At 36.0% G+C, this 72,089-nt stretch overlaps 2 protein-coding genes across 2 annotated transcripts; one reads left to right on the plus strand and one right to left on the minus strand.

Moving 5' to 3' along the window:
* Positions 1–25,929: 25,929 nt before the first annotated feature.
* LOC129267682 (SCY1-like protein 2) lies at positions 25,930–57,034 on the plus strand. Its single transcript, XM_064104988.1, has 16 exons — positions 25,930–26,605; positions 31,218–31,425; positions 31,606–31,763; positions 32,240–32,384; positions 32,644–32,793; positions 34,934–35,149; positions 35,881–35,997; positions 36,607–36,732; positions 39,775–39,951; positions 42,071–42,193; positions 47,588–47,701; positions 48,224–48,356; positions 49,202–49,320; positions 50,215–50,315; positions 50,786–50,885; positions 52,715–57,034. Exons 2-16 carry the CDS (start codon positions 31,276–31,278, stop codon positions 53,708–53,710), a joined length of 2,925 nt encoding a protein of 974 aa, XP_063961058.1. The 5' UTR covers positions 25,930–26,605; positions 31,218–31,275; the 3' UTR covers positions 53,711–57,034.
* Positions 57,035–65,908: 8,874 nt separating this feature from the next.
* LOC135155451 (serum response factor-binding protein 1-like) lies at positions 65,909–66,718 on the minus strand. The gene has a single exon (XM_064104424.1). The coding sequence runs from the start codon at positions 66,716–66,718 to the stop codon at positions 65,909–65,911; it is 810 nt and encodes a 269-aa protein (XP_063960494.1).
* Positions 66,719–72,089: the final 5,371 nt, after the last annotated feature.

Raw genomic sequence — 72,089 nt, forward strand, 5'->3', positions numbered from 1 at the left:
CGCATAATTAAGCACCCAAGAGGAGAAGAGTGGAAAAATAAAATCAATCCCTTAATAAATCATCGTGAAATACTGCTTTAAATGTAAAGTAACCCGATAACTGTTTGAACTTCGATCAACAGTGTACCCCAACTGCATGCACCAAATTACGTGTTTTTTTTAATCACTTTAAAAACTCCTAAAAACAGTGAAAATGTTATATTCTTATATGATGAATGAAAATGTGAGAGTCGTAGGTGCGGGAGGTCCTGATATGCCGTCATGACAATTTTTTCTAGAATGAATATTGTTGTGTGAATGAATTAGCGAGGGCATACCTTGAGATAGCAGCCTGCCCTAACTCCGCTCACCCTGATTGTAGTGTGATAATCATTGTAAGAGTATAGGGCCTAAACGGAATTGTCATAATTTTTCAAGTAGATTTTTCTTTAGAATCTGATTTGTTGTGTCATTTCCTCTATTTTGATGGTGCTGAACATGAATCCGCTTGTTGCCAGTTTCATAAATGCCTCCTTCCGCCGTTGCCATGGCAGCTGATTATGTTTAAAAAAAATAACATATTGAGCCTATATATATGGCACATTACCCTGTCAATTTAAATGGTCCAGTCTATCATTCTTAAGCCTTCCAAATTCAATTTCTAGATATAGGCCTATCAAGTCATCAAAGTATTTGCAAAAGATCCATTGCCATGGTAACGGCTTATCTTTCCCACAGAAAAATACAATTGTCTTGATGATTGCCTGCAGAGACATGCAGGGCGCCGCTTTTTCCGACGGCGCGCCGTCGTAAACATTGAAATCTTAAAACAGGATAAGTTTGTGAAATGTAATCATAAATTTGAAATAGGCCTACAGGTTTTTATAGCTATCATGAAACTTAGAAATAAGGGAGTCAGTGAAAATCCTATAGTGAGTTTCAGGTCATGCCATGGTCAAAGGTAATTTAAGGTCAATGAACTTTGGCCAATGACGTTGGGGGCATTTATTGAATTGCCATCATAAATCAACATTATGGTGGGAAAAGATGAATGGTGGAAAATGACAATGAAAATGTCAAAATCTATATAGGTTTGACCAATTCATTTGAATTAAATATCGAAAACAACAGAGTGTTCTGCATGGATATAAGTTCATTTGAATGCATGGTAATGGTATGTTGCCATGGTAACGCCTGATTACTCTACTAATTCAACTCGTGAATTTAATATGAGATGAAAATTAAGTGTAAACAATGTAGGAATGTCTGAATTTATTTCAGGTCATAATTCAGTATAGGCCTACCTCATAAGAAACATTCAATAAGAATAGTAGTAATATTTGCTTGTACAACTTTCTAAGAGAAATCAGCTCGATTGATCAGCCTATATTATTATGCTCATTATGTTAGCTAGAGCAGATTATAACTGTAATGTATGAATAATAAAGTAAGTCTTAAAAGAGATCGAAAAGAGATCGAGTGTCATATGAATTCATGAACAAATTTTTTTGCTTGTCAAATTTTCCAGCCCCTTGCCCCCCCTACTTTTTGGGAGAGATTTCCGCCCCTGATTCAGAGAAAAACGAGACATTTTAAGCACTTTTGTAATGATGTTTTATCTTATACAGACCGAGAATGACTTGAAAACAAGACATGAATAATGAAACAAACGGGCAATGCGGGTGCGAAGCGCAGGCTGAATAGTTATTTTGTTCTAAATGAAGGGTACAGGTATTTGTCGGTCCCCCAACTCTCATTTTCGTCTTGTCTTCTTCCTTTTATTTTCCTTCCTCTTAATCTTTTTTTTTTCATTTCATTATTTTCCTCTTCCGTTGTCTTTTTTGCGACGCGTCCATTTTTTCTTTATACTCTTTTACATTTTCCTCTCTCACTTCTCCTTCGATTTCTTCTCTCCCTCCCCCTCTCTCTCCCTTTAGCTGAGGGTGACGGCAAATAAAAGCCCCTCGGTCGTCAACGATTTATCATGGAGCAGGCAGATAAGCTGACGTTTACAGAAATGTTGAAAGATATTGATCAAAAGAGTTTGTCACTGTTCACCATAAATATTTCGAGATTTAATTGTAATCATTGTCCCGGCCCAAAGTGTTTGGGAAAAAGTTTTACAAAAATTATCTTGCTCTATAACGAATCGTAGGGTCATCAATGCTAAAAAATGAGACTTCGATGTTTATCAATACCGACGTACAAACAACGTGGAGATATAGGGATAGTTTTTTTTTTGTTCTGGGGTGAAGCCCCTCCCCCGGTTCCGCGGCCCCTGGCATGTCTTCTAGGCTATTATCGATCGTAATACTGTTTTTTTTTATGTGGCGTATTCATATTTTGATGATTACCAATATTATTTACTCTGAGTATGAAATTTAGGGATAATTTAATTGGAATGAAACAATTAAGGATTTTATACACGTCACCTCAAATAGATGTGTAATTAGGCCTATATGTGATAACTTATGAGCCTATTGATACATATATTTTATGTTAGGCCTATACGCATTATCCTATCTGATTCATATCTATAAATCTAAATAAAATAAAGAATTTAAATGAATAAATAAGAAAAAAATCTCCCACTAATGGGCCTATATAGGCCTTTTGAACTCGGTCAGTATAGTTTCCTGATTGATTTGAATAGATGAAACTTTGTCATGTTTCTGGAGATTTCGTTTTTTTAATTGTGTTTTGTTTGAAAACGGAACAGGATTTAAATTGACCAATTTATTTTGAACAAATAGAATTTTCTTGAGTGCCTTTTTCCCTCTCCTATTATTGACGGGAGTTCGAATATGAACTTGAACCAGCGAGGTGATTAAATATTTATTGTTGTTTTTCAAGATGAGCTTTTTTTTTTATGAAAGTCAATATAAGGGAATCCCCCAAAAATATTATCGGAGTTCAGGGTTCAAGGTTTATCCGCGTCAACATTTCACATTTTCAAAAAATCAACAATTCAATACAAACAATAATATCATACAATACAAGTTTTCATAGATAAGCATAAATAAACACCGTAAAAATATGAAACGTATACATAATATAACAATAGAAAAAAGTACTAGAATGTATTCTTGTAATTGGTTCTAAAATAATGACAAAGAAAGAAAATGAGAGATGTGGATATGAGGGAGCTAAAAGTAAAAGCAAAGCTTGTTGGTTGAAGGCTCCAAAGAATATGCAGTGAGAGTCTCATAAAATATCAATACGACAAGAAAAAGTAGGGGAATAAATAAAGAGTAAACGAAAAAGTAAACAAAAAAGTGGGATACGCGAATACATACTTGATAAATAAAGAGTCAAGACAGTGTAAAAGCAACAAATTTGAATTAGAACCTGAAAGGGGATGCAAATAATTATTTCTAATAATAAAAAATAATAATGGAAATCAATGGTCAATGGCATCAGGGGGCGATGAGCGGAAGGGACGACAAGGGGGGGGGGCACTCAAGTTGGATGAGTGGCGAAAATGATTACTTTGAATGGCGAATGTGCTAAAAGAGTTTTATAGCGTTTTATTCATAAGAATGTAAATTCATCAACTTAACTATATCAAGCATGTTATTCTATTATATATATTGTTCTTTAAACATTTTTGTTCATGCTGACTCTTTTATCCGCTTCCGATTTTATGTAAGCACCCTTATTATAGCACTATAGTTAGGGTCATGGTCTTTATTGACAACAGTAATTTATTTGACCCAGTGGGTGCTCAATCTATATACTCTAGCTGTTAATGTTGTATTACATTAATTGTTCCAATTTCATATACTTTTCATTTCCGAAATAAATAAATAATAATAATAAACTCATACAATTCATGAATGGATTACAACCATATTCATATTATTAGACAATTGAAATCAGTTAAAAGTTTGTCGGGAAAGGTTTTTTGAAAATATGTATTTTATAAAAAATACGGAATAAAGTTTGGAGGATAAAAAAAATGATTATAGGCGTAGATCAGTAACAAAAAGTTTGAGGCCCTAAAAATAATTGCACTTGGCGAAAGGAACATTTTATACAGTGTATAGTACTATAAAACTTGTAAACAATACATTTAATCACAACAAAATTACACACTTTCTCGCTCAGAAGTGCAAGAAAAAAGGGTTGAAAAAAGAGTTAGACAGTATCAGGCCTTATAAACTACATGTATGAATGCGCGCGCTAAGTGAGCGGAGTTAGGGCAGTGGTGAGCGGCGAATGGGACAGGCGCAAGGGGTGCCGAAAACGGCGAATTACACAGCGGTGCTTTGAAGACATATAATTATTATCCTATGAAACAATTTTCCAGTATTTTCTCTTTCAGTTGACATATAGAAGTAAGGGTCCCAGGACCAAAATCCAGTTGAAACCAATTAGAGCAAAACCAATTGAAACCAGTTGGCCAACTGGTTTCAATAGGGAAATTGGAACAACTGGAACCGATTGAAACCAGTTGCCAACTGGTTCCGGTTAAAACCAATTGGGCAACTGGAACCAGTTGGCAATTGGTTTCAATTGGTTCCAGTTGAAACCAAGTTAAGCAACCAGTTGGCAACTGGTTTCAATTGGTTCCAGTTGTTCCAATTTCCCTATTAAAACCAGTTGAATCCAATTGGAGGCAACTGGTTTCAATTGGTTCCAGTTGAAACCAATTGGAGGCAACTGGTTTCAACAGGATCCAGTTGAAACTAATCGGTTTCCAACTGGATCCAATTGGAAATTCCAGTTGGAATGACTTAATTAATGACAAATTAATTAGAATTTGCACTAACTATTGATCATGCCAACAAAGCTGCAGTGCTGTATGTTAATTAATACCAATGTAAATTAGGGCATTGATAAAATAGACTTTCTTCATGTATATATATTTATATGAAAGATCTTCAAATATATATGTATTTGTATTTGATGTAATTTGGTAACAGTTAGTGGTGTACTAATTATCTTGTAATCTGTTTTAATTGTAATCTATAACATTTATGAACATGGTTTTCACTGCTAAGCATCTAAACACTTATCTGAAACAAGTATGGTACTTGAATTAGAAAAGAATTAAATAGATACATTTTAAATGATGATGAATCACATATAAAACATTAATCTGTGCACACTGGCAGATAATATGCAAATTAACTGGTTTCAATTGGAACCAGTTGGGTAACTGGAAAATTTCCAATTGGAAACCAATTGGAAGTCATTTCCAGTTACCCAACTGGATCCAGTTAGGATTTCCAGTTACCCAACAGGTTCCAATTAGAATTAATTTCCAGTTAATCACCTTTCCAGTTAGAAGTCATCTCCAGTTATAGATACCCAATTAGTTCCAGTAGTTACCCAACTGGTTCCAATTAGAAATCATTTCCAGTTGGAAGTCATTTCCAGTTACCCAATTGGTTCCAGTTAGGATTTCCAGTTACCCAACTGGTTCCAGTTAGAAATCATTTCCAGATAGAAGTCATTTCCAGTTACCCAACTGGTTCCAGTTAGAAATCATTTCCAGTTAGAAGTAATTTCCAGTTACCCAACTGGTTCCAGTTAGGATACCCAACTGGTTCCAGTTAGAAATCATTTCCAGTTGGAAGTCATTTCCAGTTACCCAACTGGTTCCAGTTAGGATTTCCAGTTATACCCAACTGGTTCCAGTTAGAAATCATTTCCAGTTGGAAGTCATTTCCAGTTACCCAACTGGTTCCAGTTAGGATTTCCAGTTACCCAACTGGTTCCAGTTAGAAATCATTTCCAGTTAGAAGTCATTTCCACCCAACTGGTTCCAGTTACGATTTCCAGTTACCCAACTGGTTCCAGTTAGAAATCATTTCCAGTTGGAAGTCATTTCCAGTTACCCAACTGGTTCCAGTTAGGATTTCCAGTTGCCCAACTGGTTTCAATTGGTTTCAACTGGAAATTGTTATATTCCAGTTAAAACCAATTGAAACCAGTTGAAACCAATTGAAACCAATTGAAACCAGTTGGAAATCCAACTGGTTTCAATTGGATTTTGGTCCTGGGGTATCATAGCTAATTGAATGAAACATAAAGGAAAATACGTAAACTGAGCGACGATTGGGCAGCGTACGGTACCGTATTAAATGAAAATAATAATCGGCGTCCGTTAGCAGCTGCTGGGGAATTTTACCAGTGGAATAAACCTGTCCTAATTTTCTAATTCCTAAATTTTGGTAAGTTTTGCTCGAAAAAATACATTAGGTAGATTTCTATGAATTTATTGGTATGATATGTTGAATGTAATCTTGTAGTTGTAGAATGCAATCCTAACTTTTGAGTGGAGTGATATCGCAGTCTATGCAGAAAACGATTTGTGTCCCCCATAAATTTGCACGTGCGAGTTCTTTTGCACACAAACAAATTGGGATGTCACGTTTCCTTTGTAAGATGTATATAAATTGCAGAGGAGCTAATTCGCCGGACGAAGCAACGTCGTTGTGCAAAGTGGATACATATTGTTCAAAGAGTAAGACTATTATTAATAGTAGGCGGCAAGTAGTAAAAATTCCAAAAATTTTCTGTAGAATCTGATTTTTTGTGCTTATCCCCCTATTTTTAGGGTGCTGATTACGAATCTGCTTGTTGCCAAATTTATAAATGCCGTCTTCGACCGTTGCCATGGCAACGGATTAATTTCTCAAAAATTGTATGTATTCCCCTGTAAATGGTAGATAAACATGATATAAATTAGCCAATAGATTGATTTCAGGGTTCCAATTAAATACAAATGAAATTAAAAAATATTTAAGATCATCAAATTGGTTCCAATTGGCCCGTTGCCATGGTAACGGCTTATTTTTTCCTCCAGAAAAGTAAAAATTTTGATTTAAAGTTGTAGAATCTGTTTTTTGTTTCATTTTCCCTGCCTGTAGGGTGTTAAACATAGGAGTGGTTTTTGCTTAATGTATAAATACACTCTCATTCCATTGCCATGGCAACCAAATAATACCTAATTTGGTGAAGAAAAAAAAAATAACATGGTAAAAAAAGACAATAGCGAGAAATACAATAAAAGCGACCTACATGTACATGTAATCTACATGCGTTGGGTTTTTCCCACTCATTTAGAATAAAAACTACATAAGTGTTATGCATGAGTTTATTTGAATGATAGGAATTGATGTTGCCTTGATAATGCTTGAATTTAAAGATAGATATCAATATTGCAAATGGCCCGTTGCCATGGTAACATCTTATTTTTCTCAGAAAAGAACAAATTTTGATAAAAACATATAGACCTAGTCACATTTTTTTCGTTCATTTCTGCTAAATTTAGATTGCTAAAAATAAATATGCTTGTTTGGTAAATATGTAAGTACCATCTCAGACCATTGCCATGGCAACCAAATACCAACTTATTTGGTAAAAAACATGTTGAAAAAGGTAATGGTGGGATGTACAGTAATAAAAAACGAACTAATCTACATGACCAAAACCAAAAACAAAACCAAAATTACGTAATTATTCTGCATGAATTCATTAGTATGATAATGGGAACGCTTGAGTTTATTAATAAATATCAATGTTGCAAATTGCCTGTTGTCATGGTAACGGCTCATTTTACACTAATTTCCGCCAAAGTATACACGTAGGTTGCTAAACATTGATATTCTTGTTGCTGCTGCATTGGTAGTGGTTAAATAATTTAATATTATATGATAAATATCAATGTTGCAAATGGCCTGATGCCGTGGTAAACATCACTCCTCGCAAAGTTCCCTTCTGCAGACTTTCAACCTGAAGAAAGTAAACTGAGCAGTTTGCCATAGATCTGGATACATATCTTCAGAACCTCCCTGCACTCCCTACTCATTACGACACATTTTTAGAGCTGCTGAAGAAATCATCAAGGAAGAATATTCCACAAGAATGCCATACAAGCTATACTCAGGGCCGGCAGAAACACCATGCAGATTCGGATCCTTTGGAAAGACTCTACAAAGTCCCAATCTAGGTCCCAAGTTACCGTCGGCCAAGTGGTCAACCAGCTTCTAGTGAACAGCCAAGGTAATCCTCATAATCACCCGCGAAGATCCAACCTAAAAGTGTGCAGACAGCCTGCCAAGAGTCATCTGAGTTCACAAGACCTTTCAGCATGAACGACTTGTGCAATGCTATCAAAGCAATGAAGATCAGCAAGGCAGCTGGATTGGATGATGTCCTCGATCTGTGAGCAGATGAAACATCTTGGACCTGTTGCACTCCAACGGCTGCTTGACATGCTAAACTACTGTCTGAGTGAAAGCACAATGCCAAACTTATGGAGGAAATCAAGGGTAGTTGCCTTACTCAAGCCAGGCAAAAAACCAGCCAATGCAAAGAGCTACCGGCCCATATCTCTGCTTTGTCACACATACAAGATCTTTGAAAGGCTCCTACTCAACCACATTGCTCCCTTGGTGAATGAGCTCCTCATTCCAGAACAGGCAGGATTTAGGCCAGGAAAGTCCTGTACTAGTCAACTGCTGAATCTGGCACAGTACATTGAAGATGGTGGCTTCGAGAAGGGGTTGATAACTGGAGCAGCCTTTGTTGACCTCATTGCAGCTTATGACACAATCATCGAATACTCACAAGGAAAGTCTTTGAGATGACAAAGGTAGGCTTAAGCTAACACAGATGATTCAGAGCATGCTCTCAAATCAGCAGTTTTTGTGCATCTCAATGGTTTCAGTAGCAGATGGCTGACACACAAAAGGTCTCCCACAAGGAAGAATCATCGTCCCACTCTTTAGCATCTACACAAATGACCAACCAATCCACCAAATAATGAGAGCTACCTGTACGCTGATGACATTTGCATTGCTTCACAGAAACAGTCCTCTGAAGAGATGAAAAAGCACTCAGCAATGCTCTGGTAGGCCTGACTCCTGACTACGCTGCAAATCATCCCTGGGCAAATCCAGAAAAAACCCAACTCAGTGCTTTTCACCTTAAAAACAGAGATGCAGACCAGTAACTAAGGTTCAGATAGTATAGAAAATGGTTGGAACACACCAGTAAGCCAATCTACCTTGACGTCACCCTAGACAGTTCCCTTACCTACAAAGACCATGTTTCCAAGACAAAGGCTAAAGTTGGAGCAAGGAACATCATCCTGAAGAAGCTTGCCAACATAAAATGGGAACAGATGCCAAAACCATCCGTGCGACAGCTCTTGCTCTATGCTACTGGACTACTGAGTATGCAGTCCCCATCCGTTTTGGGTCATGCTGCAAAGATTGATACAGCCCTGAATGCTGCTTGCAGAGCAATTACTGGCTGCGACAAAACAAGAGCAGATGATCTCTACATACTGTGTGGTATTGCCCATTCACACATTAGAAGATAGTTGCCAGCAAAGGTGGAAAAAACAAGCAAGAAGATCACCCTCTTCATCCACCCTTTAACTATGAACCTGCCAAAAAGAGATTCAAAACAAGATGGAGATTCCTTCACTTGACTGAATCCCTTAATGGCTCTGCTCACAATCAAAGGGTCACCCAATGGTCCAACCATCTACAGTCTGTGACGCACAAGCTCTCCTTTTTACCTAGCGAATCACTTCCTAGGTTCAAGTGAGGAATGAGTGTAAAGATCTTTTTTTGACCATTTGTGCTCTCAATACATTTTATAAAAAAATAGCCAGTATGCCAATATTTCTAAGGGTTTGTGAAATTAGGGAGAATTCAGCTAGAGACCATTATGAGAATATTTTGGGCCATGTGGCCTAGTAATCTGACAGAAATATTGATTAAGGGGTAAAGTTTTCAAGAGATTGACATGTGACATCTATTTGCTGAATTGAAGTACCCCAACTTCAAACTCCAAGGTGGCTGCCAATTTAAGGGTCACAAATGTCTCTATTTTAAAGCTAAACGTTAATGGAATAAAATAAATTTGCCAATCACATTCATGTATAATGTGTTTCTGGACAATTAATTGTATGAAGAAAAATTGACCATGAAATTTGTATTAAAGCTTTGAAATGGCTGCCGGAAACCATTTTAAAAAGAAATTTTGGGTGGATTTTGCTATAAAGCTGATAAAAATATTATAAAGAATGAGTTTTATAGGGAAAAGGAAATCAAAATCTTAAGTCTATTTGATGAGTTGAAGTGATCTTGACCTCCTGAACAGAGATTGACTATGGTATAATTAAAATATCCAGAGTGGCTGCTGGTGGCCAGTTTGAAAAAAAAGGAATTTGGGTTGATTTGTGCTATAAATGAGGTTTTTAAAATAGCAACATGGGGATTTTTTAGGTTAGGAAATTAAAATCTTAAGTCCACACAGTCAACTGACCTAAACTTGACCGCCTAATCAGAGATTACCGCCATGAAAAAATCAAACTGACAGCTGCCTGTCATTTTGAAAAATGACAACTTTAGGGGGTGATTCCATTTTGATAGAGAGTTGTTCAAAATATTTATTTGGGGGTTTTAGAGTCAAGAAATCAAAATTTGAACTACCTTTGACATACTGACCTTGCCTTTAAAACGAATCGCGGTTGGTAGCCGTTACGAAAAAAAGGGTCATGGGTTGCAATATGGCGTTCCTCAGGGTTTTGTATTGGGACCTTTAATTTTTACTTTGTATTTATAACCACTTGGGGACACTTTGAACTGGTGTTCAGCCGCCTAGATAATAGTCACTACAACACATTCAGAATCGAGCAGTGGGTACAATTTCAACGGCCAGAAAGTATGATCATGTGTTTCCTTTGTTCAAAGAGATTCACTTGCTACTGGTCAAAAACAGAATTATAGAAAAAATTGCTTTGTTTACTTGTCCATTGATAACCTGACACCACAATACATTTCATGCTGGGTTTTTGTTTACAGACCCTTTTCTATCCCCCAACTTAGGTCAACAGTGCATAAGTTTCACTGGTCCCAATATTCAAAATCCGTTCATGTCCTTCTGTACAATTGTTTTTTTAAGCTTACAAACCTATGAATTTTATTTGTAACACCCACTTTGTATTGAAAGCACTTGAAAAGTAGAATTATTCATTTTTATAATAATAAATAAAATAATATAGGATTTGTATAGTGCTCCTATATTACCCCGGCTAAGCTAGACTACCGCCTCCGGTGCTCACAGCTTTTTAAGGACTTACATCCTGCAGGTACCCATTTACCTCACCTGGCTTGAGTGCAGCACAATATGGATACATTTCTTACTGAAGGAAAACACACCCTGGCTGGGAATCGAACCAATATCCCTCAGATTGAAAGAAAGAGTCTTAACCACTAGACCACGACGCCCCCCCACAATATTGGAAAGTGCTTTGAGCATGTTTACATGAAGAAGTGCTATAAATGTTAAAATGTATGTATTCATTTTAATAGAAAGCTGTTCAAGATAATTTAACTCCTAAGTTTATTTGGCAAATTGACATAATCATGGCCTCCTATTAGATATAACTGACCTTTTGAGGAAACAAAGGTAAAATTCTTCCATTTTTAATGTAGACTCAATGTGGGACTTTCATGAAAAACCCATTCATTTAATAATAGAATCCTAAGGGTTTTTTTAACCTCAAAAGACCCTTGACCTTCACCTAGTGACATGATATCTAATTATCTTGAAAATTAATAAAACCTAAGTAAAGTTTTTGATGTTGATACCACAGTACAGTCAAAGTTCATTGACCATAACTTTAACCTGAAACTCATGCACAATGATGTGATAGTTGAATACCTTTATGTCCAACTTTCTTGAAATAGATTTATATACGCACTCTCAAAGGTTTGTTTTTTCAGAAACTTTATGAGATTCAATGATGATAATACAACATGGCCAAATTTTGGTGATTGTAAAATACCTCTGACCTTGATCATATGACATGAAACTTGTGCAATATGATTAATTATATTTAATGATTACCCAATGTTTAGTTGAAATATCATAATATAGATCCATATATTTCCAAAATTATGAAAATATTTATAAGTTTACTTTTTCAAAATGGACACCACCTGCCAATTTGGTTATGGCAATAATCTCAGATTAGGAGGTCAAGACCACATCGCCTCCTGACAGATTTAAAATTTTCATTCATCAAATGTATGCTCCCCCCTTATTATTATATTTAACACTTTTAAGCACAAATCACCCAAAATCACTATACTCAAAATGACTATCTGCGGTCATTTTGGAGTAACAATACTGGATTTCATGCAGAATAAGTACCATTTTTCTTCAAAGATTGTCCAGCATTAAAATGAGTGTAATTGGATAATTTATTTATGTGGATTGGATTTAATTCTAAATTGAAAATAGCCCGAGAGAGTATTTTTACATTAACAATTAGCATATGTACAGTTGAGGACAGAAGTTTACATACACACAGGAATTTTTTTTTAAGTTGACAATTGCCAAACATCGTTAAACTTACTGTATCTTATAAAATATTTTTTGCTATCATGACAAATTTGATATCTAACAAATGAGTATGTCATGCCCCTTCATCACATTGCTTTGTCATCTGGAGCTGAAAAATATTTAGGTGTCATTTTTCCAAAAAAAATCTTCATATTTTAGACGATTTAAAAATAAAAACTTGACAAAAACATTTCATATTTGTGCTAGTTACTTGTCAACACAAACATTTCAGATCACACTTTTTGTTCAGTGGTGACATATCATGATAGAAAAAGTAATATAAATCATAGATTTGACATTTATATATTTCTATGAAACGACGTTTGAAAATATAATAACAAACAATAGAATAAATTTTATACGAATATTACTATTTTTCTTTAAAAAAAAATTTCACCTGAAATTAACTTTAATCCCATCGGCATCCTTATCATGTGAAAGAGCTTAATATGCTCTTTCATTTGACACCAAATTCGTCATGGTAGTATTTATATTTCTGAAGATATAGTAAATTTTAGGATGTTTGGCAAACAAACAAATTTCACTGAATTACATGGGTGTATGTAAACTTTCGGCCTCAACTGTATGTTGAGCGCCCTAAAATTAGGGGAAATGAAAGGAAAATTTGAAGTTTTTTTCAACTTTGTAATTTTCTGAGAAAAATAAGATGTTACCATGGCAATGGGAGGTTTGCAACATTCATATTTATATTTATATTAAATGCAAGTGTTACCAAGGCAACAGCAATTCTTTTCTTTCTAATGAACTCATGCAGACCACTTACTGTATTTTTTGTTCAATATTTAATGGTTCAAACCTTACGCATGTAGATTGTGATTTTCATGGTATTTTCCACCATTATCTCCCCCATGTTATTTGGTTGCCATGGCAATGGCCTAAGATTGTATTTATACATTTAGCAACAAGCACATATAGATCTACCATCATATAATTAGGGGAAATGAAAGAAAATTCAGATTCTACAATATATTTTATCAAATGTATACTCTTCTGAGAAAAAATAAGCTGTTACCATGGCAACGGCCAATTTGCAATATTGATATTTATCTTTAAATTCAAGCATTGTCAAGGCAACATCAATTCCTATCATTCCAATAAACTCATGCATAACACTTATGTAGTTTTTTTAGTAAATGAGTGGGAAAAACCCAATGCATGTAGACTACATGTAGGTCGCTTTTATTGTATTTTTCGCCCTTGTCTTTTTTTACCATGTTATTTCTATTTTTACCAAATTGGGTATATCTGGTTGCCATGGCAATGGAATGAGAGTGTATTTATACATTTAGCAAAAACCACTCCTATGTTTAACACCCTAAACGCAGGGAAAATGAAACAAAAACAGATTCTACAACTTTAAATCAAAATTTTTACTTTTCTGGAGGAAAAATGAGCCGTTACCATGGCAACGGGCCAATTGGAACCATTTTGATAATCTTGAATATTTTGAATTTTATTTGTATTTAATTGGAACCTTGAATTCAATCTATTGGCTAATTTATATCATGTTTATCTACCATTTACAGGGAAATACAAGCTATTTTTGAGAAATTAATCTGTTGCCATGGCAACGGTCGAAGACGGCATTTATAAATTTGGCAACAAGCAGATTCATGTTCAGCACCCTCAAAATAGGGGGATAAGCACAAAAAATCAGATTCTACAGAAAATTTTTGGTAACCTTAAATATTATGACGAGGAGCTGTGTACTATAACCTAGACAGCTGGCAGCCGTCTGTTTCGAGGAGTTTTTTAACATTTTTTTTTTTTTTAATTTCTCCTCATACACAGACGGCTCGCTAGCGTGCAGCCACCATTAGGGGACTTGCAATGCAAAATCCCCCCGTCGGGGCTCTTCAATTTTTGTCTTTATGAGTAAAAATTTTGAAAATTCACGCGACCAAAATGCAAATTAATATTCCCTCTTGGCATCAATTGCCAAAAAACGGAGAAAAATCAAGTTAAAAGGAACAAAAACAGTGACTTACCTCGGCTGTCGCGCAAATTCACTTCCCCGTTTTATCCGATCTTAAAGGAGAATGAAACTCTTGGAGCAAGTTAGCTTTTGTGAAAGCAGAAAAATCAAAAAATAAGATCAACAAAAGTTTGAGTAAAATAGGACTAGCAATAAAAGAGTTATGAGCATTTGAATGTCGAGATCACTAATGCTATGGAGATCCCCCCATTGGCCATGCGACCAAGATCTGTGATGTCACACACGTACAACTCTCCCATTTGGACACTGAAAATATACCCCAAAACATTTCTTTTTGCTCATTCTTATCATATGACAAACGATTCATCAATGATATAATGTTGTGAAACCTCTGTACTTGTCATCTCATAAAGAGAACACCTCACCTTGTGATAGACTCTATAAAAGTGAGAATATAAGTGAAATAAGTACTAAAGTAATGAGGGAGTTGTACGTGTGTGATATCACAGATCTTGGTCGCATTGCCGATGGGAGGATCTACATGGCACTAGTGATCTCAATATTCAAATGCTCATAACTTTCTTATTATTCATTCAATCTTCCTCAAACTTTCAACAATGTGTTCCTTTGATTTTTCTCTTTGATATGGATTCAACTGGTATCAAGGGTTTCATTCTCCTTTAAAGGTAAATGCTAGTTTTGGTAACGATATCAAAATGAGTTCGTACAGAATCCAATGAAATGACCACCAAAGTGTCTGTTTGTATAAATAAAACGCATGTGCCAAAGGATTCTGGAAGAAATTGTGTAATTGCTGAGAAATCAGCAAATAAGCACAGGATTCGGGTAGAGCGTCGGGCCCGACGCTCAAAGCAATAATTATACGCTGTCCCACGTGCGCTTATCTGTGTTGGGGAAGTTCAGTCTGAACATTTTTCAGCGTAGATTTCAAGATTTCACAAAGTTCAGTTTATGTAACTGTACCAGATCTAGATCCTCGATGATATACTGACAATTAAGCCTGGTTTTACAGACTTTCTCATGAAATCAGTGTTTAGCAACTACTGGAATTTCTCTTTAAGTACATAAACATATGGCCATTGAGTCCCCTGTACAGATCGCGCTAGAAATTCGGTCTCTGTATTTGGTGAGTGAAGCCAACGGAGTTCAGCTGAACAACCAACATAACAGAGACCGAAGCTTTTGGTCTATTATTAACCCAGACTGCAGGAGTCAGACTTGTCAGAATATCGAGGAATAGCAGAGCGGTTCCATGCAAGATTTGATTTCTTGGTATGATTGATGCCCCATGAACCCACTCATTCAATGAACAAGCCAGGTTATGCATGAACCACTGTTTTGCAGGATTCAGCCAGGTCTGGACAATAAATCATTGACAATAAAGTCAATAAAATACTCTACAGTCAATACAATTCTGATAAAATCTACAAAAACTTATAGGATGGGGGGGTCGGGTGTCCGGACACTTTATATTTTTGAAGCCTTCTTTTTTGTCTTTGGATTACACTAAAAAGATGAATTCAATAGTTGTCATCTTCTATTTTGTTCTCTAAGACAGTCTTATTATGGGGTGTTGCAAGAAAGTTATTGGTGGTGATTTTTTACCTGATTGCTAAGAAAGCATGAATGCTTGTAAGCAAGCAACCAGAGGACCGACGGCTTAAGGTCCTCTCCGAAGGACCTGGTACTGAGGATTAATGCCTTACCAAAGGGCACTAGCGTACCAAGTGAGAATCGAACCCGGGTCACCAGAATATGTTGCAATTGATTGCAAATCGACTGCAACTTTGCAGCCGATTCCGATCGACTGCAACTAGCAATCAATCGCCAATTTGCGTTGCAAGAAAAAGGCTTGCGATTGAACGCAAGTTGCAGCTGATTTGCAGACGATTTGCAGCAGTACACAGGATCTGCAGCACAAGACTAGCTGATGAAGCAAAATAATCCTTGCATTAATCATGATTGTGGAAGAGAGTATAAAGTAGAAAATATTAATTTTTCACAGCTTTCCTTCTCCAGTATGTATGTTTTCAGAGAATTTATATGTTTTAGACCTATGCCAGGGAAAAAATTATTTTGTAAAGTGTGAAAATGTATCTTTATCGCCAGTCGAAATTTCACCTTCAAAATTTTTTTTTACCACACAGTTTAAACCCAGTCCCACACTTGACTTTTTGTGTCGCTAATGCACTGTTGTACCAACAACACGGCAGGACATTCCCGGTGCAGTGCTGTTAAAAATCACCCTGAAGCAAGTAAATTTGTAGGCTCTAATTATGTATGAAACATCGAAAATGACCTTAAAAGATTATTATTGTTCATATTTGAAATGATTTTTAAGTTACCGTAAGTAACGGTGTATTAACCGCACCTTTTTCTTGGCGGGACAGAATCAAAAGTCGGGGGTGTGGTTTATACACGGTGATAGGTCTGAGCCAAGCCAATCTCGGCCTGATACCACTACCAGTTTAGAACTCGCGTCGGGTGGCCGAGCGTAGCCGCTTGGGGCAATGCCGTTTAGAGGGGCATGAGCCGCGGGTATAAAAGGGAAGCAACTATGACTACCGGTATCTACCGTTAATGTTCCTCAAAGTTAGATTACACTAAAAAACGCACCTACCTTCATAAAACTGACATTTTGAATGGTGTGACTTTGTCTTTGTTGTCATTTATTAGTCAACGCGGCAAAGTTCAGACGCTAATCGACAATCGACCGAACAGCACGGTGCGGCTAGCCGAATAAGACACGCATATATGTAATGTTTATCGCAACGTCAACTTAAGCTGGCACTTTACCTTTCCGTGGCTGTTATAATGTTTGACAAATTATTGGTATTATTTGACAATTTTGTGCCATGAGGAGGAAGGTAAACGGAAGAAAGTTTCTATCATTTGCCTTTCCTTCATTTCTCTCTATCATCCATCTTTAAATCTTCCATCCCCATCTTCATTCCTTCCGACTTTCTATTTTTTTATATTATTATTATTCATTTTATTCCCGCCCAGAGCTCCCATTGAAAATAGGGTATACCGGTACTAGCATTTTTTTTCCTATTTGCTGTCTGTAAGATACCGCCACACACGTACTGAGAACTACCGGTAGTGGTTCAAAGCAGACAAGAAAAACACCTGAACAAAATTGCAAATTTCTCGTATCTTGAACCTTTCCATATTCCCTTGTCTGAAATTCATGTCAAGACATTGAATGCTAGACAGAATTCTGAAAGCAAAAGTGGGGCGGTGATGCAGGAAATATGGTATGACCGATCTTCTCGAATGGGTGAGCCCCATGTTGATGCTGGTATTGGTACTTGCAATGAACACCGGTACCATATCATATGTGTGTGTGTGAGGTGAGTGTGTAGTTGGCCAATAATGTCGGCAATTTGCAGATAAGTGACGAAGCGCTGATTTCCCATCATTTTTTACCAGTAATACTTTGATATTTTTAAAAACATTTTTGGTTCTTTACTCTTTCTTAAATACGCATATTAGAGATAGAAAGTCAGTTTTTAAAATGACTTTTTTTTTTGATGATTTTTTTTTTTTTTTTTTTTTCATCCGAAAATGGGGGGTGCGGTTAATACACGGGTGCGGTTAATACACCGTTACTTACGGTATATCAGTTTCAACGGCGAATAACCATCCAGTAAATGGATTCAATGCAGTCGAATGGCCCCCGGGGGGGCCACTTCCATTGACGAGTGGATACCATGCGCGACCATGGGGTCTCGAAAAGCACCCTAAACACGTAATTTCCATATTCTGAAAATGCACCCCTTAACAGGTATTGGCGTGTGAAACCCTGCCCTTAACAAGTATTGGGAACAAAATGATACTCTTGGCAAATATTCCCTGAAATGAGCCCCTAAACAAGTACGGGAATATTTTATTGTTATGTCACGGGTCCTTTGGTCGTCGGTTTTCATTTGGTTTTATGGTACGATCCCACTTCAAACAAGTAGTGTTGGGGCAAAAAGGACATCCTTTATAAAACATTTTAATTTTGTTTTATCATCCCCGCAAATTTGACCCTAAACACGTAACTTTCCTAGCGAAATAGATAACCTTTTTTCATTATTTTTGTGTTTTTGACACCCTTATCACGTTACGTACGTAACGTGCCCTATCTTGAAAAAGACATCCTTTTTACGTGTTTTTTTGGTCGCGCATGGTATCCACTCGTCAATGTAAGTGGCCCCCCCGGGGAATGGCCACAACTTTTGAGAAACACTCGACAGAAAGCAATTTTTTGTTTTTAAATAAAGGATTTTTAATCTAACGTTAGGCTTTAAATCAAAGACTTCCATTATTAGATCCTCTCCATTAGTCTCTCTTTTTTAAGAGTCTGTCTAACCTCCCTTTTTATGACTTTCCTTTGCCTGGCCTGGGATAGAATGAAAATTTTGCTCTTGACTTTGGAGGAATTTTTTAGATTTATTTAATATTATTATTTTATTTATTTATTTTTTATTTTTTGGAGGGGGGGGGGGGGTTCTCCACATTTTTCACCAGGCTAAAAAAAACAACAACAAAGGTATAGGGGGTCTACATGTATACTATTAATTTTTTTAAAGATGTTATTGGGCTATTAAACCTATTGGCCACATCTGCCACATTCTTGGGGTAGTTTTAACATTGAACAGGGAGTTGCCCGCCCGGGGCTCTTTTTAAAATTTCTTACGGGCAGATTGCACAAGAGGTTCTTTGCAAGGACAGTCTATTTGTGTCGTTGATTTGTAATGATGTGCCGTATGAGTCACATTTTTAATATCCATCACATATAAATATAAAAAGATATACATGTAAGCCTAAATAAATCTATTTTTTAGATTCAATATGTAGGTCTACTATGCCGGGGGGAAGGTACTTAGATTTGGTTTGGACAAAAGTGTGCGGCTGAAGGTTTGAAACCCGTACCCATATTTACAGGTCATTTCGGCTAAAAAGGTACCCATTATTAGGGATTCATTACAGGGGCGGATCCAGGATTTCCACAAGGGGGGGGGGCACATTTTCGCCTGGAAAACTTGACAAGCAAAAAAAAAAGAAAAAAGTTATCGCCCAAAATGTAAGGTAATTTTGTATTTGCACCTAAGACAAGAGTAGAATATGGACCCATGTTTAAGGCCAGTATTTAAAAATTGGGCCATGTTTAGGGATTTTCCAGCATAAAACCATACCCCATGTTTAGGGATTTCTTCCAAAAAGGCGACCCATTCCAGCGGCACATCCCCATATGCATTATTTCGTGAGTCCCCCCCCCCCCCCCCCCGGGCTACTATGTAACTGACTCTAGTCTTAACTTGATTTTTATGCAAGCACATGAGGTGCTATATAGATGACAGATTTTTTTTCACTTTAAATTGTTTAATGGATGATTACAATGCTTTTCCAGGTGCTTACCTTAGTTATTAGTTAGTTATTGTTATAAACATTAGTTATTGTTATAAACAATCTCAATATTATTGGCGTCTCTGGAGGGCCAGCGGAAAACCAAAAGGCAAGGACCCTCTCTGGATCAAGCATGTATATACAAAACGTCTATTTAGAAGTAGCATCAGGCAAGCACGGCGGATGTATCACAATAATCTCCTTTCAGAAATTGAGGATGCTAAAGGTAGCAATGATAAACTCTTCTATAGGCTTGTCAAAAGCACTAAAGGATCACGGTCCACTGATACACTGTCTTATAGGGGTACAACATATGAAGGAGAGGCAGTTTTAGATGGCTTCAACTCACATTTCTCAGATCTTGCTAAACCGGATTACATGAGTGCCTCTTCTCCGCCTGAATTGGATGAAGCTATTCCCACTCGCCCGTTCCAGGAAAATTTGAATCAACCACTTCAACCCTCTACTTCAAAAGATCTAGATGAAGCTATTAACTCTCTCAAGAAACAAAAAGCTGCAGGACCTGATAATATATCTCCTGAGCATCTTATATATCTTGGCCCAATAGCTCGGAAATTACTTCTCGCTCTCATCAATCGATGTATATCCCTAAAGTATATTCCTGAACCTTTGAAGTCCGGCCTTATAGTCCCAGTTCACAAAGGAAAGGGAAAAGATGTAAAAGATCCTTCTAACTACCGAGGCATAACAGTTTCTTCAACAATTGGTAAAGTTTTGGAAATGCTCATCAAATCTCAACTAGAAATTCCACTCGCAATAAATGATGTCCCAGACCAGTTACAATTTGGATTCCAGAAAGGCAAATCTTGCCTCCTTACTGCATCTTCACTGGAATTAATAATCCAACTGAACTCTGCCAAGAAATGTACAACATACCTTGCTCTTCTCGACGCACAGAAAGCATTTGACATCGTTTGGCATAAAGGCCTATTTTCTAAGCTTCGAAACCTAGGCCTCCATGAATCCCTGTTATCGACACTGGAAGAGTTCTACAACGGTAGTACCAGTAGAGTCATGTGGGAAGGAAAAGTCAGCTCTCCTTTTCAAATCCTTCAAGGTGTAAAACAGGGGAGTGTGCTCTCTCCCACCTTATATACAGTCTTCATCGATGGCCTGATCAAATCACTAAGGAACGCTTGTCTTGGATGCTCTATTAATGGTTGCTACATGGGAGTGATAGTACTAGCAGATGACGTTGCTCTAATCAGTACATGCCCCCGAGAACTCCAATCAATGCTGGACCTCACCTTCTCTTATTCCTGTGCTTGGAGATATAAAATTAATCCACAAAAAAGTGCCGTAGTAGTAATAAACAAAAAAGCATCAACCAGTATAAGTTCAGTCGAGTGGAAAATGGGAGGAATGACAATCAAGGAAAGCAGAGAGCACCCACACCTTGGCATAGTAAAAAGCAATTGTAATATTGACCATACCAATAACATCATTTCAAAGGGATATAACACCTTCTTCTCTCTCACTGGAACTAAGCAAGGAACTCTACGCCTGCTGCCACCAATATGTACTCATCTTTGGAAAATGTTCTGCATACCAAGAATGCTATATGGGATTCAGATTATTCAACTTACCAACTACATGCTGTCTCGTTTGAACAAGGCTCAAACATTTCTTTTTAAAAGAGTGCTTGGTTTGCTAAGGAGTGCGGCGGACGAAATTGTTTATTTATTGCTCGATATCCTCCCAATGGATAAGCGAATCGACTATGAAATTCTTCTCTTACTTGGACAATATGCAAGCCTTTCAGACGAGCGCACTGAGAGAAGAATCCTGTTGAATGGTATAGCATACAATACACCTTTGGTAAGACGCTGGATAAAAATCCTCAATAGTTATGAGCTTCCAAGTCTCACTAACATCCTTAGAGATCGCATTCCATATAAAGTATGGAAGAAGCTAGCTCTGGGAAAAATTTATAAACAACACTATGCTGCCCTTGAAATTGCAATTGCTAAAAAATCTTCTCTAAGTCTATGGTCGGGCATGACCCAACGTGATAAAAAGAATTATTACCCAAAGCAAGTCTCCAGCCCTCTCCTGAGGGAAGCTATGTCCATCAGAGCTCAATTATCCTGCAGTACATACCCAACGAATAGAAGGTTATTCTCTCTGAATCAAAGTACCACAAAGTCCTGCAAGTTCTGCCACTCCGAACTGGAAAGTGTTGTACATTTTGTTGGAGAATGCCCAGCGTTTAGCACACACAGGAAAACCCTTCTAAACTTAATAAAAGAAGACGAGGAACTGCAGTATTTTTCTGTGCATTTCAATGATCAAGAACCTCAACAATTTACCGCTTCCGTCCTGTTTCTTCCTGACATCGAATTAGCAGATTCCTCTAGAAACGACCTCAACCTACTTGTCTTAAATTTCTTGCATAAGATTCACCTCTCTCGATCTACCTTACTCTCACGTCAAAATATGTAACGCTAATGTTAATGCAGTATTAAACTGCGGATCTCCGATACAGCGGAGGAAGGATACAGAAGAAGAAGAAGAAGAAGAAGTGCTTACAGTAAAAGGGTGTCTCATATGGTGCATCATTATTATTTTATTAATATTGAATGCATAATCATGATTTTTTTTACATCAAGCACAATACTCGGGGGGGGGGGGGGCATATGGTCCCCCTTCACATTTTTCAGAATAAATCTGCCACTCAAAATTTTATTACCGCACCACTGACTGGCGTTTTACTTTCAAGTCTCACGCAACTTTTGAGACCAAATTTGCAATTTCCAGGTACAGGGTCAGGAAATTTTGCAACATTGTGTTTGTTTAAGTACATGTCAGACAAAAACATGATTACATGTAAAAAGTTAATTGGGTAATTTTTTTTATTGACAATAGTAACTTTGTCTTGAAAATAACAATTAAAAAAATACATTTAAGAAGTTTTTAATAAGAAAAAATATTTAAAAAAAAACATGAAAGGATTTTTTTTTATACCAGATTTTTTAAAGTAAAGTTGTTAGGAATGCTCTAGAAAGGAATATGTACACCAAAGTTTAGCTTTCTATTACAAGCTTTTTTTAGTAAATTAAAGCAAAAGGTATGATTCATAAATTTTTTATTGTGCCGCCCATGGCTGAGGAACCATAGTGCCCCTCCCCAGGCCAGAAGTGACTTTAATTAAAACACCCTGGGACTTCTATAATGATTAACACACTGGCAACTGAGCTTAACTTGTATATTAATTTCATGAACATGTTTTATCTCTTTGCTTTTTGCTTTTAATTGCTTACTACAGTTATGATGACAAAGAAGTCTGGAATAAACAAGAAACCTCAGAACTAGTCCAGGATAGAAGGGGTCGAACCTTATTTTTTTATATATACAATGTTTTTTGATGGTTTCTTGTCAATTTGAGGGTGCTGATTCCGAATCTGAATGATGCCACTCGTGTAACCTCGTGTAAAATGCATTTTGTTAAGATAAACGAGTGGAATACTGACTAAAAACATTATTGTTAACGAAATTTATTATTTAACATGCCATGTATGTGATAAACCCTGTATTTTGATATTTAATATGGCCGCCAAAGGCCCTAAAATTATGATCTACGATGTGAGAGAGGACAAAAACAATCACAAGGTGAGCACTAAAACATATTTTTTGTGGTAAATTAGTGGAATACTGTCTTCAAATATAATTTGCAACGAAATATATTATTCGGATTTCATATTTGTGTTAAATATTGTATTTTGACTTTCAAAATGGCCGCCAAAAGACATTGACTGTATTATGTACAATCGATCTGGGAAACCAATTTTCACAGGAGTCAGCACCATAACATGCATATAATTGTGATTTAAGAGTAAAATATTGTCTGAAAACATAATTTCTAACAAGATATATCATTCATTCTGCCAGGTAGGTGATAAATAATGTATTTTGAAAGTCAAAATGGCCGCTACAGGCCCTAACGGTAGGCTTATTATGTACTTTGTGAATGGGAACATATAATTTTAACAGAATTTGGCTTAGCTTGACTAAATGGTGTTGCATGTATGAGTGAAATATCGTCTGAAAATATGATTTCTAACCAAATAGATCATTTCTTATGTTATTTAGGTAATAAATGCTATATTTAAATTTCAAAATGGCTGCAATATGTTTCTTTGTGGAAATTGTCTTTCCCCATTCAAATTTTACATATTAAGATAAGGAACTATGGCGGCCATTTTTCATTTTTAAAAGGCTGCATTCATCACCTTTATGACACAAGCTATGATATATTTCATTAGAAATCATTGGGTTTAGACAATACTTCACACTTACATCAAAATTAAGCCATTTTCATAGTAAAAATTTTGTCAAAATTATCTGTCCCCAGTTACAATGTACATACTACTTTGGGCTATGGCAGCAATTTTGAATTTCAAAGTAAGGCCTTTATTACCTTCTCAACCATTATGTGATGTATTTAGTCAGAAATCATGTTCAAGACCAAATTTTACCTATACATCACATAGTTACGTGCATTTTTGGTTCTCATTCTGGTGATGATTAGTTTCCCTATATGCATGTTACAGAATTTGTAGGGGCTTGTGTGGCCGTTTTGAAAGTCAAAATACAGTATTTGTCACCTACATGGGAGAGGAAATTTTATATTTCATTAAAAAAAATCACGTTTTCAAACAATATTTTCCTTATACAACATAATTATATGGATTTCATAGTCAGGCAAATCCTAATTCTTTCAAAAGTATTTGTCCCCATTTACATTTTAGATAATACTGTAAGGGCCCATAGGGGCCATTTTGAATTTTACAATACAGCATTTATCTCATGCATGAAAAAGGAAATGATATGTTTCGCCAGAAAACATGTTTTTAGACAATATTTCGCTCGTAGATTACAATTACATTCATTTTATTGTTTTTACTCTTGTGAAAATTAGTTTCTTCATTCGCTTTGTTCATCATACAGATAGGGCCTATGGCAGCCATTTTGAATGTCAACATGCAGCATAATTACCGAAATTGCAAGGGAAATGATATGTTTCGTTAGAAATCCTTTTTGTCAGACAGTGTTACACCAATATTTCGCAGTTATTGGCATTTTAAAGTCAAACAAATTCAAAGGTTGTGAAAATTATTTGTCCCCTTTTATATATTGTACACAGTATAAGGGGTCTATGACAGCCATTTTGAATATCATAATACAGCATTTATCACATTAGATAGTATACAAATGACATAGTTTTGTTAATAGTCATGTTTTCAGACAGTAGTCCACTCGCAGGTCACAATCACCTGCAATAATAGTGCTCTTGTTTGAAAAAAAAAAATTTCCCCATTCATATTCTACATAATAAAGTATACAGGGGTTATGGCGGCCATTTTGAATATCAATGAAATAAATATTTTGTCAAATATCGCTTTTCCAATTGGTATTTCACTTCTGCACAACAACTACATGCATTTTATAGCTAATGTGTGGGCAATTTTATGATTTTCATGGGTAATTTGCATATTTTGGCGGCCATATTGGATTTTGCCAATTTGCGGAAAATGCTCAAGGTTACAAGAGTGGCATCATTCAGATTCGGAATCAGCACCCTCGAATTGACAAGAAACCATAAAAAAACATTGTATATCTAGAAAAACAAGGTTCGACCCCTTGTCTATGGGGCCTATCCTGGACTAAACCACCATAACTGTGTCTGCTACAATGTGTGTTCTTGCAACCAGCTGATTGATTCATTTTATCAACTCTTAAATGGTGTAGGTTACATGTAAACTGTATTATTATCAATAATTCACCATGATCGTAATGCAGATGGGGGTGAAATCTGTACACATTGACCCAAGGATAATGCAAAATGAAAAAGGCTTTCATTGATTTAATTTATTGCATATTTTAATTTCCATGATTCATTTATTTGGGGGAAAACAATCAGTTCACACTTTTTTAGATTACATCATGGCAAATTGCCAATTACTATGGTCTCAGGAGTAAGCCACTATCCCTCTATCACATCATCATGTCGGTGCAAACAACGCCCTTACCAGCAGGCATAGGGGCATTTCTGCACCGATTGGGTGCACAAAAATGTTTTGCTAAGGGCGTTCTTGCATTGAAAGGACAAAATTTGAACTAACCCAAGCTATGTATGGTTATGGGCTTGCATTATTTCCTTATTATTATTTGTTTTATGAACAGGTTTATTATCAGAACTGAATTCAGAGCTGCTCCTGTCTGTAGTAACATTAATGGAAGAGCAGATTTCAGAATGAGGGCGTTGCTGCTTTAAAAAATTTTACTCCATGGAGCTTTCCAAATTCATCTCAAATTAGACTGCTTCAGGAAACCAGATTTGTTCCTTCAAGCAGAGACGCTTGTGGCTTTCCTGACTGGACTTCTATGGATTCTTCATGCCAACCCTAAGGACTGTGGTCTTCTGCATGAGACACGTCAATTTCAAACAAGACATTCGGTGGTGAAACACTTGATGAAGATGATATTCAATTTTATTTGGTATAACTGAATCTCAGAAGTAATTCCTCGGGAGCAAGAAACAATGAAAAATAAAAATAAAAGGTCCATCAATAATGAATGTCTGAGCAGTGTTCTTTTTTGTGCACAGATCAATGGATCTTTTCAGTTCCAAGCAGGGATGTAGTCAATGCTGACCTCGAGACAACATTTTGCTGGCCTTGGTCCGAGTCACTGTACAGAATCTATGGGAAGTTTTCTCAAGCTGCCTCATTACTCTGAAGAATCAGCCTCGACCTCATCCCTGTATGCAAGTGTGATATATATCTGCGATGCAATCTCATGATTAAAGAGGAGAAACAAGAGAGCTTCAGATTTTGAAGTATAGCAATCTCCTGAAATGTATGTTTAATTTGAAATCAAACTAAAAGAACTTAATTGGGCATGTTATTCATTATGATATGTATGAATGAAAGCATTAAAGCAATTTGGTGCTCTTGCAAAAAAAATTCTGAGTTGTATTTACTGCAAACCCTCAGAAATATTGGTAAGCATTTGCCAGTGCATGAAGTGTTTTAATAAAGAGTGGCTTTTGTGCCTATGGAGAGTTATTTCTTCATACAAATTATTTCAGAAATCACAATTTGAATATTTCATGACCTCTGATAACGAGAGCAGAATATTTTTGGTGATTGACACACTTTAGAATGATATAAGGAGAGAATGTAGTGAAGTTTTGTGAAAATAATGGCATAATTGCTGTATAGAGGCCTATGAAGGTTGAAAATAACATTATTTCAAGTTTTTCTTGAAAAAAACCTATGGGAAATTGAAACTGGTATAATTTACACACCTTTTCAAAACAAAATAAATTTTTTATTTTTTTGGCAGAATTAGTACACAAGCCTATGGACAATCAATTGAACGTAAATTGAGCGCAAATTTTGCGCGTCCTCCAAAATCTCACATAAGTTAGTTCGATTTGCAATCAATTGCAAAGCTTGCGCTTGATCTACGTTCAATTGATCAAACGCAACTTCTTCTTGCAACAGGATTGAACGTAACTTGCGTTCAATTGCAGATTTGCGTTTAATCGGAGGACTTACGCTCGATTTTGGGAGTTGCGTTCGATTTGCGTTCAATCGCAAGTTTCTTGCAACACCCCATTAGTCTATGATATTTCCTAACGTTTTGTACTAAAAATTGATGAAACTTTGCTTGTAATTTTTTCCAAATGACTTTCTAAAATTGATCGCCCAGACCCACAACCTGTCCCGACATACAACAACTGGGTATAATACCTTTTTCTCTCGTGAAATCAATTATTTTCGTTCTTATGGACACTGCGCCTAACATTACTCTTCCACGCGTAGCATTTATAATTTATATTAATATATGAATATTATTTATATTAATGCCTGCAAGGTGGTCAGTTTCGAAAGATGTGGTCCATATGTGATGGACTCACTAATGTCTATGCATTCCTGTTTTTGTCTGGTTTGATTAAATTTAATTCTAAATATTTTTTTAAAGGGGAATCCAGCCTTGGCCATAAAATGTTTTGTTGGGAAGGAGAAAAATAAACTAGAAATTTAATTCGTCATGGGGACGAATTAGGTGGTCTGTCTTCAAGTCTTATGAGAGATTATAATATTTACTATATTGAGAAAGGGAGAAGTTATATAGACATGTAAACAATGATGATCATCATGATGATCATGATGATGATGATGATCTTGATAGTAATGGTGATGACGATGATGATGATGATGATGATCATGATGATGTTGATGATTATCATCAACAGACCACGATGACATCAGACTGAACAAAATTAGAGAAAATTTAGATAGCGTATAGTCTCAGCTACAACATACTCAAAAATCAACAAAACCAAGCCGAAATAACGGCGATATTGCTCGCAAAAGACAAGAATGTAGAATCCAGATTTGAGAAAAAGTCATCTCCCATAAGGATTACACGCCAAAAGTAATGGATCTAGTGATAATAGGGTAATAATAAAGTAAATATGTTTTTTTATTACATTATTTGCGATTGTACGTGTTTTAATATTCAAAGGAGATGGTAGAGTGAAAGGTCAAAAAGAAAAAAAAGTGAAGAAAAAAAATTGTTGGAGACGCCCGGACTCGAACCAGGGACCTCGAGGTCGGAAGTCAAGTGCGTTACCGATATACCAAAATATTTCCCATAGAGATTACACGTAAACGGAAAATGGAATTATCAAATCCCACTTTGTAAGTGAAATATGAGCATGATCCTGGCATCTGATCGAAAAATAAAGGGCACATTTATGATAGCTTTTTTTCTCAGCTACAACATACTCAAAGCTCAGCGTAAACAAAGATAAAACGACGGAGATAATTGCTCGCGAAAGACGAAAATGTAGAATCCAGTTTTGAGAAAAAGTCATGTCCCATAGAGAATACACGCAAAATGTGAAAAATTGACATGCCTCCTTTAATCGCAAAAATACGCCATGATGCCTTTGTCAAAATGAAATATCGTGGTGACTGCATTTGTAGAGAATATTCTAAGGTAGAACATATCAAAATTTGAAAGAAAATTGATCAACATTTGCAGAGATACAATCAATTTTCCAAAAATCTGCTGACGTCATAATATGAAAATTGAAATTTTGAGTTCGGAGGCCATTATGATGACATCATGAGTTAATTGAGGGTCAAATGAAACATGAAATCATATCTCCGATTCATACTCTATCAAAATATGAAAAAAAACTTGGGGTCACCTTACATCCTAAAGCGCTACAATGGATTTTGTACAGGCATGTTTTTGCCCATGTATGCTATGTATTACAAAAGCTCGCGCGCACGGTAATTATCTTAAACGGACGCTCATTCCGTTATTAATGGGCAGAAAAAGTTGAACAAGGTATCAAAATGCTTGAAAAAATGTGCCAAATATGATGACAGAAAAAATTTGGCGATTCTATGTTGGAAGATGCAATTACGCGCGAAAACGCGCGCGCATGTGCGTGCGCGCGTTTTTTTGCAAAATGCTTAAAATGGCCTGAAACGTATAGAAAATTAATTTGGAACGAATTTGAGCATTTTAAAATTTTAATGCGCGCGTACGTGCGCGTCGAGGTGCGCGCGCGAAATTTGATGAAATTTTTAGTTGACCTTTGACCTGAAGTTGATGTATACCAAATATGGTTGATTTTTGATGACTCGTTATTGAGATATGATAATGACCTGATTTTTACAAAATGGCGCCTGGATGACTTCACGATGACCTAATGACCTTGAAAAAGTTGATTTAACTTGAAATCATAGGGCTTGATGACTGACAGAAATTTGAAGGAAATTGACCATGTCGATTTCGAGTGAACGTGTGTACAAAAAAGTGTACGGAAGAAATAAAAATAAATAAAGAAAGAAAATTCTAACGAAATCAATAGGTGATCTGTCATCGACAGACCACCTAATTAAACAGATTGGTAAAAGTTTGAAAGAAATCGGACAAGCAATAAGAAAGTTATAGCTGCTTTAAAATTGAGATCACTAATAGTATGTACATTTCAAATTGGCAACTGGGTAAGTAAATTATGACAAGGGGCAAGGACAACTTTCCCATAGGCCAGGTACTTTATTATCAGGGATTTGTGGTTTTCTCCTAAGTACCCATTCCCCTGGGGCAGTAATCTAAATATAACCCAGGTAGTATATTGTTTAATGTCCTCATGAAAGAAAAATATTATTTGAAGTAAAACTTTTGGGAAAAATGACATTTTAGCCATAATATGTATTGGAGTACATGGAAGAGTAGTCCTTGCCTTACATCACTATGACATCCCATATGCGGCCAATTTGAAGTCTCCATGAGTATAGTGATTACCAATATTTACAACTTTTAAAAATTCATAACTTTCTTGGTGTTTGTCCAATATTGTTCAAACTTTCACCTATCAACTTGTCTGATTTTTCTTTTTCTTATAAAAACAAGTTTTTATTTGGGTTGGATTCCCCTTTAATTCAATTTTCAATTCATATCAACCAAAAAAGGGGTATGGCACATGTAGCTATGAATATGATGAATAATGAACCTGATGAAAATATTTAGATCTTAAAGGACAAGTCCACCCCAACAAGATGTTGATTTGAAAAAAAGGAGAAAAATCCAACAAGCAAAACACTGAAAATTTCATCAAAATCAGATGTAAAATAAGAAAGTTATGACATTTTAAAGTTTCGCTTAATTTCACAAAACAGTTATATGCACATCCTGGTCGGTATGCGAATTGATGACGTCACCCACTCACTATTTCTTTTGTATTTTATTATATGAAATATAATATATATATTTTCTCCTCCTTGTCAAGTGAAACAAAGTTTCATTTCTCCCTGAACATGTGGAATTACCATTGTGTTAACAGTTTATGGTTAAGTTAAGTTGGTCCTTCTTGTCAAATCTGTAAAAATTGAAATATTGTATTATTCAAACAATAAAAAACAAAAGAAATAGTGAGTGATGGACATCATCGACTCTCGCATTTGCATATCACTGAGTTGTGCATTTAACTGTTTTGTGAAAAATAAGTGCAACTTAAAAATGTCATAACTTTCTTATTTTACATCCGATTTCGATGAAATTTGCAGCGTTATGTTTGTTTGATTTTTCTCTATCGATTCAAATAAACAATTTTCTGGGGTGGACTTGACCTTTAAGTGTGCACGACAAGCGTATTCTAGGAATTTTTTGTATAGCTTTTGTTTAGCTAAGCTTTTGTTTTTTGTTCACAAAGATTTTCTGGATATTCCTTCATGAAGAAGACTTTTGTTTAGAGAGTTTTTTTCTGTGATAATTTCCAAACAAAGCATGATGGGGCCAGGTGAATCAGTTAAAATCAGTATTCATTTATAGTTAATGCAATCATTGCAATCATTATTCATGTTGTCCTCTATAACTTTCCTGTCATCTATAACATTCATAAAGGTGCCTACATTTAACACTTAAAATTTTTTTTCTTCAGATTTTCTGCATCTTCGGACCACTTTTTAGCAGGTGGATGACGAGAACTGACGAGCGTGATGGAGATGCTGAATAAATTGAAGAGTACGGTTGGTGGGTTTATCGGGAACCCAGTGATGAGAGAATATGAGGTCATTCGTCACGTCGGTAGCGGCGGTCCTGGATGTTTGTGGAAGATCTATCTTGCTGTCAAAAGATCAACGAAACAGGTTTGTAAAGATACAGATTTATTAGCCATTTATTAAAGGACAAGTCCACCCTAACAAAATGTTGATTTGATAAAAAAAAAGAGAAAAAAAGAAGCATAATGCTGAAAATTTTATCAAAATTGGATGTAAAATAATAAAATTATGACATTTTGAATTTTTCCCTCATCTCCATTGTAACAGGAGGCAGGTGTATTTGTATTTGAAAAGAAACTTCTGGAAAGATTTGCCAAAAAGGATAGAGATCCATTGTTAGAGATCTTACGTAAGGGTTCAACCCAGTTGACCAGACTAAGACATCCGTGTGTGCTTACTGTTCAACATCCATTGGAAGAAACAAGGTTAGTTATCTCAATACTTGTTTACGTATTAATTGTTTAATTCATTATATTATTTGTTCATTCATTATATCATCCATCCATCTATCCATCCATCCGTTTTTTCTTAGATTTTATTTTTTTGTTCATCCAAAAACAGGGTAGCCTTTTTCACACACGGTTTATCTTTCATGGAGTCCTACAGGGATGAAACATACCGGTTGAACTATAAAGTTCAAGGGGGGGAGGGATTGATATCAGCCTGCAGGATGGTATTTTATAAAGCTCTTTTTAAGTTATGCACAACTTTTTTTATGCATGACAGTACTGGAGCATTCTCTTGAGTGGAACATTCGCAGGCATTGATCGGTGACTTCACACATTTTCCTTGTAACGTTGACTATAGATCTCTTGCACAAGTAACATTATTATGATGTTAATTGGTGATTACAGCAGTTTCTTCAATTGGTTTTCTCTTCTGCTCTTCCTTCACTTCACAGAGAAAGCCTGGCGTTCGCTACAGAGCCTGTCTTTGCCAGCCTAGCCAATATATTAGGTTGCCATGACAACATGCCGACGCCCATACCACCGGACATTGGAGAACACAAGTTGTTTGAAGTCGAGATCAAATATGGCCTTCTACAGGTGGGTTGTGTGCTCTCAGTATAAAATAAAGTAATTTACATGTGCTTGTCACTAAATTGTAATTTATATGTTTACACTATTTTGAAATAACAGAATTTGAATGACAAGTTCAGATAACATCGTACATTGATATAGGGGATGATTTGAAAAAAAAGAAAATGCAAGATGTGAAGCTTTCAGCTACAGTAGTATGATATCAGAGGGAAACAAGATTGAAATTAAAACTTATCTCTGTATATTTTTTTATGTTTCGTTACAGTTAACAGATGCCTTGAAGTTTCTTCATAATGATGTTCATATGGTCCATGGTAATATTTCACCAGCGAGTATTATCTTGAATGGTAATGGAGCATGGAAGCTAGCTGGATTTGACTTTGTTATCCCTTCCTCATCACCACCTGATCAACCAGTAAGTCACATGACTTTGTTATCCCTTCCTCATCACCACCTGATCAACCAGTAAGTCACATGACTTTGTTATCCCTTCCTCATCACCACCTGATCAACCAGTAAGTCACATGACTTAATTTTTCCCTTCCTCATCACCACCTGATCAACCAGTAAGTCACATGACATTATTGTCTCTTCCTCATCACCATATATAAAGTCACACGACTTTGTTATTTTTTCCTCATCACTGACCACCTGATTAATCACTAAGTCACATGACTTTGGGATCCTTTCCTCATCACTACCTGATTAACTAGTAAGTCACATGACTTTGTTATCCCTTCCTCATCACCACCTGATCATTCAGTCAGTCACATGACTTTGGTTTTCCTTCTTCATCATCACTTGATCATCCAGAAAGTCACATGACTTTATTTTCCCTCCCTGATCACGACCTGATAAACCTGTGAGTCACATGAATAATAAAATACCAGAATGAAGTCCTTCTAAAAGGCCTCTGTCATTTCTAAGCTAAAACTATTTTATTGCATACAGTGTCATGGCATCTTAAACATTTCCTTTTTTTTAGCTTGGAAATTTTATCACCAAAGCAGCTTTACAAGTTTGATTTTGGGTGAAAAACTGTGGCCTTTTAAAATGTAAAGTTACAAATACTGACAATGACAATGATGATGATGGCGATGATGAGGATGATGGATGATGAAGATGATGATGGATGATGATGATGATGGTGGTGATGACGATGATGATGATGATGGTGATAATGATGATGGTGATGAGGAGGAGGAGGAGGAGGGTGTGATGATGATGGTGATGATGATGATGATGAGGAGGAGGAGGAGGGTGTGATGATGATGGTGATGATAAAGAGGAGGATTAGGGAGTGATGATGATGGTGATGATGATGATGGTGAGGATGATGATGATGGTTGTGATGATGATGATAAAGATAATAATAATGATGATGGTGGTGATGATGATGATAGTGATGATGAGGATGATGATGATGGTGGTGATGATGATGGTGATGGTGATGAGGATGATAGTGTGATGATGATGATGATGATGAAGGTGATAATGATGATGGTGGTGATGATGGTTGTGATGATGATGATGGTAATGAGGATAGTGGTGATGTTTATGTTGGTGGTGGTGGTAATGATGATGATGAGTGATTATGAGGATGATGATGATGGTGTGATGATGATGATGATGGTGGTGGTGTGATGATGGTGATAAAGATGATGATGATGATGGTGATGATGGTGGTGGTGATGATGATGATAGTGTTGATGAGGATGATGGTGATAATGATGATGGTGATGATGGTGATGATGGTGTGATGATGATGATGAATGATGATGATGATGATGGTGATGATGATAATGATGATGATCATGATGGTGGTGATGATGATGATAAAGATGATGATGGTGATAATGATGATGGTGGTGGTGATGATAGTGTTGATGAGGATGATGATGATGATGATGGTGATGATGATGACGATGATGAGAATGATGATGATGATGAAGAAGATGATGATGATGATAAAGAACAGCATTTGTGTCTTTGCATCTGTGATCTGTCAATCACATAATGATAATGATGGTGGTGATGATGATGATAGTGATGATGAGGATGATGATGGTGATGATGATGATGATCATGATGGTGATAATGATGATTGTGATGATAATGATGATGATAGTGATGATAAGGATGATGATGATGGTGATGATGAAGATGATGATGAAGAAGAAGATGATGACGATGATGATGAGAATGATGATGAGAATGATGGTGATGATGAAGAAGAAGATGATGATGATGATGATTAAGGAAAGCACTTGTATCTTTGCATCTGTGATCTGTCAATCACACAGTCTATCACAGTCGCTGGAATATTTCATTTATATATTGTGTTTTTTAAAGTGGCATATAGTTTCCAAGTATGTGTACAGAATTTCATTTATTTGAATGCATGATACAAGATCACTTTTTGTTGAATGCTTTGCTCACTGGCGTAAGTGCCATGGCCGATATTGAACCCAGGACTTTCAAATGTCTCGTCAAAGAGCTGGAAATAATATGAATATAACTATGCCTAATTGCATAACTGTCCTATTCTCTCATAGGCTAGTTTCCCTTCACGTGAACTTGTGAACAATATCTCGGCAGTGCTTCAGCCAGACCTGAACTACTTGGCTCCGGAATACCAGTTAACTCAAAGCTGTGATACTTCCAGTGATATGTTCAGCCTTGGGATGTTAATGTACTCCGTGATCAACAACGGCAAAATGTTCCATGATTGCAACGAGAATCTTGCCACATTTAAACAGAAATCTGAACAGGTAATAATATCTTTAATTTTGATATACAGTTATTTTGAATCCTTGCTCATTTAGAGTTTTTTTTTCTTTTCTTGCTTTCAATCATTGATTGTTACAGGAAGAAAATATGGAATATTGAAAAGAACATGTATCTTTGTTATCTATGCAGTTTTGCTCAATATTTATTGAACCCCACCTCAAAATTTACTCCTTCAGACTGAGTGTTGATGTATTATTTTATCACTTGACTTCACTATTAAATGTCAAAAACATGGCAGAACTTGAACATGTTATGGTTGGATTCACTAATTTTTGAGCGCTAGCCTACAGTTTACATACATGTATATATGATGGAGTGTAGAATATAAGAACAATGACAAAACGTTTTTTTAGTTTCAATCAAATTTGATAATTTAAAATCAATTTATAGTTGAACCTGCCTCAGTGACCACCTGTGCATAGTGAAATCCTATCTTCAGTGGTCACCAAAATTGTCTCCCATTCGGAAAGGAATATTTGACTATTAAGGTCACCTGTCCACAGTGGGCACTTTTTCTGTTTCTTTTGGGTGGCATTAATAGACAGGTTTTACTGTATTTTGGTACATTATAGTCACCATTGACTTCCAATCTTACATGTATGATATGTATGAAGTTCTTTTTAAAAAGGGTTGTTTACAGTGGATTTGAGTTGCAGATATAAAGAATATTGAATGGAAATATGATACATCAGTATCCTTTTGATTTTTTTAGTTGCGAAGTCTGAATATATCTTTATTATCGAGCCTTCCTGATGGTTTAAAAGAGTATGTGAAGATGTTACTAAGTACCACACCCACCATCAGACCGGACGCTGATCAACTAGGCAAGGTAAGAGAAGGAAAGTGCACCCCCACAAAAATGAAACCAAGAATCATCGGTCCTTTATCATGACTTAATCACAAATACAATAGAAAAATTACCTATTATTGTAAAGCTTAGAATATCTTTTTTGCTTGGTAATACTCATATGAGCCCCCATTAACACATGAGTGAGTAAAAGCAATCTGACGAAATCAATGGAAATTTGAGAAAAATTTGAGTTTTGTGAACATTCGAATGCTGAGATCACAAATGTTATGGAAATCCTTCCATTGGCAGTGCGACCATGATGTGTGATATCAAATGTTTGCAATTCTCCCCCATCTCCCCCCTCTGTCATTTGTTTAATCCTCAAATTTTATCAAGTCATCTGTATTCCATATTTTTATGACGTTGATACCTTCACTCTCCAATGTGTAGATGCATTGGTCTAATCAGTCTTTATGAATTAATTCTTAGATCCTCTATTTTGATGGCATTGCTGCAATCATTTTATTTGAATTCATTCTTAGATTCCATATTTTGATGACATTGCTGCAATAATTTTATTTGAATTCATTTTTAGATTCCATGTTTTGATGACATTGTTGAAATCATTCTATATGAATTCATTCTTAGATTCCATATTTTGATGACGTTGGCGCAATGACGCTCCAGTACGTTGACTCATTGTTTCAACAAGAAAGCAAACAGAAAGCTCAATTCTTCAAAGGTCTTCCAAAAGTAATCTCAACTCTTCCCAAGGTAAGTCGGATTTGACGGATGGAGGGTTTTACAATAGACCGGTTCATGGTTACCTAATGGATAAATTTGTTCAAATAAGCTTTCATTTCTTTTAATAGGAAAGGTGAATTTCAAAGCAAAATATTGTGTAGAAATGGAATAGAGCAGGTTACTGGAATTAAGCACATCAAAGAACACTCTATGAAGGTATTTGAAGAGTGGACTCATGAATAAAAACAGTGGACTCATGAATAAAATAGCGTATCTAACCATGGTAACAGGCGTCAATTTGGCGCACAGTGACAAAAGCGCGCATCAGCATTGGACATGTTATATACATGCGCTCGATACGCGCTTAATTAAGCGTAATTTAGACAGGAAAATCTGCATAAACCATGGACTCAACCGTGGGTTTTCAAAACCACCTTTGTGAATTCGGGCCAATGAAGGTGTTTGATGCATTTCTGCTTTGAATGCTTTAGCATGTTTCTGTTATAATGTACTTTGCCAACTGTTAAACACCAGTCAGTTGTGGATGCGTTTTCGCTTAATGATAACTATTATTTTGATGATGATGATGATCGTTATCTTTTTTCTTCGTTAGAGGGTTGTGCAGCAGAGGATAGTGGTGGTACTGATGATGATTGTGATGATGATGATGAGGTGGTGGTGGTGATGATGTTGATGACGATTATGATGATGATGACGATGATGATGATGGTGATGATGTTGGTGGTGATGATGTTGATGATGTTGATGATGATGATGTGGTGATGATGATGATGATGTTGATGTTGATGGTGATGATGATGATGCAGAGCTACCAAGTAGTACTGATTTTCAGTATTTAGTACTGAAAAGTGAGAAAATTACTGATAGTTTAATGTAAAATACTGATTTCTTAAGTTTCAGTTTTATGTATTGTCCTATGGTATTTTTTTTAAATACTGATTTCATCACCTAAATACTGATTTTCAACTTTAAAAATACTGAAATGTTCTTTTTCAGGTTGGCAGCTCTGATGATGATCATTATTAATTTTTGTCTCGCCTGCATAGCAGCGCGAGACTATAGGCGCCGCTTTTCCGACGGCGGCGGCGGCGGCGTCAACATCAAGTCTTAACCTAAGGTTAAGTTTTTGAAATGACATCATAACTTAGAAAGTATATGGACCTAGTTCATGAAACTTGGACATACGGTTAATCAAGTATTACTAAACACCCCGCCTGAGTTTCAGGTCACGTGACCAAGGTCAAAGGTCATTTAGGGTCAATGAACTTAGACCATGTTGGGAAAATTATTTTCAAAATCTTAACCGAAGGTTAAGTTTTTGAAATGACATCATAACTTAGAAAGTATATGGACCTAGTTCATGAAACTAGGGCATAAGGTTAATCAAGTATTAGTGAACATCCTGCTCGAGTTTCAGGTCACGTGACCAAGGTCAAAGGTCATTTAGGGTCAATGAACTTTGGCCAAGTTGGGGGTATTTGTTGAATTACCATCATAACTTTGAAAATTTATGGATTTAGTTCATGAAACTTGGACATTAGGTTAATCAAGTACCACTGAATATCCTGTGCGAGTTTCAGGTCACATGACCATGGTCAATGGTCATTTAAGGTCAATGAACTTTGGCCGTGTTGGGGGTATTTGTTGAATTACCATCCTAACTGTGAAAGTTTATGGATCTAGTTCATAAAACTTGGACATAAGAGTAATCAAGTATCACTGAACATCCTGTACGAGTTGGGGGTATATGTTAAATTACCATCCTAGCTCTGAAAGTTTATGGATCTAGTTCATAAAACTTGGGATATAAGAGTAATCAAGCATCACTGAACATCCCCTGTGAGTTTCAGGTCACAAAACCAAGTCAAAGGTCAGTTAAGGTCAATAAACTTAGGCCATGTTGGGGTAATTGTTGAAGTGCCATCATAACTTTGAAAGTTTATGGATAGAGTGAATGAAATGTGGACATGGGTGTAGTTGACAGTCTTAAGTCTCCGTTCAAATGTCATTTATGGTCAATGAACGTGGTATTATGTCATTATATGAATGATGTTTTTGTGAATGATTATTTTATAGTAGTTTTCAAAGTTAGCACTGCTGCTATATTAAATTGCGTAATGCAGGCGAGACTGCCAGAGGCGTTCCACTTGTTATTAACTCTTTGCCCGCCACGGACGACTCGCGGCACATACAGCGGACTGCCAACGACGACTCAAGTCACAGTTCGCACAAAATGCGTACGGAACGCATTTAATTGTAATTGTGTGCACACACATACAATAGCGACGCGTGTATTGCATTGTTTACGAATCTAGCTTTCGTGTTATAGCTTTCGCCGACATTGTTTACATAGAGATTTTTCGCGTAAAATAGAGTTTTTTGAACTGCTTTATGATATATTTCGATGAGCTTTCAATAGCTTGCACTGCTTTCCTTGTAATAAAAGAATGATACAAATTGCCACCTCCCTATAACAATAAGGGGATCAAAGTATCAATAGACGGGAAGTCTCCCAGGATGGGAAGTCTATTGAGAAGTAGCCAGGGTCAATTTCAATAGAAGAGTTTAGTTCATTGTCAGTTTACTCTTTTTGAATGCCCCATTTCAATCCTAAACTGCTTAGCTCATAATGACCATAAAGACATGGATTTGGTATGCAATGAAAGCTAAAGAACATATCTTTTTAATGGACTAACTTAAAAATTTAACCTTCATTAGAAAGTATTAAATATAAGAGGTATAAAATACCCTCCTAAACGAAAAATTGGAACAGAATGTAAAGTTAAAATTCTCGAAATCTATGATTTTATACATAACAAAAATGATACCATTGGCAAGAGTATTCATTTCTCTAAAACTTTGCTACATAATTTTTTTCAATACGACAAACCAGTAAAAAGTTATTGCGAGTTGAATAAGACAGTGCACGCAAACCCCCTCTGAATGTGGCACCCCAAAATTAATGTGGCGCAGAGGGGATAGTGTACGTGGCGGGCAAAGAGTTAATTTTATGGTCATCGCCATTATTATTTTCATTATTTTCATGCTTAGAGGGTTGTGCAGCAGAGGATACTACCATGCTTGTGTAAGGAATTCATGAATCCTGACATGGTGCCGTTTGTCCTCCCCAATGTATTACTCATCGCTGAGCAATGCACAGATCAGGAGTATGTCAAGCTGGTCTTACCAAGCCTAAAGAATGTCTTCAAGATGCAAGAACCGGTTCAGGTAAGGAGTAGGATGGCAGGAAAACCTAGCCCATGATCTCGGCAAGGCTGCAGCTTTTTTGTTTGCCATTATGAGTCTGAAACGTTAGCAATACGTCTGATGCAGAATACTATGAACTATGGCTGCGATGCTGTCATAGACTATACAAACTGGTCTTGTGTCAATTGTTTTCTTTTTATCGATTAGGATTTAGGGCGGGTTTTTCATTTTATATGATATGGGAAAGCTCCTCGCATATTATGTAAAATATTAAAAACTTATAAGCTGTCGTAATTCTATTAGTCTGTGAATTATTTTTATCAAACCTTCACCAATATATTTCTCAAATTTATCTGCTTAAAAAAAATAAACTTACAGTTAGAGTGAACTTCCCCCTTAAAGGTCTGTCCCAGATGTAAATAAATATCCTATCTGATTGATATACAGTGTGTTTCCGAAAAAGAAAACTGGGACTCTCACACCTTTTTTCTTCAAAAGCAATTATGATATTTTATTTGCATCATCATATAATTTGATTATTCTTATACATTTTGATACCTAATATGTGACGAATACTTCACGCATTAATGAGCAAGAGGGGTTTGAAATTTTGATGTTGAATCAGGTTGCGCAGATAAATTGGACAAGATTTGTTTGTGATACGACAACCGTGCCTATTTGACGATTGGCTCATTAAACTTTCTTTTGTATTCTTTGTTAAGTTGCTCACTGATCCCTGAAATGAGAGTGGATTCAGATTAACACATGAGTTTGTGCTCAAACTATAAGTGATAGGCCTAAATATTTATTGTTTGTAACCTGCCAAGCATGAATGATTTGCTAAGCTGTTGGTCTCAAATTAAAGATGAGATTTCTTTCTTACCATCAGTATCAAATTCATAGTAAAAATATATTTTAAGGAGAATGAAACATTTGGAACAAGATAGCTTGTGTGAATACAGAAAAATCAAAGAAACAGATCAACGAAAGTTTGATAAAAATCGGACAAATAATGAGAAAGTTATGAGCATTTGAATATTGCGATCACTAATGCTATATATGGAGATCCTCATATTGGCAATGCGACAAAGATGTTTCCGGTTTCCGTTTCCGCTGAATGTTAGATCTAATGGTACATGCTGCATGCTGATACGGAACCCAAGGAGCTCCGGCCTGGGAAGCGGGCCGTAGCTCCTTGGGTTACATATCAGCTAGCTAGCTGGGTTAGCTGATACGTTGTCTTTATTTACGGGCCAACAACTCTTCAGTCCATGTATTGGTTTGTGGAGCCAATGCGGTTCAGCTGAACAACCAAAATACAGAGACTGAAGCTTTTTGGTCTAGCGTTCTATGAGAAACACACAACAATTAACTACCGTCAGTTTTTCAAACCTCGACTTCAAAGTCATCGATCACAACAAGGTAAGAAGCCACTTGGTCCTTCCCCCCCCCCCTAAATTAGAGGTGTTTTTTTTTTGCTTGTCCAATTTTTTACCTGTGTCCATCCCAAAATTTAAGGTGGCCCCCCCCCTAATTTTTTTTTCTTGGCCACTCTCCTGGCCCGCGATAAGTTTCAGTATTTTTTTAGGGCACCTAGTGGCATCCCTGACCCTGCATTACTTAAGTACCGGTATATATTTCACTTAACATGCCTTTTATCACATCTATCAGTAGATCATGTGTTATTTCTTTTCTATAGGAGTTCATGAAATACATATTTTTAAAGAATACATCATGGATGAAGAGTTTGTATCACCATAAGAAAAAGCAAAAAGAGACATTTTAGGGGTATTTTATAGTCCATCAAAGGGAAAGTTGTTCACATGTGACATCACACCTCCTTGTCGCATTGCCAATTGGAGGATCTCCATGGCATTAATGTTTGCAAGATTCAAATGCTCATAACTCTCATTATTTGTCGAATTTTCCCCAAACTTTCTTTGTTCTTATTCTTTGATTTTTCTGTTTTGACACAAGCCTACTTGTTCCAAGGTTTCATTCCCCTTTAATGATTGCAAAATCTATTTCTGAAAACAGGTTTCCCTTTTTGTGGGATGCAGTGTATGTCTGTTAGAACTCAATCGCGTACATTTGTGAAACTACCCGCTGATGTATCTCTTTTGGATGTTTCTTTTTAAAGATTTTGCTGATCTTCATGCAACGGATGACACTCCTATTGACCAAGACACCCTCAGATGACATCAAGAATCATGTCCTACCAATGGTTTATAGGGCTTTAGAATCGTCTTCAGCTCAGATACAGGTTAGCAAAGACTTTTGATTGATCTGATCAATGACAACTTTTGAAAGCGATATATACATGTATCTAGAATGTATACATCACAAGTATGGAAAGCCAAATATATCTAAAACTCCTGTGTCCATTCAATACGTTTTCTAAATATTCATGCATCATGGTCTATAGGGCTTTAGAATTGTTTTTAGCACAGGGTGCCGTTTCATAAAGCTGTTCGTAAGTTAAGAGCGAATTTAAGAACGACTGGTGATTCTTTCTTGTGGTAAACGGTATAATAAATTGGCGATGGTTTAGCGCCTAAGAAAGGATCACCAGTCGTTCTTAAAGTCGCTCCTAACTTACGAACAGCTTTATGAAACGACCCCCAGATATAGATTATCAAAGAATAGCCCTATCTTCTGAAGAATTGCGATTGATCCGATTAATCACAACTATGGAGAGCCATGCATATGTTATTTGAAAGTGTTTTCCAATTAGGATCATTACTTTTGCACCATTCATTGTCTTTACAAATGTGTGTGCTCTCCTTTGTTTTCCAAAGGATGTCATGTCTTATTCTCTTATGTATTGTTTGTGTTTATTATTGTTACCTTTTCACTTTTATGTACGTTTATACATATATATATATATATGTATTGGGTGTCCCACTCATCAAGCTTTTGCTTTTAGGGGCACCCTAATCATTTAAATATCTGTACATTCATGTATGATTTTGTATATTGGTTTGTATATTGATATTTTAAATGATTGAATAAAATGAATTGAATAATAATAATAATAATACCAACATGCTTATATAGCGCATATCACTGCCAAATGAGTCCCTATGCGCTACATTGGATATTATTACCCTGGCTTTAGCCTCGCAGCCTTTTACAGCGCGGTGGCATTTCAAGGAATAAATTCCTGCCAGGTACCCATTTACTTCACCTGGGTCGAGTGCAGCACAATGTGGACAAATTTCTTGCTGAAGGAAATTACGCCATGGCTGGGATTCGAACCCACGACCCTCTGTTTAAAAATTGATGATATACATAAATTTCAAATTGCTTTGTTTATGTTTAAGTTTCACTGTCGCCAATTACCATTAACATTTGATCATATGTTCCTTTTGAATTCGTTTATTCATAATTATCCTACGAGAACCTCAACAAATTTACATTTATCAAATCCGCTAACTGCCTTAGCCCATAGGTCAATAAGACATACTGGTCCAGATACCTGGAATGATATACCTTTAACTATACGTGGTGCACCTACATTGAACAAATTTAAGTTTGAGTTTAAGCATTCCATTATTAGCACTTATTTGAGTTAAGATATTGTTCTATCATCAGTTTCATGACTTTCATCATATTGCATACTTTATTTTTTGTATTATTTTATACGACGTATCTATGTTAAACATAGTAATACTAATCGATACACGGCTGGTGTGTTATTATCATTTGATTTATTCTTGACATGCTTGATGTGTTTTCCTTTTGGCCCTGCTTTTACTGTAATTTTTAAATATGACTTATATTGATTTTATTCAGGGCCGTAATCTTTCTTGAGGGGCGTCCTTTTCAAGCCTTGTGCTTATGACTGTTCCCTCCCATGCAATGATTGTTTATTGTTATTTTACCATGAGATATTGTCAATATATTTTCTGTTGTATGATTTATTTTTGCATGGAAATAAAGAATCAATCAATCAATCAAAGTCCGAAGACTAATCCACCTGGCCACAACGCTCCACTGAATGTTTATATCTTCTGTGAAGAATTATTAATAATTACAAAAAAACCATCCTCAAGATTTTTCATTTTATATAGTTGATTTACAAAGGTGTATAGCATATGATTCACCATCTAACACTGTTTCCAGGAAGGGCATTTACTGAACTTTCTTTGCCCAAATGGGGAAGAAATATAACTTTACTGTTTAATTGTTTGACATGACAAACTTCCTCGAGAAGAACGCCAGGCTCTCTCATCACTCAAAAACAGGTCCGACATCATCATCAAGCCTGCAGACAAAGGATCAGCCGTCGTTGTTATGGACCGCCAGCAGTACATAGATGAAGCCATGAAACATCTCAATAATCGATCTCACTATGCACTCCTCGATTCTGACTCTACTTGTAATTTCTCCCTACAGATCCAATCGACACTGAATGACATGAAAGAACACAAGCATCTCTCTGAGAAGGCCCACAAATTTCTCTCCCCTACTAATGCTAAACCTGCCCGCTTCTATCTCCTCCCGAAGATCCACAAACCTGGCAACCCCGGTCGACCCATCCTCTCAGGAAATGGTTCCTCAACAGAGAACATCTCCCTTTTTGTTGATTACCACATTAAGCCCCTTGTCTCACGTGCACCCTCTTACATCCACGACACTCCAGACTTTCTAAGGAAACTAAATGACATCAAGGACCAGATACCCGAGACTGTGATCATCGGCACTTTCGATGTTTCTTCACTGTACACCAGCATTCCCCACGACGAAGGTATCCAAGCATCATGTGAAGCCTTGGCCGCCAGTGGCCATTCCAGTCCCCCCATATCCGATATCAAATCTCTGATGTCTCATGTACTAACAAAAAACAACTTCACATTCATGGGCAAGTACTACCTACAGATATTCGGTACAGCAATGGGCACCCGGATGGCTCCTTCATTCGCCTGTCTCTTCATGACGAAGCTGGAACAGAAGATGTTAGATTCAGCCCCCTGTCGCCCATGGATTTGGTGGCGTTACATAGACGACATTTTCTTCATCTGGACCAGGGATGAAGACAGCCTCCATACATTCATTGACCACATCAATTCCTTCCACAGGACCATCAAATTCACTTCTGATTTCTCCCAACAGGAAACCCACTTCCTTGATGTTACAGTCCAGAAAAAGTCTAATGGTATCACCACTACCCTATACTCTAAACCCACAGATACCCACCAGTACCTCCACTCATCCAGCTGCCACCCCCGTCACTGCAAAACCGGCATCGCTTACAGTCAAGCCCTCAGACTTCGCCGTATCTGCTCCGAGGACCCTGATTTTTCCTTCCATGCCAGGAATTTGCAGAAACATCTCTGTGCCAGGGGCCACGGGGCCAGGGCAGTCCAACTGGCAATTAACAAAGTTCGTTCTCTCCCCAGATCTGAAGTTCTCAAACCAAAAAGTGACAAGGAGACCACCGACAGAATACCGCTTGTTACCACCTTCCATCCCAATCTACCCCAATCTACCCCCTCTCCGCAAAATCCTGTTTGATAACCACCACATTTTACACACTTCTGATCGTCTCCAACAGGCCGTTCCCGATACTCCCCTTCTAGCATACCGACGCCCACCGAATCTCAGGGACCTCATTGTCCGTGCTGAAGTGCCCTCCCTCACTAACCATTCTTCTCCCATACAGCATGGCACCTTCAAATGCACCAGCAACAGGTGCATCATATGTGAAATACACCTTCACGAGGGCGATACTTTCACCAGCAACTCTACCAGCCTGTCTCACCAAATCAAGGGCAACATCACATGCACTACCACTAATGTTGTATATCTCATCACTTGCAGAGTTTGTAGGGTACAATACATAGGGGAAACCAAGACCACACTCAAGAAACGATTCTACGGGCACAGATCAACACAGCAAAGCTGGACACTCCAGTTGGCCGCCATTTTAACCTCTCCAACCACTCCATTCACTGACATGATGCTACAGGGCATTGAATCTTTAGGTACCCGTCCTGACTCAGTCCGTACTAGCAGGGAGAAGCTCTGGATGAGACGACTTCGCACCACCCAACCTCATGGCCTGAACATCCAAGAGGGGAACGACTGATTTTTCTTTCCTATCCACTTTCAATTTATATATACATATAATTTTTCCCCTCAGCTCTTTTGAATAGTTACATTATAGTTTCTTACTCTACTTTCCTCCCATATCTCATACAAGCTCAGCTCCAATTTTTCCTTCCTTATTCAGGCGATATAATAATTATTATATATATATATATATTTGTTTTTTCTCCACTCACCTCTTTTAGATTTACCACATTTGCTTATTTACATGTATACTATGGTTTCTTCATAATACACCCCCTCTCTTCTATATTTGCTTTTACCTTTTTAGGCAATTTGCTTCCTCTTTTTCACATATACAGGGTTTTTTTTTTTTTTTTTTTTTTTTTCCTACTATATAGTCTTATGTTTTTTTCCCGTCACACCTAGCGGATTACAATATCAGTTACACCATATGTGTATTTATTTTTTTTCATATACATTTCTTTTTTGGATATATTTATATACATATCACTTATAGATACATATTTACACTTACCTTCTTCTCTTAGTTTGTTTAATGCTTTATCATACATACTTATATGTCTTTTGCACATTATCAGTTGTTCCCCATTCTTTTCCTTTTTTCCCCCACTCTTACGCACCAGTTTATTAAGCCTTTCTTTGTTTGACCCACCTCTCACTAATTCTCTTGTTTTTCATCCCATTATCACTGTTTTGTTCCAGATCCTGTTTGATGTTGCCTGCCTCATTATTTTAATCCCTCTTGGCTTGAGGTCTTTTACTGGCCTTACTTACACTAACTTCCCTTTGTGTCTGCCTACTCCTTTTCTTTCATCCCCTTCACTAACCTGATTGGTCTTCTCTACTCACTAATGCCCCTTTTGTCTCCTTGTTTCTAGTGTTGCTGTAGCTTGTTTGTGGTCTATATTATGGTTGTTCCACTTTATATGTTTGTCATTTTGCCTCCGACGAAGATTCTGCTAGGATCGAAAGCTTAGGCCCCTTTTTGACTTTCTAATTGTTTGACTGGCGGAAGAATCAGGGAAATTTTATTGTTTCTGTTGATGAATGAGATCTCGTCACGAGATACATTCCATGTATTTTCTAAATGAATCGGTCAACATATCTTTGATGGCCAGGGGCCCATCTTACAAGGATTTGCGATTGATCCGATCAATCGCAACTATGGAAAGCCAGCAAAGTCAACATGTAAAAATGCATGTTTGTTAAAAAAAAATTCTAGATATGAATGTATATCCATGAATTCAATGATTTCTTGACAATTTGATGTGTTCTCCTTTGTTTACAAAAGACATTTTGCAAATTTCCTGTAGAAAAAATCATGACACTGATGGATTTCCATAGAGTTACGATTGATTGGATCAATCGTAACTCTTTGTAAGGTGGGGGGCCCTGATATGAAATCTCAGACATATTTCCTGTCTTGTGGTAGTGAACATTTATTTCCCCGAATATAATCTTTATTTTACATATTTTTTTCCTGCCATTTGAAATATGTGTCTACCATATGGTGAATTATTTGTGGGTATGACACCTTTAGGCCTTTGGATATTTCTATCTAATTTTCAATGTCTTTCTTCAGGAGCTGTGTCTAAATATTTTACCTACATTTGCTGGGATGATAGAGTATAATTCCATCAAACATTCCATAGTCCCACGAATGAAGAAACTTTGTTTGGAGACGTCCCTTCTGGCGGTAAGTATTAACCCCAGTATTTTAGGAGATCATATGGCAGGGTGGGTTGGGGCCCTGACAAGCTCCCCTTGAAATCTGGGCCGATTACCGCGCCATTGCACCGAATATTATTGCCCCCGACCTAGTCTACAAAATTGTTAAGCTATTTGTTTTCATGGATTTTTTTTTAGTTAAAGCCATTTACCATGTTCACCTTGACAGCACCAGCTCAAGAACTTAACTACTGTATTGTCATTCCAAGATCTTTAAACCTAATTGGACTAGGGGGGGGGGCAACCAATTAGAATAAAAAATAATTACCCTTTATGAATTTAATTTCCCTTAGACTTTGTACACAAAGTATAAAAATTAGCCCTTTTCAGCAAGTATTGTCTTATAAAGCATCAGGTTGCATCGCAATGCTATACCTGTACTTCAGATATTCATACCAGGATGCGTCAATGTGAAATCCTTGCATGTATAGTGATGTTATAAGATACTAACCTTTATGAACCCATTGGTGTACTCTTTTCTGATGATCAGGTTCGTGTGGGATGTCTGGTGAGCCTGGGCAAGATGCTAGAGCACATGGACAAATGGTTTGTCCTTGATGACATCATTCCACTCCTTCTACAGATACCTTCAAGAGAGCCAGCTGTTCTTATGGGAATCTTAGGTAAGTTTGTTGGGATACTAGCGAGTCTTGGTTAGAGCACATAGATAAATGGTTTGTCCTTGATGATATCTTTCTACAGATCCCTTCAAGAGAGCCAGCTGTTCTTATGGGAATCTTAGGTAAGTTTGTTAGTATACTAGCGAGTCTTGGTTAGAGCACATGGATAAATGGTTTGTCCTTGATGATATCTTTCTACAGATACCTTCAAGGGAGCCAGCTGTTCTTATGGGAATCTTAGGTAAGTTTGTTAGTATACTAGCGAGTCTTGGTTAGAGCACATGGATAAATGGTTTGTCCTTGATGATATCTTTCTACAGATACCTTCAAGGGAGCCAGCTGTTCTTAGGGGAATCTTAGGTAAGTTTGTTAGTATACTAGCGAGTCTTGGTTAGAGCACATGGATAAATGGTTTGTCCTTGATGATATCTTTCTACAGATACCTTCAAGGGAGCCAGCTGTTCTTTTGGGAATCTTAGGTAAGTTTGTAAGGATACTAGTGAGTCTTGGCTAGAGCACATGGATAAAGGGTTTGTCCTTGATGATATCTTTCTACAGATACCTTCAAGGGAGCCAGCTGTTCTTATGGGAATCTTTGGTAAGTTTTGTTAGGGTACTAGTGAGTCTTGACTAGAGCACATGGATAAATGGTTTGTCCTTGATGTCATTCCTCTTCTATCAATTTTATGACGTGATTGAGTAATGCATTGATGTATTAATGGAATAATATGATAAAGAAATAGAATTATGAAGCAATGCAGTTTTGCAGATGGAAATTAACCAAGGTAATGTATTATTCACATACCAAACTTGCAAAATGACTGAAGACATGCTTTCTTTTGTTTCAGGTATCATCAAAGTGGCTATGACCCATAAGAAGCTAGGAATCAGCAAGGATGTCGCTGCCACTAAGTTACTTCCATTCCTCTTCCCACTCTCCATTGATAATAACCTCAATCTAAATCAGGTAAGATTATCAACGTCATCACCATCATATGACCTGCCACCCCAAAACCAACAATAAGTCGCCCAAAATGAATTATGAGATTTTTTAATGAGATTTTTATTGAGCTTATAAGCACATCCTTGCATTGAAATGATGATTGGTCAAAATTTAGTAACAATAATGCATACGTGTCAGTGATAAGGAGATTGGTACCATTTCTTTTGTTTGTGTATCACAGTTTAATGCATACATGTCAGTGATAAGGAGATTGGTACCATTTCTTTTGTTTGTGTATCACAGTTTAATGCATACATGTCGGTGATGAGGAGATTGGTACCATTTCTTTTGTTTGTGTATCACAGTTTAATGCATACATGTCAGTGATAAGGAGATTGGTACCATTTCTTTTGTTTTTGTATCACAGTTTAATGCATACATGTCAGTGATAAGGAGATTGTTACCATTTCTTTTGTTTGTGTATCACAGTTTTATGCATACATGTCACTGATGATTGGTACCATTTCTTTTGTTTGTGTATCACAGTTTAATGCATACATGTCAGTGATAAGGAGATTGGTACCATTTCTTTTGTTTGTGTATCACAGTTTAATGCATACATGTCAGTGATAAGGAGATTGGTACCATTTCTTTTGTTTTTGTATCACAGTTTAATGCATACATGTCAGTGATGAGGAGATTGGTACCATTTCTTTTGTTTGTGTATCACAGTTTAATGCATACATGTCAGTGATGAGGAGATTGGTACCATTTCTTTTGTTTGTGTATCACAGTTTAATGCATACATGTCAGTGATAAGGAGATTGGTACCATTTCTTTTGTTTGTGTATCACAGTTTAATGCATACATGTCAGTGATAAGGAGATTGGTACCATTTCTTTTGTTTGTGTATCACAGTTTAATGCATACATGTCAGTGATAAGAGACCTCATCAAATTGGTTGAGAAGGAACAAAGAGTCAAACTGGAACAACTCAACGCTTTACAAGAAGAACAAAAGTATGTTTAAAAAAATATTTATACATCACGACTACACTACCATGTCTGTGTTCTTTAAAAGTTTTCCCTTCCTCCCCTCTCTCTCTTTCCTTCTTATTATTTTTGAAGTTGAAATATGAAAGAAGATTTTGAGAATGTAAGTTCAATATATCAAACTATAGTTAAAGCTTTTAAGCCCAGTAATAATATTATTGAACTCATTTTCTCTGACAGAATTGAAGTATGATTTTAGTGAGACTTTAATCTTTCTAAAATTTCCCAGATATTTAGTGATTCAGTAATTTGCAAGCCTTCTCTATCAATATGTTTATTGAAAAAAAGGTAAATGAAATAAGGATCAACAACACTTATATTTTTAGTTCTGGAGTGTTTTAATTGATGGATATTTTCCATGAAGAATTTAAGGCAGATTTTGGATTTAGTGTAAAGAGTTGTTGGAATGATACATTTCTCTTATTGTACACCCCTAGGACGTCAGTGGAATTTGCCCAGAAGCTACAAACCAGTCAAGGAAATGGAGATGTTTCATTGTCATCGAGAGGGGAGAGCAATACTTCTGGAGGGACAGGAGTGAGTTGAAAAAAAAATATCATTAACTGTATTACAGTGTTATGATATACAAACGCTTCTAAATGACTGGATTTTTTTCTCTTGCATGCCAGTTAAAACTGAAAAGGAACATATAAGATATCATATCACTTGGTTGGCTTCTGTTGTTTTTAACAGGAAAATTGATAAAAGTTGATAAAATTGATTTAAAGTCTGTTTGAAATGTGATTGCTTTAGGAAAGAATTTTGGCATATTTCATTGTGAAATATTCAATCTCACTTGACAACTGGATGAGACGCACTGAAATAAAATGTCAAACTTTAACTTTAAATTTCTGTCATGATAAAACTGAATAGTCTAATTTAATTAAATGTCAAACTTAGTAATATGTCTTACTTCAGATTTCAGACTTAATTAAACTTAAAAGTCTTGTTAATTCAATGTCAAACTTAGTAAAATGTCAACTTTAGTTTTCTAACATAAAACTTAATAATCTCATTTGATTAAATGTATAAATTAGTAAAATGTCTAAATCTAAATTTTGAACTTGATAAAACTTAAAGGACAAGTCCACCCCAACAAAAACTTGATTTGAATAAAAAGATAAAAATTCAACAACCATAACACTGAAAATTTCATCAAAATCGGATGTAAAATAAGAAAGTTATGGCATTTTTAAGTTTCGCTTCACTTCACAAAACAGTCATATGCACATCTCGGTCGGTATGCAAATGAGGAACTGATGACATCACTCACTCACTATTTCTTTTGTATTTTATTATATGAAATATGAAATATTTTGATTTTCTCGTCATTGTCATGTAAATGAAGTTTCATTCCTCCCTGAACACGTGGAATTCCATTATTTTAACATTTTGTGCTTCAGGCAAGGAGGTCCTAATCGTCAAATTCGTATAATTGAAATATTGTATAATTCAAACAATAAAAAACAAAAATAAATAGTGAGTGAGTGACATCATGGACTCTCTCATTTGGATGTAACTGGCTCGTTCATATAACTATTTTGTTAAAAATAAGCAAAACTTTGAAATGTCTTAACTTTTTTATTTTACATCCGATTTTGATGAAATTTTCAGCATTGTGCTTGTCTTATTTTTCTCTATCGATTCAAATCAACATTTTCTGAGGTGGACTTGACCTTTAAACGTCTAATTTGATAAATGCCTAACTTAGTTATATGTCTAATTTGAAAATTCTGTCTTTATAAAACTGAAATTTCTAACTTATAAGAATGTCTTGTTTAAAGGACAAGTCCACCCCAACAAAAGTTGATTTGAATAAAAAATTAAAATCGGATGTAAAATAAGAAAGTTATGACATTTTAAAATTTTGCTTAATTTCACAAAATAGTTATATACACGGTATGCAAATGAGGAGACCGATGACGTCATTCACTCACTATTTCTTTTGTATTTATTATATGAAATGGAATATTCTATTTTTCTCCTCCTTGTCAAGTGAAACAACAATTAATTCCTCCCTGAACATGTGGAATGAGCATTGTTTAAGACTATATGATTCAGTCAAGTTGGTCCTCATTGTCAAATCTATAAAAATGAAATATTGTATAATTCAAACAATGAAAAACAAATGAAATAGTGAGTGAGGGACATCATCAACTTTCTCATTTGAGTTGTGCATATCACTGTTTTTTGAAAAATAAGCAAAACTTTAAAGTGTCATAACTTTCTTATTTTACATCCGATTTTAATGAAATTTTCAGCGTTTTGCTGGTTTGATTTTTCTGGGGTGGACTTGACCTTTAAAAAAACTAATCACACTTACATGTATTCATAACTTAATAAAATGTCAAACCTTAATTTCCTAGATTGACCAGATGTTTGGCTTGGACAGTCACACTAATGGAAAGAGCAGCCCTGTGATCGAGAAACAGTCCCCATCCAGCTCTATCAGCCAAGCAAACAGCTCCTCCAGCAAGACACCGAATCCTGCTCCTGTACGTCCGTCCCAGGTCTCCCTGAGCTTGGAAGAGAAACAACGGCTTCAGAAGGAGCAGGAATTCCAACAGAGATTGAAGAATCAGAAGGCAATCCAGCCTGAAGATGCTGTGAAGCAACCGTCAATATCTACTGCCAAGGATCTGACGGGGTCACTGATGGATTCCAGGAGTAAAGGTCAAGGCCAGGCTGCGGGAGTGGACAGTGTGGGTATGGGCACCAGGACGGGTGGAAGCGGCAACACTGGTCTTCTGTCAAGCGGGATCAGCAGCATGAACAGTTCTCCTTACTCCCCATCAGGTTCTATGTCTGCAGGGAGTGTCGTTGGGACAGGGGGAATGGGCCTTTCGAATTCTTCCTTGCTCTCGCAGCCGGTTGCTAACATGCCACAGAGGGTTCCTCAAATGGGCCAACCGTCTCAAGCAAAAAAGAACATTGACATGTCACCGTTCGATTCCCTCTTAGCTCCGTCCCAGTCGCAGAAGTCCAACAGGACGCTCAATCAGATGTCTTCGGCGAATCCCGCACACCCCGCTAACCCTCCAATGGGGCAGAACTCTTTCCAGAGACCTCAAGTTGGCATGGCCCAGGCGACATTTGGTCAGGGCTCGCAGGGAGGCATGGGTCAGGGGTCATTCGGAAACATGAATCATCAAGGACAAGGTGCCTTCAGACAGCAAGGCATGATGGGAAATTACGGCGGAGGCTCTGCGGGCACAGGTCAAAGATTGTTCCCGGGGTCAACCATGCAGCAACAAGGAACGGGAATGGCTGCAGGATTTGATCCGTTTGCCAGCACTGGTGCAACGAGTCAACAGAAGCAGAAGGCTGTTGGTGGGGACAACCTACTTGATTTCCTAGGATAGATGCAGTATTATCATTCTTCTTCTTATTATTATTATTGCAGTATAGTACTAGTCCATGCAATTTACGTATGTTATTTTCTTTTCATTTGCATTACAGCTTGGGAAATAATGATTACATTACATCTTATGGGATCTTAGTAGGAAGGTGGTCTACCAGGAGTTCTTGGTGTTTTGGCCATCTAAGTACTGTACACCCCGTCCTGGCTGGTCAGTGCTGCGCTGGAATTCCATCAACAGCACTCTCCTACTGCGTACCCATTTGAATTATCTAGATATCAAAGAAAATGAATAAATGGAATGGAATTTGAACCTATGATCTTCTCATTGTAGGATGAGAGTTTATTCCACTGCACCAAGTCACTTTCATAAAGACCTGGGCCCCGTTGTACAAAGAGTTACGATTGATCCAATCAATCATAACTCAATGGAAATCCATCAGTGTCATAATTTTTTCTACAGGAAATTTGCAAAATATCCTTTGTAATCAAAGGAGAACACCCCAAATTGTCAAGAAATCAATGAATTTATGGATATGCATTCATATCTAGAATTTTTTTTGAACATGCATTTCATATGTTGACGTTGCTGGCTTTCCATATTTGCGATTGATTGGATCAATCGTAACTCCTTGTACAACGGGGCGCTGGTCCCACTGGCCGACGGACACAAAACGTATTCATAACGGATACGTCGGACAAGCTAAATTTTTGGGTGGCTCCATCTATTTTTATCCGCTCCAGACATTAGACAAAATGGGGGAACAATGAAATCACAGTGGACAGATGCCCGATGGATATAGAGCGTATGAAACACATATGCAAAGAGTATCAATATCAATACTATCACAACATGCACGGTGTTAGTTAAAATATAACCCGCCCGTGAGACCGAAAGCCCGCGAGTGGTACACAATGGATACATAACACTTTCAAACAGATGGCAAGATTCTTTGCCATTTTACATCCTCTCTGCATCTGTAAGTGCAGTGGGACCAAGCCTTTATATCATACAGTGTTAATGATGTTAACAATCAAGCCCCAACTTATTTAGCTGACCTTCTCTTTGGAAACACATCCAAATACAACACACGCTCGGCCACTAGTAATACTCTTGTTGTACCTCGTACTGCTAAACAAATAGATGATAGAGCCTTTTCTACCGTTGCCCGCAAAACATGGAACTCCTAGCTGCCTTCGCTAAAGACTTCCCCAACACTTGCCTCATTTAAGAAATCTCTTAAAACTTACCTCTTCTAATTTGTCTGTACGGTTTCCATATAATGTTCATAATTTTGTGGTTATTGTTCTTATGTTTCATACTCCCTATTTGTGTTTCTGTTATTCTTTCTTTCTTTAATGCGCTTTATATCTGATGAAAAGGTTCTATATTAATGAAGTGTATTATTATACAGTGCAATGGAATGCGTAGTGCCAAGGTGTTTACTTACTCGGATTTACTTGGATGTAGAGACGTAAAGCTTGTAGCTAATTTGCCCCTCGTCATGTTGGATAGTCTCTGGTAGGGTAAAAACTTTAGTGGATGTTTTCCAGTGCCTGTCAATTGCTGATTTGAACATATTGACACTAGATGCAGAAACTGCTTCCTTGGGTAAAGCATTCCAGTTACCGTATTTATACTCCTAGTTGAAAATGCATTTTGCTGGCTGTTTAATGACACTTTACATTCCAATGCATTTAGATTTTATCTTGGGCTATTTGTTTTTCCCCCTTTTTTAAGTGCATTTTGAATTGTTTAACCTGTCTTAGAGACTATTTCTGGGACCAACCCAAGCTTTTTATTGAAAACGTTCAAAGTGCATTTATAATGGGAAAGTTATTGAAATCACATGTGATCTCAGAGTGATCTTACATGGAAATCTTCCATAGTATTTATGTTGCAATATATATACATGTTTGTATCTATTTATTTGAATACTATGTAATAAAAAAAAATCACTGATTATTAGTTTCTATTTTATGTACCGGTATGTAATTCCACGACACAAAAGCTTTTTTTGTTAAACTGTACTGAGCATTAATAAATATTAACTATAAATACCATCTTACATTTAGATTATGATTAAGATTCTCTTGTAAAGTAAAAGAAAAATATATACATGTATTCATTATTTATTGACCTTTCTGCCAACTAACAAGTTGTAATAGGTCCATGATTTTATATAATGTTTCAAGTTGTGAACAAACAAATTACAAAAGAGGAGCATCAAAGATGATGAAGAACATATTATATTTATTTATTAATTTATTTTTAGTTTTATTTATACAGGGTAGCATTGTCAGTTTCAGAACTGCTTACCACAACAGCCCTGTCCACGTAACATTTGTTATAATTAATGTAATTAAAGGAGAATGAAACCCTTGAAACCAGCTGAATCATTAACAAAGAGAAAAATCAAAGAAACATATTGTTGAAAGTTTGAGGAAGATTGAATGAATAATAAGAAAGTTATGACCATTTGAATATTGAGACCACTAGTGCCATGTAGATCCTCCCATCGGCAATGCGACCAAGATCTGTGATGTCACACACGTACAACTCCCTCATTACTTTAGTACTTATTTCACTTATATTCTCACTTTTATAGAGTCTATCACAAGGTGAGGTGTTCTTAATTATGAGATGAAAAGTACAGAGGTTTCACAACATTATATCATTGATGAATCATTTGTCATATGATTAGAATGAGCAAAAAGAGATGTTTTGGGGTATATTTTCAGTGTCCAAATGGGAGAGTTGTACGTGTGTGACATCACAGATCTTGGTCGCACTGCCAATGGGAGGATCTCCATAGCATTAGTGATCTCGACATTCAAATGCTCATAACTCTTTTATTGCTAGTCCTATTTTACTCAAACTTTTTTTGATCTTATTCTTTGATTTTTTTTGCTTTCACAAAAGCTAACTTGCTCCAAGAGTTTCATTCTCCTTTAAGTCTGTAATATTTACATAATCGATAGTACTACAATTTTAATTAGTATTTATAGATACACATATTGAACATGGGCGTCAATCCAAACTTGAGCATGAGGGGGACACAATAGCAACATGCAAGCATGTCACTTTTATAGGTATACTTTCCAGATCCATTACACTTTCGTCATACTCCATCGCTACATGTACCGTATGTCACGGGCGGATCCAGCCTTCGCCAATAGGGGGGGGGGGTGTTGCACCCACAAATGTAATAACGCCCACAAATGTAATAACGCCCACAAATGTAATAACACTTTACCCACAAATGTAATAACGCCCACAAATGTAATAACACTTTACCCACAAATGTAATAATTTCACCCACAAATGTAATAATGCACTTTACCCACAAATGTAATAATTTTTGATCGCCCACAAATGTAATAATGACTTTACCCACAAATGTAATAAATTTGAAGGGATTTTTGGCGAATCCGTTCTAAACTAAAATCCTATAGTAATACGTTCATATAGCACAAAAGTGCAAAGTCTTTTTTCCAGACCCGGTTAATTCCAAAATTGTAATATAAGTCCAAAGTCTTTTTTTCCAGACCCGGTTGTTTCAAAAATTATAATATAAGTCCAAAGTCTTTTTTTCCAGACCCGGTTATTTAAAAAATTATAATATAAGTCCAAACTAAGATACGATAATGATATTCCAGTGGAATAAAAATGAAAATCAAGTTTAGTCTTTTCTCCAGACCCAGTTAATTAAAACTGGTGGAATTGATGTCTTTGTTGTTGTTTTAACTTATACGGCGCAAATTGAGAATATATGCGCTAAGAGTAAATTGAGAATCAAGCGTAGTCTTTTCTCCAGACCCAGTTATTTAAAACTAAAAACTAAAACCCTATAGTAATGCATTCATATAGCACAAAAGTGCAAAGTCTTTTTTCCAGACCCGGTTAATTCAGATATTATAATATAAGCCCAAAGTCTTTTTTCCAGACCCGGTAGTTTCAAAAATCATAATATAAGTCCAAACTAAGATACGATAATGATATTCCAGTGGAATAAAAATGAAAATCGAGCTTAGTCTTTTTACCAGACCCAGTTAATTAAAACTGTTGGAATTGATGTCTTTGTTGTTGTTTTAACTTATACGGCGCATATTGAGAATATATGCTTTAAGTGTAAATTGAGAATCAAGTGTAGTCTTTTCTCCAGACCCAGTTATTTAAAACTAAAAACTAAAACCCTATAGTAATGCATTCATATAGCACAAAAGTGCAAAGTCTTTTTTCCAGACCCGGTTAATTCAAATATTATAATATAAGTCCAAAGTCTTTTTTCCAGACCCGGTTGTTTCAAAAATCATAATATAAGCCTAAAGACATTTTTCTAGACCCTGGTTATTTCAAAAATTATAATATAATTAAAAAAGCTTTTTTCAAGACCCGGTTATTTAGTCCAAAATAAAATACCATAATGATATTCCAGTGGAATAAAAATGAAAATCGAGCTTAGTCTTTTCTCCAAACCCTGTTATTCCAAAATTATAAATAACAATACAACAAAAACAGTATAAAGACCCCATTAGCGTAGTCTTTCAGCCAGACCCAGTAATTTTTTTTTCAAAATAACGCTAATAATATTAATAAAAAAAACTCAAAATCTAAGACCAAACAATCCTTCAACCTAAGAACCTGTTTTAAAAAGAGGTTTCGAGCGTTGTCTTTATTCCAGACCTAATCATTAAAAAAATTACGAAAACAAATCTTCTAACGTAAGACCCTATCATATTCTTATTCTTGTGAAATAACACAAGTTTTAAAACGTACTCTTTCCTCCAGACCCGGTTATTTAAGAAATGAAATAAAAAAACTTCAAAGCTAAGACCAATCTTCAAAAGTTAACCCAGTAAAAAAATATGTCTTTATAATACTAAGACCCCTACAAAACATTGTAATAATGCATGGGTAAAGCAAACATCCTTTCTCCAGACTTGGTTATTATTTGAAAAAAATAAAATAGTTTTTACAAATATTCTCAAACGAATACCCAATAATCTAATAACTGTTTGAATAACAAGAAGATCGATTGTAGACTTTCCTCCAGACACACTTATTTCAAGAATAAAAAAGCAATAAAACCCAACCCCCAACAACGAATCTAAGAACCAACAATCCTCCAAATTAAGACCATATGGAAAAGCACATGTTTAGAGCGTTGTCTTTATTCCAGAACCAGTCATTTATGAAATAATTTAAACAATCTTAAAAACATAATACTTTGTCATATCCTTATTCTTGTGGAATAACACGAGTATTATGCTTAGTCTTTCATCTAGACCCGGTTATTTAAACGATAAACAAATATTGAAAAAAAAATCAAAGCTAAGACCAATCTTCAAAATTAAACCCAGTTAAAATGCTTGGGTTTAGAGTGTTGTCGTTACCCCACACCCAGTTCTCTTAAAATACAAATTAGGCGAAATATTAATCTTAAAACTTAGACCCCAGCATCTTCCAAACTATAAAAAACCCTGTGATAACGCATACCACAAAAAAGACAAATTAATCATAGGCGTAAATATTCATATCTGAATGATACGCGCCTTAAAACCCAAGATAACAACAACAACAACAACCACAACGTTATTCTACATCAATGATATTGTGAGGTCTTTGTTAATATTGTTTGTTTTTATTGTTTCTTATAATTTCCTATTTTGAAATTACTGGGTCTGGAGCAAAGACTACACCATATTTCCATGCTATTCAATGTTGATAAGATTGCAGGGTCTTTGTTTTGTTGTTGTGTTCTTAATGAATTTTATAACTGGGTCTGGAGGAAAGACTACGCTATATTTCCATGTTATTCAACTTAAATAGGATCGTGGGCCTAATTCGTTTGTTTTTTTATTATTATTAATCTATTATTATAATTCATCATTTGTTATTTGAAAGATATGGGTCTGGATGAAAGACTACGCTATATTTCCATGTTATTTAAAATTCATAAGGTATTGGGGGTCTTTGTTACTTGTTGACTCTTTAAAAATGATTTGTAATTTTGAAATAAGTGGGTCTGGAGGGAAGACTACGCTATATTTCCATGTTATTCAACATCAATAAAATTGTGGGGCCTTTGTTTTATTATTATTATATATCTTTTGATGATTTGTTATTTTAAAATAACTGGGTCATGAAGAAAGAATAGGTTATATTTTAAAGTTATTCAACATCAATGAGATTGTGGGGTCTTTGTTAATATTGTTCTATGATTTGCTATTTTGAAATAACCGGGGTTGGAACAAAGACTACACCATATTTCGATGCTTTTTTTTTTTTTTTTTTTTTTTTTTTTTTTTGCACTTTCATCCCATACTTTAGTTTTCGGTGTCCCGAAACCTGAAGTTTTATCAGGCCACAAATCCAGTTTACTTTTGTTTTCTCTATTGCAGCTTAATGTAGCAGAAGAAAATACAACGTGCTGCAAGAAACAGAACGCATAAAAAAAGAAAAAAAAGGAAAATTCTTATTTTAAAAGGACAAAAAATACATGTCTATATAAGAAGAAAAGAAAAGAAAAGAGAAAAAATGAAACAAGAAAAGAAAAAAGAGAACAAAAGAAAAGAAAAGAAAAAAAAGAAATGAAAAGAAAAGAAAAAGAATAGGAAAAAAAAAGAGAAGAGAGAAAAAAAATAATAAAAATAAGAGGAAAAAAAGAAAAAAAAAGAAAAATAACAAGAAAAGAAAAGAAAACAGAAGAAAAGAAAAGAAAAATAACAAGAATAACAAGCTGTTGAAAATGAACAAAAGCTGTGGCAAAAATAGTCAATCCTGACTGGTTGCCAACCATGGAAAGAAGAAGAAGAAGAAGAAGAAGCTATTCAATGTTGAAAAGATTGCGGCGTCTGTTTTCGGTTGTTGTTGTTTTGTTTTTGAATGATTATTTTATAACTGGGTGTGGAGGAAAGAATATGCTATATTTACATTTTGTTCAACATTAACAAGATCGTGGGGTTTGTTTTTTTTAATAATTATTATTTATTATTTTTTATTTGCTATTTGAAATATTTGGGTCTGGAGGAAAGACTACACTAAACTTCTATGTTATTCAACATTAAGAAGAATTGATTTTGGGATCTTTATTTGGAAGATTGTTTAAATGTTTTATATAACCAGGTCTGGGGAAAAAAGACTGACTTTGCGCTATATGAACGCATTACTATAGGGTTTCAGTTTAAAACAGATTCGCCAAAAATCCCTTCAAATTTATAACATTTGTGGGTAAAGTCATTATTACATTTGTGGGCGATCAAAAATTATTACATTTGTGGGTAGAGGGCATTATTACATTTGTGGGTGAAATTATTACATTTGTGCGTAAAGGGTTTTAGTTTTTAGTTTTAAGTAACCAGGTCTGGAGAAAAGACTGCTTGATTCTCAATTTACTCTTAGCGCATATATTCAAAATACGCGCCGTATAAGTTAAAACAACAACAAAGACATTTATTCCACCAGTTTTAATTAACTGGGTCTGGATAAAAGACTAAGCTCGATTCTTAATTTTATTCCACTGGAATATCATTATCGAATCTTAGTTTGGATTTATATTATAATTTTTGAAACAACCGGGTCTGGAAAAAAGACTTTGGACTTATATTATGATTTTTTTTAAACAACCGGGTCTGGAAAAAAGACTTTGGACTTATATTATAATTTTTTAATTAACCGGGTCTGGAAAAAAGACTTTGTACTTTTGTGCTATATGAACGCATTACTATAGGGATTTAGTTTCTAGCTACCGGGTCTGGAGAAAAGACTATGCTTGATTCTCACTTTACTCTTAGCGCATATGTTTACAATACACGCCGTATAAGTTAAAATAACAACAAAGACATTTATTCCACCAGTTTTAATTAACTGGGTCTGGAGAAAAGACTAAATTCGATTCTCATTTTTATTCCACTGGAATATCATTATCGTATCTTAGTTTGGACTTATATTATAACTTTTTTAATAACCGGGTCTGGTAAAAAGACTTTGGACTTCTTTTATTATAATTTTTGAAACAACCGGGTCTGGAAAAAAGACTTTGGACTTTATTATAATTTTTGAAACAACCGGGTCTGGAAAAAGACTTTGGACTTATATTATAATTTTGGAATTAACTGGGTCTGGAAAAAAGACTTTGCACTTTTGTGCTATATGAACGTATTACTATAGGATTTTAGTTTAGAACGGATTCGCCAAAAATCCCTTCAAATTTATTACATTTGTGGGTAAAGTCATTATTACATTTGTGGGCGATCAAAAATTATTACATTTGTGGGTAAAGTGCATTATTACATTTGTGGGTGAAATTATTACATTTGTGGGTAAAGTGTTATTACATTTGTGGGCGTTATTACATTTGTGGGTAAAGTGTTATTACATTTGTGGGCGTTATTACATTTGTGGGTGTAACAGGGGGCCGGAATTTTTTTTCACCCACATTTTCCCCGATCGACCGCTCGAAGTTAATTTTTGTTTGTTTCTTTGAAGGGGTAATATATTTATATATAATATCATAAGCCTTATTTAAAAAGTGCGAGCTTTTTGTTTATTTTATGTATTTTGTTTTAAAATTCAAACATTTTGGGCAATGTTTATGATCCTAAACGAGATGTGTATCTAACTAAATAATTGCTGCGAGCGCGAAGCGCGAGCAGAAATTTTTAATATACGTTTTCATCTGATAAAAAAGGATCTGTTACCGGCAGCTTGTTAGCTATGAAGACGTTACATATTTCGACTATCAAATAATGCAAAGCGCGAGCTGAAAATTTTGACATTTTTACCGGAAGAATGAAAAAGGTTAAGTATATAGCTAAATAATTAATGCGAGCGCGAAGCGCGAGCTGAAAAATTCGAGATTCAAACCTAAAAATTGGACACTCTTTTCATATTTTGTAAATCATGAAAATGATGAGTAATTGGAAATCGGCTTCCGACATAAATAATGCGAGCGCAGAGCGCGAGCACAAATTGTTTTATTTATTTTTGATATACGCTTTGATCTGATCTGTTAACGGCTGCGTGTTAGCCATGATGACGTTACATATTTTAACTACCAAATAACGCGAGCGCGAAGCGCGAGCTGGAAATTTTGACATTTCTACCTCAAGAATGGAAATTCTAAGCACTTTTTGTAATCGTGAAAAGGATAAGTATATAACTAAACAATTGATGCGAGCGCAAAGCGCGAGCGGAAAAATTCTGGACACTCTATTCATGATTTGTAAATCATGAAAATGAGTAATTGTAAATTTTCCTACATTAATAATGCGAGCGCAAAGCGCGAGCAGACAACTTTTTATATTGTGATCTGAAACTGGATAATGATTTAAATAGAGAACAAGCTGCGTATCTAAATAAACGCGTGTTTCAGATTTCGACCTAGAACATGTAGAATTAGGGTAATTTAAATACATTTCTTATCATGAAAATCAAGAAAGCGAGCGCAAAGCGCGAGCTAAAAATATATGATATTCCGCTCTGAAAAGGGTCAATTTAAGCTCTGTTTTTCAATCACTTTGTGGGAAAATTGTGAGGTTGATATGGATCACAGTTAAAAAGAGCTGATAAGTTTCATTATTATTACTTTGAGTTTTGACATAGCGGACCGGGACATTATGTCATCATATGAAAATGATGACTATCTTCCTATTTTTCTTCCTAAGCATAAGAGCGTGAAATCTCTTAATATTATGGCCTAAAAACTGGACATTTAAAGCACTTTTGTAATTATGAATAAGATGCATGAGTTGATATATTTCAACAATCAATGCGAGCGGAAATCGCGAACCGAAATTTCTGATAAACTGCATGTGATCAAATGGGGATTTTAAGTAGTTTGTTTTAGAATTAATATTGAGATAAACATAACTCACCAATCAAAATGCGAGCATGCAGCGCTAGCTGATACGTTTTCACAATCTGACCTGAATAGGGATATTTTGATAACTTTATGGAATACAGGAAAATAATAGGAACCTGACAAATCAAATTTTGCGAGCGCGCAGCGCAAGCAGAAAATGTTAATATTCAGACCATAAAACAAAAAAATTTACAGAACACTTTTTAAAAATCAAATTTGCAAATCAAACAAAATAATGAAAGTTAAATTTTCGAGCTGAAATATGTTTTGTGTATTGACTTCAAGATTCATATTGAGCAAGATATGTAAATCACCTAAAAGGCGATGCGAGCGCGAAGCGCGAGCAAAAATTTTATATCCCGGCATGAAAGATTTTTTATTATTACTTTCCAAGTCTTCCCCTTATCTTATTCACTCGTCTTCCTCCTTTTATGTTTCCCTTTTTTTTCTCCTCTCTTTTCCCTTCTTCTTCTCTTTTTTTCTTTCTTTCCCTTTGTTTTTCTTTTTTTTGCTCCTCCAATAGGGGGGGGGGGGGGGCCGGCCCCCCTGGATCCGCCTATGCTGTCATGCCGTGCATACCCACATGAAAAAAAAAACCCACCACGCACGTGCGGGTCTCCATGTGGGTGCTCGCGTGTACCCCGGCGTCGTACGTACAGGAACGGCTCTTAGACGGCTAGCTGCGCTGCTTTTGAATGCGAATTTACCCACCGTTAATTGCATCGAAAAGTTACATGACAGTTGTTTTTTTTTTCTTTATATTTTTTAAGGGGAATCAATTCTCATTTCCTTGAGAAGGTATGCACATATTCCCCCCCCCCCAGATGGTCACACTTCTTTTATGACAAAAACATGGGGGGGACATTTGATATTGTGTCCCCCCCCTGAAAAAATCATGGGGGGGACACGTCCCCCCCGTCCCCCACCGATTGACGCCCATGATATTGAATACTGGTAACCCAAAAGAATCTGAAAAAAAAAACACAAAATATATCTTTTAAAATCCAAGCAATGAATCAATTTGTTTTGAGAAAAAAAAGGAAACCCCTAAAAGTGTAACAAACACACATACAAATATTAAAAACAAATGATTTTTTTTTCCAAAAAGTTCTTTCTGACCCGAAAATGTGACTAGTGGATAATGTGTAGAAAACCTTTTTATAATTCTTTAAAATATAAGTGTATATTGAAGCGTATTTGTTGAGGTTAAGCATTATTAACCCTCAAAGTGAAAAGTATTTATTATTTCTGTGTAGAAAAAAAGGGAAGTTAATGGATGACATTCCAAAATTAAACAATACAAGAGATTTAATAGAATATATCGGTGACTCTGTCGAAGTGATATGTTTTACAGACAAATCTGGGCTCCGTAACACAAAGGTTTGCAATCAATAGCTAAATACCAATGACCAATCAAGATCATGGTGGCATGCACACTTTGTTTATAATACTGACCAGGAACCAATAACAGCGGTTCTTTCATAATTGCAATTCATCACAAACCTGGTCACCTTTCAAGAAATTGAACTTAGAGGTATACATCACATGGTTTGGATACTGATTTGACTAGACATTTTGTTATTATTCATAAGAAACAGTAAACATGTATGAACTTAGTCATTTCAGTTGGAGGCTGCAGAAGTCTAGTCTGTGAGCACAGACACAAATTTTAAACTTTAAACAATTATACCATTTCTGGAGTGAAGGCTGGACTCTGAACTCTCTGTGTCAAATAAGTATGCTGTTTCTTTCTCCATGTTCTCCTACATCCATTCTTTTCCTCTCTTGGTCATGAACACAACTGGCATTCCTGGTAAAACAGCAGGCGCATCATCCTGTGAATTGGTGGTCTGCGGTACATCATCCTCTGAATTGGTGGTCTGCGGTACATCATCCTCTGAATTGTTGGTCTGCGGTACATCATCCTCTGAATTGGTGGTCTGCGGTACATCATCCTCTGAATTGGTGGTCTGCGGTACATCATCCTCTGAATTGGTAGTCTGCGGTACATCATCCTCTGAATTGGTAGTCTGCGGTACATCATCCTCTGAATTGGTGGTCTGTGGTACATCATCCTTTGAATTGGTAGTCTGCGGTACATCATCCTCTGAATTGGTGGTCTGTGGTACATCATCCTCTGAATTGGTGGTCTGCGGTACATCATCCTCTGAATTGGTAGTCTGCGGTACATCATCCTCTTGGTGGTCTGCGGTACATCATCCTCTGAATTGGTACTCTGTGGTACATCATCCTCTGAATTGGTGGTCTGCGGTACATCATCCTCTGAATTGGTGGTCTGCGGTACATCATCCTCTGAATTGGTAGTCTGCGGTACATCATCCTCTTGGTGGTCTGCGGTACATCATCCTCTGAATTGGTACTCTGTGGTACATCATCCTCTGAATTGGTGGTCTGCGGTACATCATCCTCTGAATTGGTGGTCTGCGGAACATCATCCTCTGAATTGGTAATCTGCGGTACATCATCCTCTGAATTGGTAGTCTGCGGTACATCATCCTCTGAATTGGTGGTCTGCGGAACATCATCCTCTGAATTGGTGGTGTGCGGTACATCATCCTCTGAATTGGTAGTCTGCGGTACATCATCCTCTGAATTGGTGGTCTGCGGTACATCATCCTCTGAATTGGTAGTCTGTGGTACATCATCCTCTTGGTGGTCTGCGGTACATCATCCTCTGAATTGGTACTCTGTGGTACATCATCCTCTGAATTGGTGGTCTGCGGTACATCATCCTCTGAATTGGTGGTGTGCGGTACATCATCCTCTGAATTGGTAGTCTGCGGTACATCATCCTCTGAATTGGTGGTCTGCGGTACATCATCCTTTGAATTGGTAGTCTGTGGTACATCATCCTCTGAATCGGTGGTCTCTGGCACATAGTCTGGATCGTCTTCGTCCTCATTCTCGGAAAACTCAATGTCTGTGTTCTTGATGCTTGTCTTTTCAACTTCTTCAGCTCCACAAAGATCTGTCTCTGAGTTGCTTTCCTCACACATCTCATCACTACTGTTCCTCTCCTGGTCATGATCCTTGCCCAACTTCTCAATGTTTGTGTTCTTGATGCTTGTCTTTTCAACTTCTTCAGCTCCACAAAGATCTGTCTCTGAGTTGCTTTCCTCACACATCTCATCACTACTGTTCCTCTCCAGGTGATGATTCTGCCCAACGTATCAATGTTTGTGTTCTTGATGCTTGTCTTTTCAACTTCTTCAGCTTAAAGGACAAGTCCACCCCAACAAAAAGTTGATTTGAATAAAAAGAGAAAAATCCAACAAGCATAACACTGAAAATTTCATCAAAATCGCATGTAAAATAAGAAAGTTTTGACCTTAAAAAGAAATTTCGCTTAATTTCACAAAACAGTTATATGCACATCCTGGCTGGTGTGCAAATGAGGAGACTATGGTGTCATCCACTCTCTATTTATTTTGTAGTTTATTTCATGAAATATTCTTATTTTCTAATTGTCGACTCACCTAGCTGTGCGTTATCACTGTTTTGTGAAAAATAAGCGAAACTTTAAAATTTTACATCCGATTTTGATGAAATTTTCAGTGTTATGCGTGTTTGAATTTTCTATTTCTATTCAAATCTGCTTTTTGTTGGGGTGAACTTGTCCTTTAAATGTGTAGAGGCATCTACAGTACTTAGTGAATCTAGTCTCACTACTTCAGACTCTGCCTTTAATATGCAATGTGTGAATTGCAAAAACTAAAGGTCTGTGCATGCAGACTAGCAAAATCCTTCTGCAAAATTTTCTTGATTTCATGTTTATAAATTTGTTTTTGTCACAAAAAGTGAAATAATTTGATTTTATATAATTTGCGGGATGCTGCAATCTAATAAAATTAGTTTAATCAAGATCTCGATGTGTCTGTTTGAAGATTTGATTTCTGATTTGATTCGATTTTATTTTGATTTTATTTTTTCCAATGCATGTGTTATGTGCTAAGGAATATCATTCACTATGATTAAAGACAAAGTTCACCCTGATAAGAAGTTTATTGTAAAAAATAGCAGAGAAAATAAAAGATATCGATGAATGTTTGAGGAAAATCCATCAAAGATTAAAAACTTTATTAGAATTTTAATTATTTTTATTCTGAGCAGCATCCCAATATATCGTGTAATGAAAATTCAGTAAAATTTCTTTTGAAATAATGAAAGAAAATGCGTTCTTATTATACCTTCTGTAAATCAACACAAGTTATTCCACAACCTCTCCTTAAAAAAAAGGAAAGGAAAAATAAGTCACTATGACCCATCAAAACAATATTATGCAATTTATATTGCATAACATATGGGGCAGCTGCTTGTATATGACGTCACAATTCAAAAACTTCAAATTCTAATATCTTTCTTAATCTTTGAAGGATTTTCCTCCAATCTGACATCAATATCTTCAATTATATTTTCTGGTATTTTGACACCAAACTTTTCTTCAGGGTGAACTTCCCCTTTAACTATTATAATATATATGTTTTACAGATGGGAATATTGGAGAGGCAGTGAGGTTAAAGCATATTTTATATTTGGTAAAGGGTCGTTGATGTGGAAAAAACTAGATAATAGAATGCAGCACTTAGATACATTGTATTAAGCACTACATTAATGTAGCATATTATCATCATCATCATCAAACATTCTAATCTTAAACAAATTTAGTTGCCATTTGATCCGTTTTTCAACTAGCGATTTTCTGTGAAAATTTAAATATTCAAAGCAAACATATCTAGTGCCCTTTATCATGTTATTTTTGTTTGCCTTTCGAAGAACTCTTGAACATTCATCTTACAAATTTAAGGATGGGATAAGGGGGATAAGAAAAAGCTGAAAACAAAGTTTATATCCTGAAATTTACACCCCACCCAGGCTTTGGAATGGGTTTTATGATTTAAACGAACAATTGAGTCATTTATCAAGTCCCTTAAAGCTTTTTGTTCTAGGCAACTGCCTTCATTTAATAGGTCATTCTGATTTTTTTGCATGAATTAGTTAAACCGAGTTTGTGAGCTTTTTGGGCCATGTGGGGGGAAAGCATCTTCGAGTATTATTATTATCATTTATCATTATTTTTATTGTTATTATTATTATCATTATTATTATTATTAATGGGGATGTTTTGTCTCTGTTTTGTTTTTGTTGTATTTAGTTACAGTTTTCCCTCAAAAGTCCAGATAACTTTATTTTGATATTGGGAATGTATATCTTGATAATGTTTCGAAATCAGACTGAAAACGATTTGATATAATCAATTACAGTTCGGGTATGATCACATTTAATATGTGCAGTTCAGTCAAAAATTTCATACAAAATGTAAAAAAAAAAATCGTCCGCCAAAAAAATTTGACAAGAAAAAAAGGTCTTCAACCACAAATAAAAGGATTTCGTAACAAAAAAATTGACAAGCAAAAAAATAAAAAAATAAAAAATAAATAAAAAAGGCCCTCAACAGGGAAATAAATGACATTTCGCACCGGAAAAAAATTGACAAGCACAAAAAAAAATTGGTCAGTTGTGACTCGTCAGGGGGGGGGCCTGACTAATCACAACTGACCATTTTTTTTTTGTGGCTAGTGCCACAATGTCATCAGGCCCCTAGCGTCAACTTTAGGTCATCAAAACGCTTTTTTTTACTAAGGAAATCTATAATTTGGGACATAGAGTGAATGACCTCAGAACGCTAAAATCGCATACGATGAGGGGTTTAATTTTCACAAAATTTTCTGGAGGGCCCCCAGCTAGATCCCCCGGCACGACGGGGGATCATTCCCGGGATTCGCCCCTGATAATATCACCTTGAATAGACGAGATGTCAAATCAGGATTTGCCTCCAGCCAAGTAAGATCAATTTCTGCTTTTTCATTTCTCTTTTCTTTTCTTCTCTCTTATATTTCTTCCTCCATATTTTGCCTATTTTTTCCTCTGGTCTCATTTTATCTCTCACTTTCCCTTTTTTTACAATCACGTTTTTCTTACTTTGATCTTTTGTTCCTTTCTCTTCCCGTTTTTTTTCTTCTAGATTTCTTTCTTCTTTTCGGGCCCTCTTTTCTTTATCAATGTCTACTTTGTTTTTTTCCTTTTTCATATTCTAATTGTTCCTGCCTTTTCTTCTTTCCATCTTCTCAAAATTATTCCTTTCTTTCTTTCTTTTTTTTTTCTTTCTTTCTTTCTTTCTTTCTTTCTTTCTTTCTTTCTTTCTTCCTTACTTTCTTTCTTTTTCTTTCTTTCTTTCTTTCTTTCTTTCTTTCTTTTTTTCTTTAACTTTCTTTCTTTCTCTATTTATTCAATTTATTCATTCCTTCCTTTTTATTTTATTTTTTCTTTCTACCTTCCTTTCTTTCATTCATTCTTTCCTTTTTTCTTCCTTTCTGTATGTTCTTTATATTTCCTTTCTTTCTTCTTATGTTCCCTTTTTTGGTGCCAGGTAAAAATGGCAGAGGTAAAAATGGCAGAGGTAATAATGGCAGAGGTAAAAATGGCAAGTTAAAAGGTAAAAATGGCATAGGCAATAATGGCAGAGGTAATAATGGCAGAGGTAAAAATGACAGAGGCAAACATGAGGTAAAGATCAGGACGATCAGAAAGATCAGAAAGAGCCTTTCCGGTTAATATTAGTCATAATCATTGACCTTGAATTGACCCCTATCGTCGAAATGAGTATTATGAATTGATTAGATCTTATTTGGATATTTTCATCATTTTAGGTCTATACTTTATCGTTGATATGATGATTTCAATTAGTGAGTGATAAAAGGATTTATCTTGGCCAGTTCGTAGTAGAACCGCACTTCATCTCATATATACCAAACTAATGTGCGCTACCATTTACACGCTGAAATATCCAATTCCGGGATTTCTTCGAACCACTTGCATATACTTTTATAACAGAAAAAATAACAAAACGTTCTGTAATAAAAGACACTTTTCACATTTCAACATGATTGTGGATCCGAATAGCAGGGGCGTCGATCCATTTTTCAGATTGGGGGGGTGGGGCAAAATCATTAACGTTCCAAAGGTGCTCGATCGTATAAGACACCCATTCACACCCCCCACACACACACATATATATATATATATATATATACATATATAATATATATATATATATATATATATATATATATATATATATATATATATATATATATTATATATATATATATATATAATATATATATATGACTCATGAGACACAGATACGTATCTCACCAACAAATTAATGCGAGCGCGAAGCGCGAGCTGATTTTTTTTTATAAATAGCATACTGACAGGAAAAGCGTGCCTGTTTAGGGCTGTTTGTAACTCATGAGGATACATATCTCACTACACAGATAGTACGAGTGCCGAGAGTGAGCTGAAATTTCTTTATATTCTGACCTGAAAGCTTGATATTCTAAGCATTTTTGGTACTAATGATTAAGATTGGTATCTAAAAGAAGAATAGATGCGAGCGCGAAGCGCGAGCTGAAAATTTTGATATTTCGATCTGAAAAAAATTGACAGTTTAATGGAAGTTTTTGATAAAGAACAAGATATATATCCAAGAAAAGATGATTGCAAATCGAAGCAGGAGTTCTTTTGATGCTTAAAACTGAAAATGGGGCATTTACATTCACCTATTCAATCATGAAAAGTATGGGTTTTTGCTACAGAAATGATGCGAGCGCGAAGCGCGAGCTAAAAAAATGTATATTCCAATCTGAAAAGCAGACATTTTGAGCACGATTTTAAATAAAGAACGAGTTGTGTATCTCAATCTCGCTTGCTGAACATTACAATCTTGTTTTTTTTTGGGTATATCCGGAATTATTGGGGGGGGGGGCAAAATGATATGTTTGTCCCCCCCCAATATTTTCATTGGCGGGGCGATCCCCCCCTGCCCCCCCAGGATCGACGCCTCTGCCGAATAGATATAAGTATGATAAGTATATGGCGTAGGCGGATCCAGGGGGTGCCCCCCCCCCCCCGCTATTGGCGGACCCCCCAAAAAATGAAAAAGGGGGAAGAAAGAGCAAAAGAAAGAGAAGGGGAAAAAACGAAAATGGAAAAGGAAAAAAAGAGAGAGACGAGGGAATAATAAGGTCAGGGAAAGACTTGGAAAAATGATTTTAAAAAACTATTTCATGTCACTTTATTAAATTTCCTGTCGCGCTTTGCGCTCGCATAGCTTGTTCGACTAGATACATATCTTGCTCAGTAGGCTGATCAAGTTTTGAAGTCAACATACAAAACATATTTCAGCTCGGACATCGAACTTCCATGATTTTGTTTGATTTACAAATTGATTGTTTTAAGTGCTCTGTAAAATATGTCCGTTTTGTGGTGTGAATATCATTTGAAGCTTTTTGTGCTTTGCGCTCGCATTATGTGATTTGCCAAGTAGACCTACATATTGTCTGTGTTTCCATGAGATAATGACAAACTACTTAAAATCCCCCTTTTATGACAGTTCATAAAAAAATTTCGTCTCGCGATTTGCGCTCTCATGAA

This window comes from Lytechinus pictus, chromosome 9, assembly GCF_037042905.1.
Source record: "Lytechinus pictus isolate F3 Inbred chromosome 9, Lp3.0, whole genome shotgun sequence".
In the NCBI taxonomy this organism is placed as follows: domain Eukaryota; kingdom Metazoa; phylum Echinodermata; class Echinoidea; order Temnopleuroida; family Toxopneustidae; genus Lytechinus; species Lytechinus pictus.

Bases quoted from the DNA above. Each gene is read 5' to 3' on its own strand.
- LOC129267682 (XM_064104988.1), top strand. From the start codon at position 31,276: ATGGAGATGCTGAATAAATTGAAGAGTACGGTTGGTGGGTTTATCGGG. The intron at 31,426-31,605 runs GTTTGTAAAGAT...CCATTGTAACAG, and splicing joins TCAAAAGATCAACGAAACAG to GAGGCAGGTGTATTTGTATT. The intron at 35,998-36,606 runs GTAAGAGAAGGA...ATTCATTCTTAG, and splicing joins ACGCTGATCAACTAGGCAAG to ATTCCATATTTTGATGACGT.
- LOC135155451 (XM_064104424.1), bottom strand. From the start codon at position 66,718: ATGTGTGAGGAAAGCAACTCAGAGACAGATCTTTGTGGAGCTGAAGAA.